Source organism: Felis catus, chromosome D3 (assembly GCF_018350175.1).
Source record: "Felis catus isolate Fca126 chromosome D3, F.catus_Fca126_mat1.0, whole genome shotgun sequence".
In the NCBI taxonomy this organism is placed as follows: Eukaryota; Metazoa; Chordata; class Mammalia; order Carnivora; family Felidae; genus Felis; species Felis catus.
The window spans coordinates 27,979,308-28,047,693 of NC_058379.1; the positions used below are offsets into that span (position 1 = coordinate 27,979,308).

Here is a 68,386-nt window from a genome sequence, read left to right on the forward strand (position 1 = left end):
GATATACCCACAAACACACATGCGCGCACACACACACACACACACACACACACTCTGGTGTGATTGCATATACACGCACGCATCTGAAGGTGGCACAGCATGCTCAGGAACACTCAGTGGCCATGTCACCCAGAAGCATGGTTCCACCCTGGAGGTGTGCTCTTTCTCCCACATCCCGATTCCCACAGAGAAAGGAAAGACAAGGAAGGCTCTCTGGACGTTTGTGTGTGCATGTATGTTTGTGCATGTGCATGTGTACGTACGTGTGCTTATACGTGTGTGAGTGTGTGTGCAGGGTCTCTACTATCCCCAGACAGCCCACGCAGGGCGCCATGGTGGAGGGCCCACTGCGTGAGGATGCAAAGACAGAGCAGGGGACCAGCTGGCCTATGGAGGATATAGGTGTGTCAGGAGACCAGGATGTGTGGGAACAAGGGCGGGGTGGTGATGCCTCGGTCCTGTGTGGGGCCTGACTGTCTCAGAGGCCCAGGGGCACCAGGAGCCATGGCCCTGACAGGCCAGCCACTGAACACACCCCAGGCAGCAGTGCTAAGCAATGAGGCCATAACAGCCTTGACCCCTCACAGTCCCACTGCCTGGCCTGCTGACCATGCGTGCATTGCCCACTTTGTCCACCAGGACCCTGTGGGGCAGTTCTAGGCTCGAGGCTCTGCTGGCACCAACCACAGTTACCTGCTGGGACTAATCCAGGTGCAGCAGCACAGGCCTGAGAGTGCAGGGGTAGGGGTGGGGGTGGGGGCGCGGGGACTGCAGCAGGAAGCTTCAGGAAACAGAGGATTCCAGGAAGAGCCCGGTGGACTCAAAGCAGTGTCACCGAAGTCTGGCAAGGACTTAGGATTCTCATGGAATTGAGGCTGTGGGTCAGCCTTAGCTGTCAACACCCTTCCGTGGATGATCTGGGGACCCACTCATGCTCCAGACACTCATCTTGCTGGCCTTGCCACAAGAGAGTCAGGAGTGTGGCCCCCCGGGAGGATTTCTGTGGCAGTGGATCCCCAGCCCGGGGCAAAGGGGCTGACTGGTATCCTGGAGACCACCATGGCAAAACCATGGTACCCCAAATAAGGACAGACAACATCACTGCCCTCCACACTGGGGACCTCCAGATGCAGAGCAGACACCTGGAGAACCGATCCGGGACCTCTGAGACCAGAGACCTCCACACCAGGCACCTGCCAAACGGTGACCTCAGACCAGAGATCCTCAGAGGAGAGACCCCCATACCAGAGACACCTACACCAGAAATTCCATACCAGGGCTCCAAAGAGAAGAGACCTATAGAGCAGGGGCTCTAGATGAAGGATCTGCAGGAGAGAGACTCATAAAATAGGGACCCTCACTAGGGACCCCCGGAGCAAGGGGTACCCAGGTGAGGCATTCTGTGCCAGGAGAGACCCAGGGCTCCCACAAACAAGTCTGTCCCCATTTTTCCTATAAAGAGAGCCAATGGTCTTCCCCCACTCCCCCCCCTGCATGAACATCTCAGGATGGCGTTGTCTATGGGCTCTGGCTCTGCTCTGGTCTGTGTCACTGGTGTCCTCCTGGGTGTGGACCCCCAAGACGCACTCTTGCAGGAGATGAGGCAACTTGAACACGGTGAGCACCTTCAGTGGGCACACAGGGGCGCAGGCGTGTTGGGACAGGCGGCTGTCAGGGGCGCCCGCCCCCCGTCCCCGCCCCCCCCCCCCCCCCCCCGCAGCCCTGCCCAGACAGAAGCCCTTTCCTCGGTATCTGGCTGGAATCCTTCAAGAGCATCTTTAAATAAACAAAGCATGGAGAAAAGTGAGCTCCTAAATACAAGTCACATTAACATAGATTTCCATGCAGAAGCACAGCAGAGCTTGGCCTTTAGGCCTCCCATAGGCCTCCTCAAAGCCCTGCTCAAGCCTGGGAGTTTTAGAGGCCCAGGGGCACAATCACCTGGGCGATGCCCACACTGCCCCGGACACTCACCCCCACCTCCCCAGCCCCCTGGCCCCAGGCTATAATCTCCCTCTTGGGAATGGGCACACCAGGCCTATGCACACACCTGGGCAAGAGAAGCAGCATGGGGACCCTCTACTTGCCCTGAGGTCTGTACCCCCAAACCCCAGGGGTTCCCTCTGGCAAAGCTTGAAGGATTCCCTTCCAGCCCCTCTCACTTCTTTTTTTTTTTTCTTTAAAGTTTATTTACTTCTTTTGAGAGATACAGAGACAGTGCAAGTGGGGGAAGGGCAGAGAGAATCCAAGCAAGCTCCACCCCATCAGCGCAGAGCCTGACAAGGGGCTCAAACCGACATAGCCGTGAGACCATGACCTGAGCCAAAAGCAAGAGTCAGACGCTTAACCAACTGAGCCACCCAGATGCCCCAGGCCCCTGCTACTTCTGAAGGGTTTTTTTTTACCCCACTGGGGACACAGTGACCTTGTGGGGATGATCCCAGGGTCCTGTGTGACTGGGACAGAGGCAGGGAGAGCAGCACTGGGGTGGGTGGAGAGAGCCAGTCAGGCTGTCCTTGTTGCTGAAGGTGCCCTCCCGTCCCCCACCCCTTGCCACATGAGTGTCTATCTGGCCGAGAGCCCCTCAATTTGTCTAACACACTTAAACAGGGTGAGGTGAGGCCCTCCCCACAAGGACACCTGTAGTAGGACAAGGGGTGAGGAGGGTGGGAGCCTCTGATAGGTGAAGGCTGGAGTCCAAGGGACCTGCACCCCCAAGCCCCCCCCCAGACCATGCAGACAGTAGCCTCCAGATGGGACTGCACACTGCTGGGAAGAATGCTTCAGAACCAGCAAATGACTGGATGGAGCTCCCCTTACACATCTGGGGCACTTCTGCCCTCTCCCTCCTACAGGCTGAGCCCAGGGCACCTCTGGCCCCTGCAATCTCTGTACCCTCCCCTGACAGGCGTCTCCTGGCAGCACAGTGCTGCTCCCTCAGCCTGAACATCCCCAGGAGCCCTCCCCACCACCTGCCTTCGACATACCAGTCAGTGCTTTTGATGTCCCGGGGCTGGGGCACTCAGGTTTGTTCTGAGGGTCAAGGGGATCATCCACATGATGAGGACCAGGGTTTCTCTCAGGCACAGAATTCCAAGAGCTCTGAAGGACGCTCCCATCCCCGCTCCCTCCGCTCTTTGAGAGATTTCATGGTGGACATTTGTTTCCCTGTGTATAAGTGGCCTTATTTCTGCCACAAGAGCCCTGAGGGGTTGTCTGCAGGACAGACCCCTGGGCCAGGGATCCATGAGGCCAGTGGCTGAACTGGGGGGTCTGGGCAGCGGGGGTGCTGAGCACACTCCATGGGTCTTGGGAAGATTTTCATGGGCTCTCTCAAGCTTTGCCCACTGAGTACTGACCCCCCAGGGGAGGTCCACAGTAATGGAGGGGTCCCCACCTGGTCGATCTCCCAGCACCCTTTGTCCAGCTGGCCTTCACCACGCTGCGGGGTGGTGGTGACGGGAAAGCAGGACAGAAGGAAGGAAAGACCGTGTTTCCTCTGGGGCAGAGAAGATCCCCATGGGAAGGCTTCTCTGGGAAGGGCTGCTGATCCCCAGACCCTGCAGGGCCAGCCCATGGGTTCTCCTGATAGGACAGGACGTCATCTTCTGCAGACGTTTCCTGTCTGTGCACAGAGAAGGTGAGGACGAGGAGAGTGTTGCATCCATTGTAGACAGCCCTGGGTGTAGACAGCTCTGGGCATGTGACTGTGCTGGGGAAAAACGGAGGTAGGCCTGGGGGATACCCCAGGGGCTGTTTAAGGAGGGCGGGACACAAGAGCTAAGGCCAGGCCCAGTCACCAGGACCAATGACCCTAAAGGCCCCCCTCAGCCTAGGGGGTGAGTGCTTCCCGAGAGCCCCCTGCTGATTTATGGTTCTCCAGGGTGGACAGAGTTATGGCTGCTAAGGCCTTGCTCCCTCCCTCTTCCTCCTCCCTGTTGGGGGTCGGTTGGGGTGGGGTGGCTCTCAGCTGGTTTCCAGATGGGCCTGATAGAGGGGGCATCTTGGGGTGGGAGGCCAGACACCCTGAGCAAAAGGACCTGGCCAGTGTCAGCTGGCCAGCCATAGCTGCCTTTGTCTCTCTCTGTGGTTGTCTCTGTCTCTGTCTCTGTCTCTGTTTCAGGCTCTGTCTCTGTCACATGCAGCCCCCCTTCCCCGAGGCAGCCTGGGTGGGTGGGAGTGGGAGCCGGTGATTTATCGCCTGCTGCCTGTCTTCCATCGGAAACGCCGGGGGTGGGCGCAGACGGTGCAGTGAGCTATGGGCCCCCAGGGCCCCGCCACCCACCCCAATGTTGTTGCTCTGTCTGGGCGGCGGGTGCACACCACCCCAACGTGGCCAGGGCTTCGGGGGCCCCCAGACCTTCCCAGGGCCTCGTCCACGCGGGCCCCACTCAAGTCTCCGCCCACCGAGGGGCCGCCCCCCTCCCCAGGCTCCCCTTCATCTCCCCAGGCAGGAGGGGGCCCACGAAGGACCCGCACCCACTCCTCGCCCCCAGGTTGGTCGGGAGGTGGCGAAGCGTCTGTTCCACTCCCCCTGGGGGGCTCCCATTCCACCATCCCCACCGGCTTCTTCCTTCTAGTCGCCCTCCACGCCACCGGCCACCACGCAGCCGCTCCTTCCAGCCCCGCCTCGGTGCACACAGCAGGGGCCCAATATATGTTTACGGAGCAAACAGGCGGCAGGAGTGCGGCTGGTGCACCTGAGCTGACACTCCCTCCGCCTGGCGGAAGAAGTCCCTTATCTTCCCCGTTGATGGGCTGTCAGCGACCCCGGGGAGGGGAAGGGAGAGGAAGGTAAAGGAGGGGAAGGGTGTAGAGGGGGCGCGCTCACCCCTCCCTGTCAGCGGCCACTTGATGCACTCTTCCCTGTTCCCGTGGGGTGTGCGACCTGTCGTCCGCCGTCTCGGCGATCCACCCCCACCAGCCTGGGCAAATCCGTCCTCTCCTGGCCTCTGTTCCTCTGCGGACCCTGGTTGTCTGCACGCCCAGGGCTCACCTCGGCTGCCCTCGCCCCACGTCGGGGGGTTTTCCGCAGACCACGCGCGCCCTCTGCTGGCTCATTCGGGTCGCGGCGCGTGAGGGGAGAACCGGATGCCGTTTTGGGGGCGGGAGGTCCTCAGCCCAGGCCGCAACCCATTTCACAGACAAGGACACGAAGATTGCCAGAGGGTGGTCACGGCTGTATCTGTCCCAGGAATGCCGTCTGGCCCTGCCGGGGCTTGTTCAGAGAGGCTGGGGGTGGGCAGTGATGTGGTCAGAGGACCCCTGGGCTGTAGGGCAAAGGACCCTGAATCAGACAGCTTGGGGGCTGCAGGTGTGGGGGGATGCGTAGTGCCTTGAGTGGCCACCGTTTTGTTCCCATCTGGAAGGAGAAGGAGTCTGAAACCGCAGAGAGGACCAGGCTGTCAGTGGGGAAGGAAGGGCCCCTGGGGCAGGTGTGGTGTCCATTAGATGGAGGACCACGCTGGGGGGAGGGGCATGGCAGGCCCTTGAGGTGGGGGTAGAGGTGTACATTCCCCCTCCCTGCACAGGGCCATTCAGGGGCGCTGAGCTGGGACCATCCACTTCCCCACACTCCTTGGAGGCCCCAGGGTCAGTGCATGGAGGGTCAGCTCAGGGTCACAAGTTGGGACCGGGGACTCCCAGGCAGCCCGGAAAAGATTCACCAGGGAGGCCAGGCCAGCACCCTCTGTGGTCAGTACCTTGGGCAGAAGCCAATCTAAATCATGGAGAACTGACAAAAGAGAGAGAGAGTCTAGGAGGAACCATGGAATTCAGCTGCCCTATTTACCAGGGAGTAAGGAAGTTCTTCCTCAGGTCTGACCAGACTGTGACATCAGCCTCTTTCCTACATCAGAGGAGCTCCAGCTGCTTCTGCAGCTCCGGGCTCTCAGGGTTCCTTGTGCCTACCCTCTCAGAGGGACACAGCCCAGAAGCCCTCAAACTTGTGGGCAGTGGGCCTGGGCTCCTGCTGACCCCTCCCCATAGTGTCTGCTGGAGCCTGGGCTCACAGCCCAGGACGCTTCCTTCTCTTAGCTTGGGGTCACCTAAGACCCCCAGGCCATTTTCTCCTGAGCCCTACATTTGTTCCCTGAAGGCCTCAGTGGGGAGTAAGAGAGGAGTCCTAGGGGCTCTGCTTCCAGTGCAGCGTGGAGAAAGCTCAGGCCCAGCAGGAAGACCCCTCTCTGGCATCTGGTTTCCTCCTCTGGAAAGTGAGGGGGAACATCCCCTCCCTGTACCATGCTGGGACTGAGTTAGGCTGCCTGTGTACCTTACTGTGACAAAGACTATTACCTCTGACCCCCACCAGGGGCTCTGGGTGTGCTGGGCCATCCCTGAGGGTGTGTGTGTGTGTGGGGGGGGGGGGTTGGCAGTTCATTTGTACAAAAGGGGCCATCCCTGATGTAGTGATAAGGCCGGATGGACGGCTGGACAGTCGGCCACAGCCCACAATGGGCCGGATGCCCCGCACCTGCCCACAAAGGAGGGGGTGGCTCCTGCCTCACGTCTGACCGGCAGCCCTGAGATAGCATCAGCCCAACCGGAGGGCCATCCATCTTGTCCCACAAAGACTGGGACAAAGGCCATGTCAGCGGCAGCCTCCCCGACCCGGTCAATGGGGGCCAGAGCCTTCCTGTGCCAGGCGCCCCAGGCCCAGGCCTGAGGCTTCTTGTCAGGGTCCTGTTTGGGTCCATGAAGAGTGGCCTTCATTGTTTACAGGGCCAGCCGGGTGGAGGCCCCACCCAGGGCAGGAATGGGACTCCAATATTGAGGAAAGTGTCAGCCCTTCATTTGGGCACCCTGGGTCCCTTGTTAGCAGCTTGTGCCACAGTGGGGCACCCTGGAGGAGTCCCAGGCCCTGGCTGCTCAGCCTGAGTTCAGGGGTGAGATAGGGGAGACCAGGGACCAAGGCTGGTCCGAGCGGTCAGAGGCACCTTCCCACGGGAAGTGGTGGTCAAGTGCAGAACATGATTCCAGACACTGTGCAGCTCCCTGGTACCCACTCAACCCTGCCGGGACCTGCCTCGCCTGTCCTCCAGAGGCTGAGCTTCTACTAATTCAGATGCCCAGGGAGTTCCAGGTGGGTCATCAGATTATTCTCACCACCCTGACCCATCCCTGACTGCCCTGAAATCTGCCCATCCACGCTCCCAACAGTCCTCAGAGCCTCCTCACGGCCCCTCACTGACCCCCAGAGACCCCAACTCCAAACATCCTCTCTCTTTCTCTCAACCACACTGTCCTGCAGTGCCCTCGATGTCCCCACTGTCTTCACTGTCCAGTATCCTCACCGTCCCCGTGTCCTCACTGCCCCTCAGTGTCCTCACTGTCTCAACACTGTTTTCACTGTCCCCACAATGTCTTCACTACCCTATAATGTGGTCACTGTCTGAGTTCTTCTGTGCCTTCCACTTGAACTCCTTTGAAAGTGAGTGGTCTGGGAGAGTCACTGATCCCGTGTTGGGTGTAGGAAGATGTGATGCATCCCCCTTGAATCACCTCCTAGGGCTTGTCCTGTGGTTTGGGAGGAGAATTTCCGGGTGGTGGGGCACAGAGACCAGTCAGATTGGGGGAAGGGTTTATTCTGCACTGGAGTTTGGTGTGGGGAACCTCGCAGGGGCTGGGCTGCAGCTCACCCCCTTGACCCGCCTAAGCGTCCTGGGCTTTGGCTCGCCTCGCTGCAGAGGGGTGCGTGTGGCCCGGGGCCCGCAGGGGGGTGGTGGGGTCTGGAAGACTGTGCCCAGGCGGAGGACGAGCCCCGGTCCGGGTCAGGGCGAGGGCTCCTTGGAGCAGGGTCCTGTCGGGCTGGCACGCCCGCGTCGCTCAGCGCCTCTCAGGACTACTCGTAGAACTCGCTGGCTCCGGCCGTCTCCGCCACCAGCGGGGCGGTCAGCGACAACGGGTGCGCGGCGCGGGCGCGGGCGCGCAGCCGGCGCAGGCGACACAGCAGCAGCAGCAGCAGCAGCGCGTGCAGGAGCCCGAGGCCGAGCAGCAGGAGCTGCGCTGCCAGCGCCCCCCAGCAGAGCGCGCCCGGCGCACAGGCGGCGCGCAGCTCGTCTTCCGCCAGGTACGGCAGCAGGCGGCCGCGCAGCGCCGGGGGCGCGGCGCAGCGCAGGTCGCGGTAGGGCGCGCGCTCGGGCCGGCCGGCCAACCAGGCGCGCAGTGGCACCAGGCGGCAGTCGCAGCGCCAGGGGTTGCCGCCCAGGTGCGCGGCGCGCAGCACGGGCAGCGAGTCCAGCAGCCCCGGCGGCAGCGCCGTCAGATTGTTGCCCGTCAGCACCAGTTCAGTCGTGTCCGGCGGGAAGGCGGCGGGCAGCGAGGCCCATGTCAGCCCGCGGCGCCCGCAATCCACGCGCGTCCCCGCACAGCCACACGGCGCGGGGCAGCCCGCGACTGGGCGGCTGGGCGGCGCTAGCAGCAGGAGCAGCAGGCTCAGCGCCCGGCGCGGCCCTGCAAGGGAAGCGCCGCAGTGAGCCTGGTGGCCTGTGTGGCACCTGAGCGGGTCCCTGTACACCCCAGGGCGCTGGGCCCGGCCCGGGCCCCGCAAACCCGAGCCCCGCCTTACCCGAAAGCCTCTCCACCTCGACCATCCGCGCGCGGACTGGAGGTCCGCCCTAAATCTCCCTACTGCAGCCCAGATGACTGCAGCGCCTCCCAACCCGACTCTGCTCAAGGAGCGCAGTCCCGGGCCTGCCTGACCCCAAACTCACCGGAGCCCATGGCGAGAGGATGGCGACCTGGCTTGTTCTGGAGCGCTGAGCGTTGGCTGGAGAGCCAAGTGATAATGCCGCCCCGCCCCTGCCAGGCCCCAGCACCCCGGCCAAACCGACCACAGCGCTGCCACCCGCCAGAAATAACCCGGAGGCCCAGTAGACAGACGCTGCGGCCCCAGATAGAGCGCTATCACCAGGGCTCGCAGGCTACCAGGGCTTCCGCCCCCCACTAACCCAGGGGAGCACGGATCACTCAGACACCGCTGCGACTTCACCAACATTATTCTCCTGTCACCAGGACAGGATGCAGCATTCACAACTGAACAAAACTGGAGACTGGGATTGGGGGGGAAGGTATCATGCTGGGGGTGGGGGAGGGATGGACTAGGCAACCCAGGGCAACGGTGCTGCTGGGGAGAAAGGACCTCCAGCCACAGGCAGGGAATGGCAGTCTAGGGGTGGGGGGTTCCCAGGTTGCCCAGCACCCACTGTTCCTGGAGCCCTCAGGCCAGGCCACAGCCCTAGATGAGGAGTTTGGGCAATTGCAGGCGTCCCTGCCCCACCAGCCCCGGGAGATCCTTGCCTGCAGCCAGCTACTCTCCTTCGGTCTGGAGGGATCCTAAGCGCTTCTGTTGCCCAACCTGCCACTGAGCTACCCAGTGAGGGGTGAGGAGGTAGGGAAGGACTGGCCCACCTCGGCACAAAGTGAGGCCTCAGCATAAGCTGGGTGGCCCGAGGGAGGGGGCACATGAGGGTTCCCACGTCCACTCTGTGGCACTGGGATGGAGAAATAGACCTGGGATGCCGAGGATCTGCTCCCCTATTCTGCCTTGTTTTACCCCCCTACCTGAGTAGGGCCTGGAGTCAGAGTTCATGACCTTCTGGGGCAGGGGTAGATCTCAAAAGTCATGGCCCAAATTAGCTCCTGTTCCCCCGAGGCCAAAGAGGGCCAGCTGTGGGGGCTGCTGTCCAGGCCCCTTGGAAGCAGATACAAATAAGGGGAGGGACTGGTGCTGAGAATAAATTAGGGTTGTTTGGGGGCTATGAGCCTGCATCTCTGGGTCAGGTTGGGAATAGTCGGGAAAAGTCCTGGTCTGGACTATTCTGGGACTGGTGTTGTGCCCAGGCCTGTTGGACATCCAGATTTATTCCAGGGTGGAGTCCAGGCCAGTTGGGGTCCAGGGACGGGAAGGGCCAGCCTGGAAACTGGCAGTATATCCATGGCAATGTGGGGCTGGGTTGGGGTCACTGGTCCTGCATCTGCTGCTTCATCTTCTGCAGCATCTCCTGCATGCGCCTTAGCTGGAGGTGAGATGGGAATAGCAGAAGGTAGAGTGACAAACGTGATAGGAGGGGCTGGACCCCCACCCCCACCCCTTCTCCTCCCCTGTGGCCCCACTAACCTCCTCATCCTTCATCCTGATGAGCTTTTCTGTCTCAGCATCCGGGGTAGGCAGTGGTAGGATGGGGATGGGGCTCTCCATGCGGCTGTCCTGGGTCAGTTTGCTGTGGGGTGGACAAGGAGCACAGTCTGTCTGACCCCCAACACTACCAAGGCTCTGCCCTCCTGAGCTCCCACACCGTTGGGTCGGTTCTGGGAAGACAAGGTGCAGGGTGGGGGGCCTACTTGAGAGTCGGGGCAGAGTTCAGATCTGGGAAGGCAGTAAGGATCAGCCCTCTGTTAGGGAGCCTTGGCTGGGAACATGAGGTGCACGATCCAGGTCCGGGTCAGAGCTGCGCACCTGGTCATCTGCTGGATGCAGTGCGCGCGATAGTTCTCATAGTGCACGTCGCATGTCACGTCCTTCAGATCATGCATGTGTGTGCGGATCAGCATGTTGCGAAGCTTCACAAAGTCGCAGTGTGCCTGGTTCTCCACTGTGGGGCAAGAGCGGGTGTTGGGTGGGTGCAGGCCTGGGGGAGCCACCCCACTCCCTCTGTCGCACCCCATGCCTGAACTCACCCTCCACGATCCCCCAGGGGTACAGTCGCCCCCGGACCCGCTGCCCCTTGGCCTCCACCACTGTGTTGCTGCCGATAACCGCGAAGGGCGCACTCTCCTGGGAAGGGCAGGTACAAGGGCTCACGCCCAGTTAGTGTGAGTATGGGCTTAGTGGCTGAAGAGGGACATGGGCACTCGGCACCTGGTCGCTCCTCCAGTATCACTATCAACAGCCCCTCCCCAAAGAGATCCTGGGGTTGCCCAACCCTTGTGGCTTCTCTGAAGCCAGAGCTGGCATGGCTTATACCCGTGGCACAGGGTATGTGCCCAGCCAGGCATATCCTCCCCTTCTGACACCATCCCCCATCAGGAAGTGCTCCATTCAGCTACCATCGCCATCCCTCCCTCCCCAGAGCTGAGCCCCTGCCTCCTGTTACTGATGCTGACTTAGGCTGGGGCCAAGGGCTCCACCCTGCTCTTGGCCCAGTGGCTGCCTATCCCGTGCCTTAGGCTTGGTTATTGCCACTCTAGATCCCGGGGCACCCAAAGCCACAACCACCCTCTGGAGCTCAGAATTCTGGGAGCCAGGGCACACACAGGCTTGTGGCCATCAGGCCAGACCCTTCTGCTCGTGACCCATCGGAAGAAGACTGAGGAGCAGGGTCAGGGTGGAGGCCTGGCCAGGACTGTGCCTTTGGGTCCTGGCAAGTGCTCCATGACACACTAACCACACGGGGCCCAAACTGCACAAGCCAGTGGGGACATGAGTGACTGTACCCCGCCCCCACCCCCCCACCCCACCCCAGGTGGAGGGGCTCTGCTGCCCAGACAAAAGACTCTTTCCCCTACCGGGTTGGACCTGGATGCTTGGTGCCATGTAAACTGACCTCCGGTTCCCTCCTCTGCCACCCCAGGCCGCTCACCTTCAGTTCCCGATCCTGCTGCTTGAAGTCCTCATCCTCGTCAGAGTCACATTCAGGGAACTGGTACACGTGGATCCCAAACTTGTCAATCTCCTCCCGGATCTGTGGCAGGGCAAGGGCTGTCAGATTTGAGGCTGGCCAGGGACCCGGGGCCAGGTGCGCTGGCACCCAGGATCAGCACACTTGGTGTTCTGGGTCCTGGAGACTTAGCCCAGGCCCAGTTGCCAGGCTCACCCGCTCCTTCAGCTTCCGGATCTCACTGGGGACGAGACAGTCAGCTTTGGCGATGAGGGGCACAATGTTCACCTTCTCATGCAGAGCCTTCATGAAACCCACATCCACTGGCCGCAGCCTGCAGAGAGCATCCAGGGGTGGAGAGGGGCATGGTGAGGGTAGTGGGGGTGGTGGGGGCACAGAGAGAGGATGGGATGGGCTCAGGGAGGGCATGGTTGTGAGGGCACAGGCAGAAGATAAGCAGTGACAGGTGCAGCCAACGGGGAACCATGGAGGCGGGTCCCACCCCCCACCCTGAGCCTGTTCCCAGGACATTCACGCACCCGTGTCCAAAAGGGGAGATGAAGTAGAGGCAGCAGTGCACACGGTTGTCTTGGATGTTCTTGCGGTTGAGGCCACTCTCGTCACGAAAATACTGCTCAAACTGCTGGTCCACGTAGTCGGTGATGGGCTTCCAGCTGCAGGTAGGCAGGAGGGTCGGTGAGGCCAGAGGGACACTGGATCAGCCTAGGCACAGACTGTTCCCCAGCCAGGCTTTCCTCACCACTCAGAGTTGTTGACAGCATCCCCGAAGCCCGGTGTGTCTACAATGGTGAGCTTCAGCTTGACCCCCTTCTCCTCAATGTCCACCGTGTGCTTCAGGATCTCTACGGTCTGGCTGATGCGCTCTGTGGGTGTCGGGGCATCGTTTGGAGGGGTGTCTCCAACTCTCAGACCCCACCCCCACTGGGCAGCCAGGACCCTTGTTCTCATCCATTCTAGCATTTAGCCCTGGCCTCATGGCCTGACTGTGGTCTGGGCCACTCCTCCTGGACCCTGAACAGGAGAGACCCACGCTGTGGGGAGAGAGTAGCAGGGTCTGGACCCAGAAGGGACCCCTTTGAAGGGTCACACAGCAGAGGATGGGGAACCAATGCCAGGGCTGCATAGGGCCCACTCACCCTCGGCACTGAGCAGCTTCCGGTCCTTGTACAAGTCGGTCAGGAAGAGGCTGTGGACCAGCGTGGACTTCCCCAGGCCCGACTCACCTGCCAGCAGGTACAGTGAAAGAGTCAGGTTAAGTCTGGGACCCCTCTGACAAAGCCTAGCTGGCTATGGCCCAAGCCACCCCACCTGGGAGTCCAGCCCACTCACCCGCCACCATAAGAGTGAAATCGAAGCCCTTCTTCACAGACTTCCGGTGCACCTGATTGGGCAGTGTGGCGAAGCCCACGTACTGCTTGTCGATATCCTGGGGGCAGGGGCAGGGCAAGTCAGGAGCAGGCTTGGATTCCTGGGGCAGTCCGATGCCCTGTTCCCTACCCGGATCAGACATGGAGGCAGCAGAGGGCAGAGTCCTCTGTGTGGGGAGTTTCAATGGCAGAAATGGGGTGAGGGCCTGTGAGCAAAGGCCTGGAGCTGGGAAGGCAGGTAAGGGGGTGACAGGCATCCTTGCCCCCGCCTCAGTGAATGGCTTTGCAGGGACCTGAGAATGTGTCTGTGTGTGTAGAGTTTAGGATGTCTGGCTGCAGCAGGCCTAGGCTGGGTCCTCCCTTGGGCGGTGGGCAGAGGGCACCAGGACCCAGACCCCTCACACACATCCAAGGCCCTCCATAGGCAGGAGAAGCCCCCTGGCCTTAATACTCACCCCTCCTGAGTCTACCAGGGGGTGGGAGGCCCCATCTGGCCACCATCCAGCCGCGGGGGTGGCTGGCTGCTGCTACCAAGGCGGAGCAAAGGCTATTTATAGACAGCGGCACCGAGCCTCCCCCACCCTCGGGGTCCCAGCGCCCAGTCAGGTGGACCCTGGCCCTGCCGGTCCCTGTCACGTCCCAGAGCCCTTGGGACCGGGACCGGCAGGCACACACACGCTGACCCACATTCCACTCCCCTCTCCACACACACCTTGAGCCGCCTCTGGGCCTGGGTCCGCGGTGACAGCAGCTGCTCCACCAGGCGGTCCTGGGGCGCTGCCAGCGAGTCCATCCCTGCGTTTGGACCCCAGACCGGGTCAGACCCACAGGGGCAGGGCTTTCAGGAGGGACTTACAGGCGGTACTGCCCTGAAGCTCTGTTCTCGCCCCCGTTTTACAGACGCGGGAATTGAGGCCCAGAGAAGGGACGCTGCCCACCCGCGGTGTGGCTGACCCCAGAGGCTACGCGGGCCATGCCTCTGCCAATGCGGACCCGCCCCGAGCCGCGCGCGCGGTCTCAGCCACAGGCAGGCCCGGCTCCCGCACCGAACCAGAGGCGGGGCCTCGCGGGCGCCTGCAGGCGGGGCGGGCGGGGAAAAAGACCGCCCCACCCGCACGGTCGCCGGGAAACAGTCGCTTGGAAATTGGGCCGCGGGCGGAGCCACCGGAAGGCTGCTTCGGAGGGCAGGGCCCAGCATAGGCGCGCATAGGCACGGAGGCGGAGTCCCGCTGCCGGACGGGTGGCCTCTGTCCGGGCGTCTCGACCACCCGGGTGGGAGGGTGGGGAAGCCAGGGCCCACCTAAGGGCCCTAGGGGGCAGGGTTTGTGGCCGCCCCGCGTCTCGCCCCCTCCAGGTGCAGCGCGGCTTTCACCCGCCAGAGGGCGCCCGGAGAACGCTCCCGGGACCTATGCGCACCCACCCGGGAAGCGGCCCGTCTCACTCCTTCTCTCCTCGTAGAATTGGCCCGGAAACCTCCCGGCGGTGTCGCGGAGTCCTAACTATCCACGGCCACACCCCTCCTTGTACGCTCCCTCCCCCCTCGTATGTTATGTGTGTGTGATGGGAGCAGGAGTGTTCTGGACTGGTGTGGCCCTTCCAGACACGTGGGAACTGGGAGGGAGCAGAGCCCACCTCCCCAGCCTGGACCCACCTCCCCTTCGCCCGGGGTTGAAGGGGCTCAAGTGCTCAGTTAGAGCACCAGAGGCCTACCCACCCTACCTCCGGGAAACTTGGAAGCTGCGGCCAGCCAGCACTGGCCACAGCAGCCCCCAGACCACTTCTGCCAGCCAAAGTGGGGGGATGGTGTGTAGAGTGAACTTACCCCCTCCCCATCATTTGTCTCCCTGTCAGCCTCCTCGCCTGCTCTGATCCACAAGACGGACCCACGAGGGCTGGAAAGCTCAAGCCGGTATAGCTCTCACCCTCTGTGACCACCCCAGGGGCCACAGGCCTCTCCTGGGCACCAAGCCCTTCCTCACCCCTCTCTCCAGGACCCTACCAGAATCGGAACCAGCCAGCCAGGCAGGAGGGAGGCTTGGAAAGGAGCTGCAACAAGAACAGACATACTTCTTGGACTGTGTATCAGTGGGGATAGGCGGCCCCCCAGCTCTTCCCCACCCTGGTTCTCCCTTCTTGGCTCCCCTGGTTGAGGGGCCTCTGTCCATTTGTCCAGGCTCATGATGCTGCTGTGGGGCCTGGAGGCCCCTGGCACCTGGGGAGGAGGGGTGGGCCCACAGCTGGGAACAGGAGAGTCTTTCATCCAGAGGAGAGCAGGGGGAAGCCACAGGGCACCTCCCTCAGCTCTCCCAGCTGGGCCCGCAGTCCTTGCCCCGAGAAAGCCTCCACACTGGCCCCAGCCCTCTGCCATGTGGACCTGTAGGAAGTGTCTGGGCCAAGTCCCACCCAATCTCCACCTGTAGGTCCACTAGAGACACAGCCCCTCAGCCTAGCCCCCCAGCCCGACAGGCTGGCATCTCAGGCTCAGGGCATCTCCAAGACAGACACACCTGGGTCTATGCCTTAGCACTTCACAGCTGGGTGTCTAATGGAGCTTGTCACTCTCAGACTGCCTCAGTTTCTCCACTGATAAGGCACAGCCTCTGGGGAGGCCCAGGTCAGAAGGGCAAGAGTCAGGAGGGTGACATGTCAGGAGGGAAAGGGTCTCACTCCCAGCTCCTGCACCCAAACTCACCCAGACAGGGCCTGTGGATTCCCTGGGGGAGCTCCAGGGAAGGGGCCCTGCCACCCCCTCTCTCTGGTCCATGAAGTACAACAAATATTTCTCAGGGCTTCCTGAGCTGTAGACACAGCTGCGCCCACCTCCTCCCGGTGCCTGAGACTCTCGAGGCATTTCCATTCTTAGAATCACTGGAGTCAGCTCTGGAAGCAGCCACCAGAGCCAATAGAGCCCCCATCACTGCCTGAGACAAGGTGGGGGCCAGAGGATGGGGGCACGGAGGGCCACCAGAGCACCCCCCACCCTCTTTCATAGTGTGGATAGCTCACCAACACCAAACAATATTAACGGTGAAACTACCATATTCTTCCAGCTCCCCCCCCCCCCCCCCGATCCTCGGGGAGCCTGTCCCAAAGACCTGGCTCCTTGGCTTTGTTCCTGGGGCTCCCCCTCCACCTGCATGGTGCCCTCTCCCTCTGGTCTGAGGGGTAGGGGACAGGTGAGGCTGGCTCCTAACTGACCTTGAAGGATGGGCAGACACAGGCCTGACGGGGCTCACACCTCAGCAGGAGGGAGTCCCTGTTGGTGCTAGGCAGCAGCTGCCTGGCCCAGTAACTCCAAGGCCCAGGAGAAGCTGTGGGGGCTGGTCTCCGGGGCCTTCTCTCTCTCTCCTTCAAACAATAGCCTGGCAGCATGTGTCCCTGCGTCTCAGGCATTGTCTGACCTGCCTTGATAGGAAGACAGCTCCTGGCCCGGACTCCCTGGAGAGGCCCTTGCCAGCAGGTTGAGGTTGAGGGGCCCCTCCCCAAGAGCCTCACCTGTCCCAGGGTGGGGCGTGTCCCTGCCAGGAGACTGGCACCTGGCAGCCAGTGACTCCCAGCCCCCACCCCACCTGCTGGGCCGCACCCTGGGCCAGGACTTCGGGGTTCTACCCAGCATCTACCCACTGTGTGAATTCCTATCTCTGACGAGGATCGCCAAGGCCACCTTGGTGCCAGAGTTAGGCCAAGAAAATCCCCCAACATGACTGAGCTCAAGCCAGAAAGGCCTCCAGCAGGGCCCCAGAGCCCCCTGCCCATCTGGTTACCCACCCCCACCCCACTCTCAGGATCTCCCAGCTCTGTTTAACCCCAGCCTCAGCTGGGTTTCACAGTGGGTGCCCAGGTCAGCCTCCTGTCATGTCCTGCATTCCCTGAGTGGGGGCCAGGCCAGCCCCTGTGGGAGGCCACAAGCCTATTTGTACCCACTAGGTTGGAAGACCCATTCTGGGCACAGGGATGACTCAGACCAGGCCTTAGAGGCTCCCAGTCTGGGGAAGAGGTCTGGCCACAGATCAGCCCACTCAAATTGGTGTGTGGGGAGAAGAGACATAAGATGCACAGGAGTGGGGTGGGGCTGCTTAGGGTCTAGGTGCTGGCTGGTGGATACAGACCCCTCCCCTAGCCTGTGGCCTGCGGTGACGGTGGCCTCACTCAGGACCCCCAACACGAGGCCTAAGACCAGTTCAGGGAGGATACACTGGCACTGGACCACTGGGAGACACCCGGCCCATCCCCCCATCCTGGGAGGGGCACCCCTGCTGTAAGGGTCAGGGGTCAGGCCCCCAGGGGCCCAGTGCCCACTCCTCCCCTCTGTAGCCCCTGGCGCGGCGGCACTGCCCCAGCTGACAATCGGTTATCGCGACAGGGCGGGATGACGGCCGGCGGGGGCGGGGTCGCGCCTGGGCGCCGGCGGCGTTGGTGGCACAATGGGTGACAGCCGGCCGCGGGGGGAGCGGCGGCGCGCACGTACCTGCTTGTCCTCTGCGGGGTCGGGGTCGGGTCGGGGTCCGGGTCCGGGCCGGCGGGCGGGGGAGAGACGGAAAGACACGGTGAGAGGCGGGCGGGCGGCGGGGACAAAGGCGCGCGCGGGCGCGCGGGCAGGCGCCGGGCTCACCTGGGGTCGCCAGCTTGCTCTTGTACCGCAGGCCTGTGCTCATGGTGGCCGCCGGCGGGGGGGACGGGCGGCGGCGGGCGCGCGGGCGGGGCGCGGCGACGAGCGGCGGAGGCCGAGGCCAGGCTGCGGGGTGACCGGCCCCTCCGCGCCGCCGCCGCCCGCCCCGCCCGCGCGCCCGCCAGCCAATCGGCGCCCGCCGCGCCCACGCACGACCCGGCGCGGCCGGCGGGGGCGGGGACCCAGGCGCCCCCCAACGGCCCCGCGCCCGCCGCCTCCGGGCGACGCCCTCGCTCACAGCCGCAGGCCAGCGCCCCGGGAACTCGGCGACGCCCACGATGCCCCAGCCCACGGCAAGGCGGCTGCCCGACTCCCGCCACACCTCGCGTCTCCCATGCCCAGGCCTGGACTCTGCCTGCCTCGCTCTAGCTCTCGAGGGACCCCAGTCGGTGCCTCAGCCTCTGACCTTCCCAACGTGTGGCTCTTCCGTAAGCCCTTGCCCCCCAGGGACTGGCGGCCTCCTGCCAGCCGCTCCTCACCTCACCATGGACGATGGAGGTGCTGGCCTGTGGAGTCCTGCTCCTGGCCACAGCAGGAGAGGTGATGGTCACCCCACGGACGGCCGGATGCCCGGCGCAGGGCCGGTGCCCCAGCTTCCCTCCTGCAGCCTGTTCAGTGCTGTGCACATCTGCTCTGGGAGGAGACACCTAGGCAAGCTGCAAAGTCCAAGCCCCTGGGCAGTTGTCCCTCTTCTCTTTTTCTGGCTTATTTTCTGGGATTATTTCTAAAGAGTAACCGAGGTGACATCTGGGACAGGACGGACCGACCTCAAGCCTGCCTGCTCCCCCACTCCCCACCCCAGCTGTACACCCTCTGCTCTGCAGATGACAGCCAGAACTGCTACCACCCTGAGAAGGGGGGCAGGGAGATCTCGGCCTCCTGTGCTAGAGGCCAGTCAGTGGCACTGAAGGCAGGGCCAGGGCCTGCACCCCATTTACAGATGGGGAAACTGAGGCCCCAGACCTTCAGTGATTGGCAAGATTCTCAAGCATGAGTGCCTCCTGTCTTCCGTCACTATCACACTCCCAAGTACCTTTGGCTTCCCTGGAGTGCTCTCAGATGTCATATCTGGAGTCTTTGGTCCCACAGAAAGGACAGGCAGACCTGTGGTCACCAGCTCCCCCAATGACAGCCCCCTTAGGAGGAAATGGCCTGCTGTACCTTCCACACTCAGGAAGCGCTCCTTTCTCCCTAGCCCCTTGTGTGCCCCTTGGTCCTCCTCCATCTCTGAATCACCAGCACCTAGCACAGAGTTGTTTGCTCAGAAAATGAAAAAGCCATGTAAGCAGCAGCATTGCTCTGCAAAATTCTGTGTCAAACACCCATTTCCCCCTCCACTGGGACCTCCATGTAGTCCAGAGCTGTGACCAGTGTGGGGACACTCCACCGCTCAGACCCCTCATCCAAAGCCTCAGGGCCAGATGTGTTTGGAATTCAGAATTTGTCATATATCTCATACAGTACATGATACCCCATTGGAGCCGGCTGCAGCTGCTGGTAACCAAACACATTAAGATGTTTGTAGTGGAGGGGTACCAGGGTAGCTCAGTAGGTTAAGCGTCCGACTTCAGCTCAGGTCATGATCTCTTGGTCTGTGAGTTCGAACCCCGTGCTGGGCTCTGGGCTAACAGCTCAGAGCCTGGAGCCTGCTTTGGATTCTGTGTCTCCCTCACTCTCTACCCCTCCCCCACTTGTATTCTGTCTCTGTCTCTCTCGAAAATAAATAAACATTAAAAAAAAAAACTTTTAAAGATGTTTGTAGTGAAATGAGGGGTGTCCAGGTGGCCCAGTCGGTTAAGCGTCCAACTCTGGATTTTGGCTCAGGTTGTGATCTCACGGGTTTGGGCTCTGTGCTGACAGCATGGAGCCTGCTTGGGATTCTCACTCTCCCCCTCTCTTTCTGCCCGTCTCCCGCTCACAATCTCTCTCTCTTAAAATAAATACATAAACAAACAAACATTTAAAAAAGGTGTCGGTGGTGAAGTGCGACTATTCACATGAACTGGAATTAATAAAGGCCATAACACATGGTTACACATCAGCCCAGGGCTGCCTTTGTTACAGAGTTTCGAACACTTTAAGTTTCAGAGCTTTGGGGGAATTTGGAATTGGGGATAAAGGAATGCAGCAGGGAGGGAACACTTGAAGTGATAGGCAGGACTTCTGAATCTTCCTCAGCTCCGACAGGCTTGGTGGAAACCCCATCTGAGGGGGCCTGAAGCTTTGCAAAATGGTTGAACTGGTCAGTGAAAACTGGCACTTGGACCTTTAGTATGAATTGACTCATGCAAGCCTGTGCTTGTGGGGACAAAGGAGGAGACAGGAACCTATCCTCGATGAGGCAGACATGTCTTTGCAAAGGGCTCTCTCTGGGCTCAGCGGGGAGGGGGGCTCCGTGCAGCCCTGGGTGCTGGCCTTGCCACAAGAGGGTCAGGAGTGTGGCCCCCCGGGAGGATTTCTGTGGCGGTGGATCCCCAGCCCGGGGCAAAGGGGCTGACTGGTATCCTGGAGACCACCATGGCAAAACCATGGTACCCCAAATAAGGACAGACAACATCACTGCCCTCCACACTGGGGACCTCCAGATGCAGAGCAGACACCTGGAGAACCGATCCGGGACCTCTGAGACCAGAGACCTCCACACCAGGCACCTGCCAAACGGTGACCTCAGACCAGAGATCCTCAGAGGAGAGACCCCCATACCAGAGACACCTACACCAGAAATTCCATACCAGGGCTCCAAAGAGAAGAGACCTATAGAGCAGGGGCTCTAGATGAAGGATCTGCAGGAGAGAGACTCATAAAATAGGGACCCTCACTAGGGACCCCCGGAGCAAGGGGTACCCAGGTGAGGCATTCTGTGCCAGGAGAGACCCAGGGCTCCCACAAACAAGTCTGTCCCCATTTTTCCTATAAAGAGAGCCAATGGTCTTTCCCCACTCCCCCCCCTGCATGAACATCTCAGGATGGCGTTGTCTATGGGCTCTGGCTCTGCTCTGGTCTGTGTCACTGGTGTCCTCCTGGGTGTGGACCCCCAAGACGCACTCTTGCAGGAGATGAGGCAACTTGAACACGGTGAGCACCTTCAGTGGGCACACAGGGGTGCAGGCGTGTTGGGACAGGCGGCTGTCAGGGGCGCCCGCCCCCCGTCCCCGCCGCCCCCCCCCCCCCCCCCCGCAGCCCTGCCCAGACAGAAGCCCTTTCCTCGGTATCTGGCTGGAATCCTTCAAGAGCATCTTTAAATAAACAAAGCATGGAGAAAAGTGAGCTCCTAAATACAAGTCACATTAACATAGATTTCCATGCAGAAGCACAGCAGAGCTTGGCCTTTAGGCCTCCCATAGGCCTCCTCAAAGCCCTGCTCAAGCCTGGGAGTTTTAGAGGCCCAGGGGCACAATCACCTGGGCGATGCCCACACTGCCCCGGACACTCACCCCCACCTCCCCAGCCCCCTGGCCCCAGGCTATAATCTCCCTCTTGGGAATGGGCACACCAGGCCTATGCACACACCTGGGCAAGAGAAGCAGCATGGGGACCCTCTACTTGCCCTGAGGTCTGTACCCCCAAACCCCAGGGGTTCCCTCTGGCAAAGCTTGAAGGATTCCCTTCCAGCCCCTCTCACTTCTTTTTTTTTTTCTTTAAAGTTTATTTACTTCTTTTGAGAGATACAGAGACAGTGCAAGTGGGGGAAGGGCAGAGAGAATCCAAGCAAGCTCCACCCCATCAGCGCAGAGCCTGACAAGGGGCTCAAACCGACATAGCCGTGAGACCATGACCTGAGCCAAAAGCAAGAGTCAGACGCTTAACCAACTGAGCCACCCAGATGCCCCAGGCCCCTGCTACTTCTGAAGGGTTTTTTTTTTACCCCACTGGGGACACAGTGACCTTGTGGGGATGATCCCAGGGTCCTGTGTGACTGGGACAGAGGCAGGGAGAGCAGCACTGGGGTGGGTGGAGAGAGCCAGTCAGGCTGTCCTTGTTGCTGAAGGTGCCCTCCCGTCCCCCACCCCTTGCCACATGAGTGTCTATCTGGCCGAGAGCCCCTCAATTTGTCTAACACACTTAAACAGGGTGAGGTGAGGCCCTCCCCACAAGGACACCTGTAGTAGGACAAGGGGTGAGGAGGGTGGGAGCCTCTGATAGGTGAAGGCTGGAGTCCAAGGGACCTGCACCCCCAAGCCCCCCCCCAGACCATGCAGACAGTAGCCTCCAGATGGGACTGCACACTGCTGGGAAGAATGCTTCAGAACCAGCAAATGACTGGATGGAGCTCCCCTTACACATCTGGGGCACTTCTGCCCTCTCCCTCCTACAGGCTGAGCCCAGGGCACCTCTGGCCCCTGCAATCTCTGTACCCTCCCCTGACAGGCGTCTCCTGGCAGCACAGTGCTGCTCCCTCAGCCTGAACATCCCCAGGAGCCCTCCCCACCACCTGCCTTCGACATACCAGTCAGTGCTTTTGATGTCCCGGGGCTGGGGCACTCAGGTTTGTTCTGAGGGTCAAGGGGATCATCCACATGATGAGGACCAGGGTTTCTCTCAGGCACAGAATTCCAAGAGCTCTGAAGGACGCTCCCATCCCCGCTCCCTCCGCTCTTTGAGAGATTTCATGGTGGACATTTGTTTCCCTGTGTATAAGTGGCCTTATTTCTGCCACAAGAGCCCTGAGGGGTTGTCTGCAGGACAGACCCCTGGGCCAGGGATCCATGAGGCCAGTGGCTGAACTGGGGGGTCTGGGCAGTGGGGTTGCTGAGCACACTCCATGGGTCTTGGGAAGATTTTCATGGGCTCTCTCAAGCTTTGCCCACTGAGTACTGACCCCCCAGGGGAGGTCCACAGTAATGGAGGGGTCCCCACCTGGTCGATCTCCCAGCACCCTTTGTCCAGCTGGCCTTCACCACGCTGCGGGGTGGTGGTGACGGGAAAGCAGGACAGAAGGAAGGAAAGACCGTGTTTCCTCTGGGGCAGAGAAGATCCCCATGGGAAGGCTTCTCTGGGAAGGGCTGCTGATCCCCAGACCCTGCAGGGCCAGCCCATGGGTTCTCCTGATAGGACAGGACGTCATCTTCTGCAGACGTTTCCTGTCTGTGCACAGAGAAGGTGAGGACGAGGAGAGTGTTGCATCCATTGTAGACAGCCCTGGGTGTAGACAGCTCTGGGCATGTGACTGTGCTGGGGAAAAACGGAGGTAGGCCTGGGGGATACCCCAGGGGCTGTTTAAGGAGGGCGGGACACAAGAGCTAAGGCCAGGCCCAGTCACCAGGACCAATGACCCTAAAGGCCCCCCTCAGCCTAGGGGGTGAGTGCTTCCCGAGAGCCCCCTGCTGATTTATGGTTCTCCAGGGTGGACAGAGTTATGGCTGCTAAGGCCTTGCTCCCTCCCTCTTCCTCCTCCCTGTTGGGGGTCGGTTGGGGTGGGGTGGCTCTCAGCTGGTTTCCAGATGGGCCTGATAGAGGGGGCATCTTGGGGTGGGAGGCCAGACACCCTGAGCAAAAGGACCTGGCCAGTGTCAGCTGGCCAGCCATAGCTGCCTTTGTCTCTCTCTGTGGTTGTCTCTGTCTCTGTCTCTGTCTCTGTTTCAGGCTCTGTCTCTGTCACATGCAGCCCCCCTTCCCCGAGGCAGCCTGGGTGGGTGGGAGTGGGAGCCGGTGATTTATCGCCTGCTGCCTGTCTTCCATCGGAAACGCCGGGGGTGGGCGCAGACGGTGCAGTGAGCTATGGGCCCCCAGGGCCCCGCCACCCACCCCAATGTTGTTGCTCTGTCTGGGCGGCGGGTGCACCCCACCCCAACGTGGCCAGGGCTTCGGGGGCCCCCAGACCTTCCCAGGGCCTCGTCCACGCGGGCCCCACTCAAGTCTCCGCCCACCGAGGGGCCGCCCCCCTCCCCAGGCTCCCCTTCATCTCCCCAGGCAGGAGGGGGCCCACGAAGGACCCGCACCCACTCCTCGCCCCCAGGTTGGTCGGGAGGTGGCGAAGCGTCTGTTCCACTCCCCCTGGGGGGCTCCCATTCCACCATCCCCACCGGCTTCTTCCTTCTAGTCGCCCTCCACGCCACCGGCCACCACGCAGCCGCTCCTTCCAGCCCCGCCTCGGTGCACACAGCAGGGGCCCAATATATGTTTACGGAGCAAACAGGCGGCAGGAGTGCGGCTGGTGCACCTGAGCTGACACTCCCTCCGCCTGGCGGAAGAAGTCCCTTATCTTCCCCGTTGATGGGCTGTCAGCGACCCCGGGGAGGGGAAGGGAGAGGAAGGTAAAGGAGGGGAAGGGTGTAGAGGGGGCGCGCTCACCCCTCCCTGTCAGCGGCCACTTGATGCACTCTTCCCTGTTCCCGTGGGGTGTGCGACCTGTCGTCCGCCGTCTCGGCGATCCACCCCCACCAGCCTGGGCAAATCCGTCCTCTCCTGGCCTCTGTTCCTCTGCGGACCCTGGTTGTCTGCACGCCCAGGGCTCACCTCGGCTGCCCTCGCCCCACGTCGGGGGGTTTTCCGCAGACCACGCGCGCCCTCTGCTGGCTCATTCGGGTCGCGGCGCGTGAGGGGAGAACCGGATGCCGATTTGGGGGCGGGAGGTCCTCAGCCCAGGCCGCAACCCATTTCACAGACAAGGACACGAAGATTGCCAGAGGGTGGTCACGGCTGTATCTGTCCCAGGAATGCCGTCTGGCCCTGCCGGGGCTTGTTCAGAGAGGCTGGGGGTGGGCAGTGATGTGGTCAGAGGACCCCTGGGCTGTAGGGCAAAGGACCCTGAATCAGACAGCTTGGGGGCTGCAGGTGTGGGGGGATGCGTAGTGCCTTGAGTGGCCACCGTTTTGTTCCCATCTGGAAGGAGAAGGAGTCTGAAACCGCAGAGAGGACCAGGCTGTCAGTGGGGAAGGAAGGGCCCCTGGGGCAGGTGTGGTGTCCATTAGATGGAGGACCACGCTGGGGGGAGGGGCATGGCAGGCCCTTGAGGTGGGGGTAGAGGTGTACATTCCCCCTCCCTGCACAGGGCCATTCAGGGGCGCTGAGCTGGGACCATCCACTTCCCCACACTCCTTGGAGGCCCCAGGGTCAGTGCATGGAGGGTCAGCTCAGGGTCACAAGTTGGGACCAGGGACTCCCAGGCAGCCCGGAAAAGATTCGCCAGGGAGGCCAGGCCAGCACCCTCTGTGGTCAGTACCTTGGGCAGAAGCCAATCTAAATCATGGAGAACTGACAAAAGAGAGAGAGAGTCTAGGAGGAACCATGGAATTCAGCTGCCCTATTTACCAGGGAGTAAGGAAGTTCTTCCTCAGGTCTGACCAGACTGTGACACCAGCCTCTTTCCTACATCAGAGGAGCTCCAGCTGCTTCTGCAGCTCCGGGCTCTCAGGGTTCCTTGTGCCCACCCTCTCAGAGGGACACAGCCCAGAAGCCCTCAAACTTGTGGGCAGTGGGCCTGGGCTCCTGCTGACCCCTCCCCATAGTGTCTGCTGGAGCCTGGGCTCACAGCCCAGGAGGCTTCCTTCTCTTAGCTTGGGGTCACCTAAGACCCCCAGGCCATTTTCTCCTGAGCCCTACATTTGTTCCCTGAAGGCCTCAGTGGGGAGTAAGAGAGGAGTCCTAGGGGCTCTGCTTCCAGTGCAGCGTGGAGAAAGCTCAGGCCCAGCAGGAAGACCCCTCTCTGGCATCTGGTTTCCTCCTCTGGAAAGTGAGGGGGAACATCCCCTCCCTGTACCATGCTGGGACTGAGTTAGGCTGCCTGTGTACCTTACTGTGACAAAGACTATTACCTCTGACCCCCACCAGGGGCTCTGGGTGTGCTGGGCCATCCCTGAGGGTGTGTGTGTGTGTGTGGGGGGGGGGGGTTGGCAGTTCATTTGTACAAAAGGGGCCATCCCTGATGTAGTGATAAGGCCGGATGGACGGCTGGACAGTCGGCCACAGCCCACAATGGGCCGGATGCCCCGCACCTGCCCACAAAGGAGGGGGTGGCTCCTGCCTCACGTCTGACCGGCAGCCCTGAGATAGCATCAGCCCAACCGGAGGGCCATCCATCTTGTCCCACAAAGACTGGGACAAAGGCCATGTCAGCGGCAGCCTCCCCGACCCGGTCAATGGGGGCCAGAGCCTTCCTGTGCCAGGCGCCCCAGGCCCAGGCCTGAGGCTTCTTGTCAGGGTCCTGTTTGGGTCCATGAAGAGTGGCCTTCATTGTTTACAGGGCCAGCCGGGTGGAGGCCCCACCCAGGGCAGGAATGGGACTCCAATATTGAGGAAAGTGTCAGCCCTTCATTTGGGCACCCTGGGTCCCTTGTTAGCAGCTTGTGCCACAGTGGGGCACCCTGGAGGAGTCCCAGGCCCTGGCTGCTCAGCCTGAGTTCAGGGGTGAGATAGGGGAGACCAGGGACCAAGGCTGGTCCGAGCGGTCAGAGGCACCTTCCCACGGGAAGTGGTGGTCAAGTGCAGAACATGATTCCAGACACTGTGCAGCTCCCTGGTACCCACTCAACCCTGCCGGGACCTGCCTCGCCTGTCCTCCAGAGGCTGAGCTTCTACTAATTCAGATGCCCAGGGAGTTCCAGGTGGGTCATCAGATTATTCTCACCACCCTGACCCATCCCTGACTGCCCTGAAATCTGCCCATCCACGCTCCCAACAGTCCTCAGAGCCTCCTCACGGCCCCTCACTGACCCCCAGAGACCCCAACTCCAAACATCCTCTCTCTTTCTCTCAACCACACTGTCCTGCAGTGCCCTCGATGTCCCCACTGTCTTCACTGTCCGGTATCCTCACCGTCCCCGTGTCCTCACTGCCCCTCAGTGTCCTCACTGTCTCAACACTGTTTTCACTGTCCCCACAATGTCTTCACTACCCTATAATGTGGTCACTGTCTGAGTTCTTCTGTGCCTTCCACTTGAACTCCTTTGAAAGTGAGTGGTCTGGGAGAGTCACTGATCCCGTGTTGGGTGTAGGAAGATGTGATGCATCCCCCTTGAATCACCTCCTAGGGCTTGTCCTGTGGTTTGGGAGGGGAATTTCCGGGTGGTGGGGCACAGAGACCAGTCAGATTGGGGGAAGGGTTTATTCTGCACTGGAGTTTGGTGTGGGGAACCTCGCAGGGGCTGGGCTGCAGCTCACCCCCTTGACCCGCCTAAGCGTCCTGGGCTTTGGCTCGCCTCGCTGCAGAGGGGTGCCGGGGCCCGCAGGGGGGTGGTGGGGTCTGGAAGACTGTGCCCAGGCGGAGGACGAGCCCGGGTCCGGGTCAGGGCGAGGGCTCCTTGGAGCAGGGTCCTGTCGGGCTGGCACGCCCGCGTCGCTCAGCGCCTCTCAGGACTACTCGTAGAACTCGCTGGCTCCGGCCGTCTCCGCCACCAGCGGGGCGGTCAGCGACAACGGGTGCGCGGCGCGGGCGCGGGCGCGCAGCCGGCGCAGGCGACACAGCAGCAGCAGCAGCAGCAGCGCGTGCAGGAGCCCGAGGCCGAGCAGCAGGAGCTGCGCTGCCAGCGCCCCCCAGCAGAGCGCGCCCGGCGCACAGGCGGCGCGCAGCTCGTCTTCCGCCAGGTACGGCAGCAGGCGGCCGCGCAGCGCCGGGGGCGCGGCGCAGCGCAGGTCGCGGTAGGGCGCGCGCTCGGGCCGGCCGGCCAACCAGGCGCGCAGTGGCACCAGGCGGCAGTCGCAGCGCCAGGGGTTGCCGCCCAGGTGCGCGGCGCGCAGCACGGGCAGCGAGTCCAGCAGCCCCGGCGGCAGCGCCGTCAGATTGTTGCCCGTCAGCACCAGTTCAGTCGTGTCCGGCGGGAAGGCGGCGGGCAGCGAGGCCCATGTCAGCCCGCGGCGCCCGCAATCCACGCGCGTCCCCGCACAGCCACACGGCGCGGGGCAGCCCGCGACTGGGCGGCTGGGCGGCGCTAGCAGCAGGAGCAGCAGGCTCAGCGCCCGGCGCGGCCCTGCAAGGGAAGCGCCGCAGTGAGCCTGGTGGCCTGTGTGGCACCTGAGCGGGTCCCTGTACACCCCAGGGCGCTGGGCCCGGCCCGGGCCCCGCAAACCCGAGCCCCGCCTTACCCGAAAGCCTCTCCACCTCGACCATCCGCGCGCTGACTGGAGGTCCGCCCTAAATCTCCCTACTGCAGCCCAGATGACTGCAGCGCCTCCCAACCCGACTCTGCTCAAGGAGCGCAGTCCCGGGCCTGCCTGACCCCAAACTCACCGGAGCCCATGGCGAGAGGATGGCGACCTGGCTTGTTCTGGAGCGCTGAGCGTTGGCTGGAGAGCCAAGTGATAATGCCGCCCCGCCCCTGCCAGGCCCCAGCACCCCGGCCAAACCGACCACAGCGCTGCCACCTGCCAGAAATAACCCGGAGGCCCAGTAGACAGACGCTGCGGCCCCAGATAGAGCGCTATCACCAGGGCTCGCAGGCTACCAGGGCTTCCACCCCCCACTAACCCAGGGGAGCACGGATCACCGCTGCGACTTCACCAACATTGCTCTCCTGTCACCAGGACAGGATGCAGCATTCACAACTGAACAAAACTGGAGACTGGGATTGGGGGGGAAGGTATCATGCTGGGGGTGGGGGAGGGATGGACTAGGCAACCCAGGGCAACAGTGCTGCTGGGGAGAAAGGACCTCCAGCCACAGGCAGGGAATGGCAGTCTAGGGGTGGGGGGTTCCCAGGTTTCCCAGCACCCACTGTTCCTGGAGCCCTCAGGCCAGGCCACAGCCCTAGATGAGGAGTTTGGGCAATTGCAGGCGTCCCTGCCCCACCAGCCCCGGGAGATCCTTGCCTGCAGCCAGCTGCTCTCCTTCGGTCTGGAGGGATCCTAAGCGCTTCTGTTGCCCAACCTGCCACTGAGCTACCCAGTGAGGGGTGAGGAGGTAGGGAAGGACTGGCCCACCTCGGCACAAAGTGAGGCCTCAGCGTAAGCTGGGTGGCCCGAGGGAGGGGGCACATGAGGGTTCCCACGTCCACTCTGTGGCACTGGGATGGAGAAATAGACCTGGGATGCCGAGGATCTGCTCCCCTATTCTGCCTTGTTTTACCCCCCTACCTGAGTAGGGCCTGGAGTCAGAGTTCATGACCTTCTGGGGCAGGGGTAGATCTCAAAAGTCATGGCCCAAATTAGCTCCTGTTCCCCCGAGGCCAAAGAGGGCCAGCTGTGGGGGCTGCTGTCCAGGCCCCTTGGAAGCAGATACAAATAAGGGGAGGGACTGGTGCTGAGAATAAATTAGGGTTGTTTGGGGGCTATGAGCCTGCATCTCTGGGTCAGGTTGGGAATAGTCGGGAACAGTCCTGGTCTGGACCATTCCAAGACTGGTGTTGTGCCCAGGCCTGTTGGACATCCAGATTTATTCCAGGGTGGAGTCCAGGCCAGTTGGGGTCCAGGGACGGGAAGGGCCAGCCTGGAAACTGGCAGTATATCCATGGCAATGTGGGGCTGGGTTGGGGTCACTGGTCCTGCATCTGCTGCTTCATCTTCTGCAGCATCTCCTGCATGCGCCTTAGCTGGAGGTGAGATGGGAATAGCAGAAGGTAGAGTGACAAACATGATAGGAGGGGCTGGACCCCCACCCCCACCCCTTCTCCTCCCCTGTGGCCCCACTAACCTCCTCATCCTTCATCCTGATGAGCTTTTCTGTCTCAGCATCCGGGGTAGGCAGTGGTAGGATGGGGATGGGGCTCTCCATGTGGCTGTCCTGGGTCAGTTTGCTGTGGGGTGGACAAGGAGCACAGTCTGTCTGACCCCCAACACTACCAAGGCTCTGCCCTCCTGAGCTCCCACACCGTTGGGTCGGTTCTGGGAAGACAAGGTGCAGGGTGGGGGGCCTACTTGGGAGTCAGGGCAGAGTTCAGATCTGGGAAGGCAGCAAGGATCAGCCCTCTGTTAGGGAGCCTTGGCTGGAAACATGAGGTGCACGATCCAGGTCCAGGTCAGAGCTGCGCACCTGGTCATCTGCTGGATGCAGTGCGCGCGATAGTTCTCATAGTGCACGTCGCATGTCACGTCCTTCAGATCATGCATGTGTGTGCGGATCAGCATGTTGCGAAGCTTCACAAAGTCGCAGTGTGCCTGGTTCTCCACTGTGGGGCAAGAGCGGGTGTTGGGTGGGTGCAGGCCCGGGGGAGCCACCCCACTCCCTCTGTCGCACCCCATGCCTGAACTCACCCTCCACGATCCCCCAGGGGTACAGTCGCCCCCGGACCCGCTGCCCCTTGGCCTCCACCACTGTGTTGCTGCCGATAACCGCGAAGGGCGCACTCTCCTGGGAAAGGCAGGTACAAGGGCTCACGCCCAGTTAGTGTGAGTATGGGCTTAGTGGCTGAAGAGGGACATGGGCACTCGGCACCTGGTCGCTCCTCCAGTATCACTATCAACAGCCCCTCCCCAAAGAGATCCTGGGGTTGCCCAACCCTTGTGGCTTCTCTGAAGCCAGAGCTGGCATGGTTTATACCCGTGGCACAGGGTATGTGCCCAGCCAGGCATATCCTCCCCTTCTGACACCATCCCCCATCAGGAAGTGCTCCATTCAGCTACCATCGCCATCCCTCCCTCCCCAGAGCTGAGCCCCTGCCTCCTGTTACTGATGCTGACTTAGGCTGGGGCCAAGGGTTCCACCCTGCTCTTGGCCCAGTGGCTGCCTATCCCGTGCCTTAGGCTTGGTTATTGCCACTCTAGATCCCGGGGCACCCAAAGCCACAACCACCCTCTGGAGCTCAGAATTCTGGGAGCCAGGGCACACACAGGCTTGTGGCCATCAGGCCAGACCCTTCTGCTCGTGACCCATCGGAAGAAGACTGAGGAGCAGGGTCAGGGTGGAGGCCTGGCCAGGACTGTGCCTTTGGGTCCTGGCAAGTGCTCCATGACACACTAACCACACGGGGCCCAAACTGCACAAGCCAGTGGGGACATGAGTGACTGTACCCCGCCCCCCCCACCCCACCCCACCCCAGGTGGAGGGGCTCTGCTGCCCAGACAAAAGACTCTTTCCCCCACCGGGTTGGACCTGGATGCTTGGTGCCATGTAAACTGACCTCCGGTTCCCTCCTCTGCCACCCCAGGCCGCTCACCTTCAGTTCCCGATCCTGCTGCTTGAAGTCCTCATCCTCGTCAGAGTCACATTCAGGGAACTGGTACACGTGGATCCCAAACTTGTCAATCTCCTCCCGGATCTGTGGCAGGGCAAGGGCTGTCAGATTTGAGGCTGGCCAGGGACCCGGGGCCAGGTGCGCTGGCACCCAGGATCAGCACACTTGGTGTTCTGGGTCCTGGAGACTTAGCCCAGGCCCAGTTGCCAGGCTCACCCGCTCCTTCAGCTTCCGGATCTCACTGGGGACGAGACAGTCAGCTTTGGCGATGAGGGGCACAATGTTCACCTTCTCATGCAGAGCCTTCATGAAACCCACATCCACTGGCCGCAGCCTGCAGAGAGCATCCAGGGGTGGAGAGGGGCATGGTGAGGGTGGTGGGGGTGGTGGGGGCACAGAGAGAGGATGGGATGGGCTCAGGGAGGGCATGGTTGTGAGGGTACAGGCAGAAGATAAGCAGTGACAGGTGCAGCCAACGGGGAACCATGGAGGCGGGTCCCACCCCCCACCCTGAGCCTGTTCCCAGGACATTCACGCACCCGTGTCCAAAAGGGGAGATGAAGTAGAGGCAGCAGTGCACACGGTTGTCTTGGATGTTCTTGCGGTTGAGGCCACTCTCGTCACGAAAATACTGCTCAAACTGCTGGTCCACGTAATCGGTGATGGGCTTCCAGCTGCAGGTAGGCAGGAGGGTCGGTGAGGCCAAAGGGGACACTGGATCAGCCTAGGCACAGACTGTTCCCCAGCCAGGCTTTCCTCACCACTCAGAGTTGTTGACAGCATCCCTGAAGCCCGGTGTGTCTACAATGGTGAGCTTCAGCTTGACCCCCTTCTCCTCAATGTCCACCGTGTGCTTCAGGATCTCTACCGTTTGGCTGATGTGCTCTGTGGGTGTCGGGGCATCGTTTGGAGGGGTGTCTCCAACTCTCAGACCCCACCCCCACTGGGCAGCCAGGACCCTTGTTCTCATCCATTCTAGCATTTAGCCCTGGCCTCATGACCTGACTGTGGTCTGGGCCACTCCTCCTGGACCCTGAACAGGAGAGACCCACGCTGTGGGGAGAGAGGAGCAGGGTCTGGACCCAGAAGGGACCCCTTTGAAGGGTCACACAGCAGAGGATGGGGAACCAATGCCAGGGCTGCATAGGGCCCACTCACCCTCGGCACTGAGCAGCTTCCGGTCCTTGTACAAGTCGGTCAGGAAGAGGCTGTGGACCAGCGTGGACTTCCCCAGGCCCGACTCACCTGCCAGCAGGTACAGTGAAAGAGTCAGGTTAAGTCTGGGACCCCTCTGACAAAGCCTAGCTGGCTATGGCCCAAGCCACCCCACCTGGGAGTCCAGCCCACTCACCCGCCACCATAAGAGTGAAATCGAAGCCCTTCTTCACAGACTTCTGGTGCACCTGATCGGGCAGTGTGACCAAGCCCACGTACTGCTTGTTGATATCCTGGGGGGCAGGGGCAGGGCAAGTCAGGAGCAGGCTTGGATTCCTGGGGCAGTCCGATGCCCTGTTCCCTACCCGGATCAGACATGGAGGCAGCAGAGGGCAGAGTCCTCTGTGTGGGGAGTTTCAATGGCAGAAATGGGGTGAGGGCCTGTGAGCAAAGGCCTGGAGCTGGGAAGGCAGGTAAGGGGGTGACAGGCATCCTTGCCCCCGCCTCAGTGAGTGGCTTTGCAGGGACCTGAGAATGTGTCTGTGTGTGTAGAGTTTAGGATGTCTGGCTGCAGTAGTCCTAGGCTGGGTCCTCCCTTGGGTGGTGGGCAGAGGGCACCAGGACTCAGACCCGTCACACACATCCAAGGCCCTCCATAGGCGGGAGAAGCCTCCTGGCCTCAATACTCACCCCTCCTGAGTGTACCAGGGGGTGGGAGGCCACCCTCCACCATCCAGCCGTGGGGGGTGGCTGGCTGCTGCTACCAAGGGGAGCAAGGGCTATTTATAGACAGCGGCACCGAGCCTCCCCCACCCTCGGGGTCCCAGCGCCCAGTCAGGTGGACCCTGGCCCTGCCGGTCCCTGTCACGTCCCAGAGCCCTTGGGACCGGGACCTGGGAGGCACACACACGCTGACCCACATTCCACTCCCCTCTCCACACACACCTTGAGCCGCCTCTGGGCCCGGGTCCGCCGTGACAGCAGCTGCTCCACCAGGCGGTCCTGGGGCGCTGCCGGCGAGTCCATCGCTGCGTTTGGACCCCAGACCGGGTCAGACCCACAGGGGCAGGGCTTTCAGGAGGGACTTACAGGCGGTACTGCCCTGAAGCTCTGTTCTCGCCCCCGTTAATAGACGCGGGAATTGAGGCCCAGAGAAGGGACGTTGCCCACCCGCGGTGTGGCTGACCCCAGAGGCCACGCGGGCCAAGCCTCTGCCAATGCGGACCCACCCCGAGCCGCGCGCGGTCTCAGCCACAGGCAGGCCCGGCTCCCGCACCGAACCAGAGGCGGGGCCTCGCGGGCGCCTGCTGGCGGGGCGGGCGGGGAAAAAGACCGCCCCACCCGCACGGTCACCGGGAAACAGTCGCTTGGAAATTGGGCCGCCGGCGGAGCCACCGGAAAGCTGCTTCGGAGGGCAGGGCCCAGCATAGGCGCGCATAGGCACGGAGGCGGAGTCCCGCTGCCGGACGGGTGGCCTCTGTCCGGGCGTCTCGACCACCCGGGTGGGAGGGTGGGGAAGCCAGGGCCCACCTAAGGGCCCTAGGGGGCAGGGTTTGTGGCCGCCCCGCGTCTCGCCCCCTCCAGGTGCAGCGCGGCTTTCACCCGCCAGAGGGCGCCGGGAGAACGCTCCCGGGACCTATGCGCACCCACGCGGGAAGCGGCCCGTCTCACTCCTTCTCTCCTCGTAGAATTGGCCCGGAAACCTCCCGGCAATGTCGCGGAGTCCTAACTATCCACGGCCACACCCCTCCTTGTACGCTCCCTCCCCCCTCGTATGTTATGTGTGTGTGATGGGAGCAGGAGTGTTCTGGACTGGTGTGGCCCTTCCAGACACGTGGGAACTGGGAGGGGGCAGAGCCCACCTCCCCAGCCTGGACCCACCTCCCCTTCGCCCGGGGTTGAAGGGGCTCAAGTGCTCAGTTAGAGCACCAGAGGCCTACCCACCCTACCTCCGGGAAACTTGGAAGCTGCGGCCAGCCAGCACTGGCCACAGCAGCCCCCAGACCACTTCTGCCAGCCAAAGTGGGGGGATGGTGTGTAGAGTGAACTTACCCCCTCCCCATCATTTGTCTCCCTGTCAGCCTCCTCGCCTGCTCTGATCCACAAGACGGACCCACGAGGGCTGGAAAGCTCAAGCCGGTATAGCTCTCACCCTCTGTGACCACCCCAGGGGCCACAGGCCTCTCCTGGGCACCAAGCCCTTCCTCACCCCTCTCTCCAGGACCCTACCAGAATCGGAACCAGCCAGCCAGGCAGGAGGGAGGCTTGGAAAGGAGCTGCAACAAGAACAGACATACTTCTTGGACTGTGTATCAGTGGGGATAGGCGGCCCCCCAGCTCTTCCCCACCCTGGTTCTCCCTTCTTGGCTCCCCTGGTTGAGGGGCCTCTGTCCATTTGTCCAGGCTCATGATGCTGCTGTGGGGCCTGGAGGCCCCTGGCACCTGGGGAGGAGGGGTGGGCCCACAGCTGGGAACAGGAGAGTCTTTCATCCAGAGGAGAGCAGGGGGAAGCCACAGGGCACCTCCCTCAGCTCTCCCAGCTGGGCCCGCAGTCCTTGCCCCGAGAAAGCCTCCACACTGGCCCCAGCCCTCTGCCATGTGGACCTGTAGGAAGTGTCTGGGCCAAGTCCCACCCAATCTCCACCTGTAGGTCCACTAGAGACACAGCCCCTCAGCCTAGCCCCCCAGCCCGACAGGCTGGCATCTCAGGCTCAGGGCATCTCCAAGACAGACACACCTGGGTCTATGCCTTAGCACTTCACAGCTGGGTGTCTAATGGAGCTTGTCACTCTCAGACTGCCTCAGTTTCTCCACTGATAAGGCACAGCCTCTGGGGAGGCCCAGGTCAGAAGGGCAAGAGTCAGGAGGGTGACATGTCAGGAGGGAAAGGGTCTCACTCCCAGCTCCTGCACCCAAACTCACCCAGACAGGGCCTGTGGATTCCCTGGGGGAGCTCCAGGGAAGGGGCCCTGCCACCCCCTCTCTCTGGTCCATGAAGTACAACAAATATTTCTCAGGGCTTCCTGAGCTGTAGACACAGCTGCGCCCACCTCCTCCCGGTGCCTGAGACTCTCGAGGCATTTCCATTCTTAGAATCACTGGAGTCAGCTCTGGAAGCAGCCACCAGAGCCAATAGAGCCCCCATCACTGCCTGAGACAAGGTGGGGGCCAGAGGATGGGGGCACGGAGGGCCACCAGAGCACCCCCCACCCTCTTTCATAGTGTGGATAGCTCACCAACACCAAACAATATTAACGGTGAAACTACCATATTCTTCCAGCTCCCCCCCCCCCCCGATCCTCGGGGAGCCTGTCCCAAAGACCTGGCTCCTTGGCTTTGTTCCTGGGGCTCCCCCTCCACCTGCATGGTGCCCTCTCCCTCTGGTCTGAGGGGTAGGGGACAGGTGAGGCTGGCTCCTAACTGACCTTGAAGGATGGGCAGACACAGGCCTGACGGGGCTCACACCTCAGCAGGAGGGAGTCCCTGTTGGTGCTAGGCAGCAGCTGCCTGGCCCAGTAACTCCAAGGCCCAGGAGAAGCTGTGGGGGCTGGTCTCCGGGGCCTTCTCTCTCTCTCCTTCAAACAATAGCCTGGCAGCATGTGTCCCTGCGTCTCAGGCATTGTCTGACCTGCCTTGATAGGAAGACAGCTCCTGGCCCGGACTCCCTGGAGAGGCCCTTGCCAGCAGGTTGAGGTTGAGGGGCCCCTCCCCAAGAGCCTCACCTGTCCCAGGGTGGGGCGTGTCCCTGCCAGGAGACTGGCACCTGGCAGCCAGTGACTCCCAGCCCCCACCCCACCTGCTGGGCCGCACCCTGGGCCAGGACTTCGGGGTTCTACCCAGCATCTACCCACTGTGTGAATTCCTATCTCTGACGAGGATCGCCAAGGCCACCTTGGTGCCAGAGTTAGGCCAAGAAAATCCCCCAACATGACTGAGCTCAAGCCAGAAAGGCCTCCAGCAGGGCCCCAGAGCCCCCTGCCCATCTGGTTACCCACCCCCACCCCACTCTCAGGATCTCCCAGCTCTGTTTAACCCCAGCCTCAGCTGGGTTTCACAGTGGGTGCCCAGGTCAGCCTCCTGTCATGTCCTGCATTCCCTGAGTGGGGGCCAGGCCAGCCCCTGTGGGAGGCCACAAGCCTATTTGTACCCATTAGGTTGGAAGACCCATTCTGGGCACAGGGATGACTCAGACCAGGCCTTAGAGGCTCCCAGTCTGGGGAAGAGGTCTGGCCACAGATCAGCCCACTCAAATTGGTGTGTGGGGAGAAGAGACATAAGATGCACAGGAGTGGGGTGGGGCTGCTTAGGGTCTAGGTGCTGGCTGGTGGATACAGACCCCTCCCCTAGCCTGTGGCCTGCGGTGACGGTGGCCTCACTCAGGACCCCCAACACGAGGCCTAAGGCCAGTTCAGGGAGGATACACTGGCACTGGACCACTGGGAGGCACCGGGCCCATCCCCCCATCCTGGGAGGGGCACCCCTGCTGTAAGGGTCAGGGGTCAGGCCCCCAGGGGCCCAGTGCCCACTCCTCCCCTCTGTAGCCCCTGGCGCGGCGGCACTGCCCCAGCTGACAATCGGTTATCGGGACAGGGCTAGATGACGGCCGGCGGGGGCGGGGTCGCGCCTGGGCGCCGGCGGCGTTGGTGGCACAATGGGTGACAGCCGGCCGCGGGGGGAGCGGCGGCGCGCACGTACCTGCTTGTCCTCTGCGGGGTCGGGGTCGGGTCGGGGTCCGGGTCTGGGCCGGCGGGCGGGGGAGAGACGGAAAGACACGGTGAGAGGCGGGCGGGCGGCGGGGACAAAGGCGCGCGCGGGCGCGCGGGCAGGCGCCGGGCTCACCTGGGGTCGCCAGCTTGCTCTTGTACCGCAGGCCTGTGCTCATGGTGGCCGCCGGCGGGGGGGACGGGCGGCGGCGGGCGCGCGGGCGGGGCGCGGCGACGAGCGGCGGAGGCCGAGGCCAGGCTGCGGGGTGACCGGCCCCTCCGCGCCGCCGCCGCCCGCCCCGCCCGCGCGCCCGCCAGCCAATCGGCGCCCGCCGCGCCCACGCACGACCCGGCGCGGCCCGCGGGGGCGGGGAGCCAGGCGCCCCCCAACGGCCCCGCGCCCGCCGCCTCCGGGCGACGCCCTCGCTCACAGCCGCAGGCCAGCGCCCCGGGAACTCGGCGACGCCCACGATGCCCCAGCCCACGGCAAGGCGGCTGCCCGACTCCCGCCACACCTCGCGTCTCCCATGCCCAGGCCTGGACTCTGCCTGCCTCGCTCTAGCTCTCGAGGGACCCCAGTCGGTGCCTCAGCCTCTGACCTTCCCAACGTGTGGCTCTTCCGTAAGCCCTTGCCCCCCAGGGACTGGCGGCCTCCTGCCAGCCGCTCCTCACCTCACCATGGACGATGGAGGTGCTGGCCTGTGGAGTCCTGCTCCTGGCCACAGCAGGAGAGGTGATGGTCACCCCACGGACGGCCGGATGCCCGGCGCAGGGCCGGTGCCCCAGCTTCCCTCCTGCAGCCTGTTCAGTGCTGTGCACATCTGCTCTGGGAGGAGACACCTAGGCAAGCTGCAAAGTCCAAGCCCCTGGGCAGTTGTCCCTCTTCTCTTTTTCTGGCTTATTTTCTGGGATTATTTCTAAAGAGTAACCGAGGTGACATCTGGGACAGGACGGACCGACCTCAAGCCTGCCTGCTCCCCCACTCCCCACCCCAGCTGTACACCCTCTGCTCTGCAGATGACAGCCAGAACTGCTACCACCCTGAGAAGGGGGGCAGGGAGATCTCGGCCTCCTGTGCTAGAGGCCAGTCAGTGGCACTGAAGGCAGGGCCAGGGCCTGCACCCCATTTACAGATGGGGAAACTGAGGCCCCAGACCTTCAGTGATTGGCAAGATTCTCAAGCATGAGTGCCTCCTGTCTTCCGTCACTATCACACTCCCAAGTACCTTTGGCTTCCCTGGAGTGCTCTCAGATGTCATATCTGGAGTCTTTGGTCCCACAGAAAGGACAGGCAGACCTGTGGTCACCAGCTCCCCCAATGACAGCCCCCTTAGGAGGAAATGGCCTGCTGTACCTTCCACACTCAGGAAGCGCTCCTTTCTCCCTAGCCCCTTGTGTGCCCCTTGGTCCTCCTCCATCTCTGAATCACCAGCACCTAGCACAGAGTTGTTTGCTCAGAAAATGAAAAAGCCATGTAAGCAGCAGCATTGCTCTGCAAAATTCTGTGTCAAACACCCATTTCCCCCTCCACTGGGACCTCCATGTAGTCCAGAGCTGTGACCAGTGTGGGGACACTCCACCGCTCAGACCCCTCATCCAAAGCCTCAGGGCCAGATAGATGTGTTTGGAATTCAGAATTTGTCATATATCTCATACAGTACATGATACCCCATTGGAGCCGGCTGCAGCTGCTGGTAACCAAACACATTAAGATGTTTGTAGTGGAGGGGTACCAGGGTAGCTCAGTAGGTTAAGCGTCCGACTTCAGCTCAGGTCATGATCTCTTGGTCTGTGAGTTCGAACCCCGTGCTGGGCTCTGGGCTAACAGCTCAGAGCCTGGAGCCTGCTTTGGATTCTGTGTCTCCCTCACTCTCTACCCCTCCCCCACTTGTATTCTGTCTCTGTCTCTCTCGAAAATAAATAAACATTAAAAAAAAAAAAACTTTTAAAGATGTTTGTAGTGAAATGAGGGGTGTCCAGGTGGCCCAGTCGGTTAAGCGTCCAACTCTGGATTTTGGCTCAGGTTGTGATCTCACGGGTTTGGGCTCTGTGCTGACAGCATGGAGCCTGCTTGGGATTCTCACTCTCCCCCTCTCTTTCTGCCCGTCTCCCGCTCACAATCTCTCTCTCTTAAAATAAATACATAAACAAACAAACATTTAAAAAAGGTGTCGGTGGTGAAGTGCGACTATTCACATGAACTGGAATTAATAAAGGCCATAACACATGGTTACACATCAGCCCAGGGCTGCCTTTGTTACAGAGTTTCGAACACTTTAAGTTTCAGAGCTTTGGGGGAATTTGGAATTGGGGATAAAGGAATGCAGCAGGGAGGGAACACTTGAAGTGATAGGCAGGACTTCTGAATCTTCCTCAGCTCCGACAGGCTTGGTGGAAACCCCATCTGAGGGGGCCTGAAGCTTTGCAAAATGGTTGAACTGGTCAGTGAAAACTGGCACTTGGACCTTTAGTATGAATTGACTCATGCAAGCCTGTGCTTGTGGGGACAAAGGAGGAGACAGGAACCTATCCTCGATGAGGCAGACATGTCTTTGCAAAGGGCTCTCTCTGGGCTCAGCCGGGAGGGGGGCTCCGGGCAGCCCTGGGACAGGCCTTGAGGGGAGTTGGCTGCAGGTCAAGGGCATAGCTCAGGCAGAGGGTGGGAGGTGCACCTGTCCAAGAATCATAGGCTTTAAAACAATTCTGGAGGTGGGAGACAAAAAGAACAAGGTGTATCACATAAACATGTCTTTTTTTGTAATGTTTATTTTTTGAGAGCAGGGCACAAGTGGGGGAGGAGCAGACAGAGAGGGAGACATAGAATCCAAAGCAGGCTCCAGACTCCAAGCTGTCAGTATGGAGCCTGATGCGGGGCTCGAACCCACGAACTATGAGATCATGACCTGAGCTGAAGTCAGACACTTAACTGACTTGAGCCACCCAGGTGCCCCTAATATGTCTTTTTTTAATTGAAGTAAGTACATTCCAAAAGATTACATACAGAAATGCTGTTCGATTTGGGTCTGGAGTGGATTGTGGATCGGTGTGGAGCCGATGGAAAGAAGACCGGAGCCACTCCCTGGAAGGAGAAGGTATCAAGGGCAGGCCTGAGTCAATGCCTTCTGTGAAATGCCATAGGGTGTCCTGAGGCTGCTGGCCCAGAAGGGGGAAGAGAGGGGTCTCCTCCTTGCCTTGGGGCTGTGGTCACCTGGACCGAGTCCAGGGGATAGCCCTGAATCCCACCACAGACACACTGCCTAGCTGAGAGACCCTCGGGTTAGCAGCATGCATTGATTGACATGCAGAATATCTGCCTGGGGACATTTTGGAAGTAGGAAGTGAGGTGCTTGTACTGGCCAGCAGATTCGTGGGATGTGCCTCCAGTTCTCCTAGATGTGTCAACGTAAGGCCTTTCCTTCCTCCAGCCTAGATACTGTCGATGGGGTGGCCTGAGCCAAACTGTCACACTGCTCCTGTTTATTAAACGTGTGCAAACCCTGAGGGGGATGGGTGACATTGGGAAGGGGTGGGAGCGGCAGGGCCTGGTCTGGACACACACGGCGTTAACCTGGGTAAGGGGCTGTGGCCTCCCTACTGGGCTCTGAGTCTGCTTCCTCAGCAGGCAGAGGAAGCTTTGGCTCTGGTACAAAGGGGAGTAAATAAGACACCCCTGGGTGAAAAAAAAATGCTACTTTTTAATTCACAAGGAAAAGAAGTTAATGAGTGAAAACATAAGTTACACCCAGAAAAATCTGTTCAACCAACTTGGGCTACAAATAGCTTGATGCTTTCCAGAAAAAAAAAAAAAAGGCAACAAAACCTCTTTTAGTTAAGAAATTCTCAAAAGGCTGCGTTCAGCCCATGCTGTGTCTCCCTCCCCGGACACGGACACGTGGGCATCAGCATGGCCACGGGAGACCGAAGATGGCCTCACAGTAAACCACTATGATAGTGACAAAGGGACAAATGGGTGGCAAGTGAGGCAGGTGCCAGGGTTGAGGTTTGTTCCAGGTTACACACAGATGTCAGGTGGAACAGGGGCCACCAATGACAAAGCTCGAGAATGTTCAATTCATCCGAGGACAAGGGCAGAGGGCAAGCTGGGTACAATGCATTAGACCCCTAGTATCCCCTCACAGGGGTGTTGGAGGGAAGGGATCTACAGGGTCATGCCTGCCCAATGGAGGTGAGACTACGTCCCTGAGAAAAGGGTCACCACGAAGAAAGGAGAAACACATGTCCCTTTATCTGAACAGAGGTACTACAAAGGACCTTATGTTAGCTCAAAACACATTAAATCCACTTGGCTTCTTAAGGTGAAATGGAAATCTCGCTTGCCTTCCTACATCAGGGTAGCACATGGGGCCACAAACTCCGAGTGGCTAGGGACAGTGATGTAAACTTGGTCTGAGCCCTCTGGAAGCTGGTGGCTTGAGGGTTAGGAAAGAAGGAGACAGGGGTCCCGGGAAGATGGCGGCACAGGAGGACGCTGGGCTCACCGCGCGTCCTGCTGATCACTTAGATTCCACCTACACCTGCCTAAATAACCCAGAAAACCGCCAGAGGATTAGCAGAACGGAGTCGCCGGAGCCAAATGCAGACGAGAGGCCCACGGAAGAGGGTAGGAAGGGCAGCGAGGCGGTGCGTGCTCCACGGACTGGCAGGAGGGAGCCGGGGCGGAGGGGCGGCTCGCCGGCCAAGCAGAGCCCCCGAGTCTGGTTGGCAAAAGCGGAGGGGCCTGATGGACTGTGTTCCGACAGCAAGCGCGACTTAGCGTCTGGGAGGTCATAAGTTAACAGCTCTGCTCAGAAAGCGGGAAGGCTGGAGGACAAAGGGAGGGAGAGCTGCTGAGCCCCGGACCACAGAGCTCAGTTTGGTGGGGAACAAAGGCGCTCGCCAGCGCCATCTCCCCCGCCCATCCCCCAGCCAAAATCCCAAAGAGAACCAGTTCCTGCCAGGGAACTTGCTCGCTCCTCCGTGCAAACACCCAACTCTGTGCTTCTGCGGAGCCAAACCTCCGGCAGCGGATCTGACTCCCTCCCGCTGCCATAGGGCTCCTCCTGAAGTGGATCACCTAAGAAGCGACCTAAGCCTGCCCCTCCTGCCCCCGTGCACCTTGCCTACCCACCCCAGCTAATACGCCAGATCCCCAGCACCACAAGCCTGGCAGTGTGCAAGTAGCCCAGACGGGCCACGCCACCCCACAGTGAATCCCGCCCCTAGGAGAGGGGAAGAGAAGGCACACACCAGTCTGACTGTGGCCCCAGCGGTGGGCTGGAGGCAGACATCAGGTCGGACTGCGGCCCCGCCCACCAACTCCAGTTATACACCAAGCACAGGGGAAGTGCCCTGCAGGTCCTCACCACTCCAGGGACTATCCAAAATGACCAAGCGGAAGAATTCCCCTCAGAAGAATCTCCAGGAAATAACAACAGCTAATGAACTGATCAAAAAGGATTTAAATAATATAACAGAAAGTGAATTTAGAATAATAGTCATAAAATTAATCGCTGGGCTTGAAAACAGTATACAGGACAGCAGAGAATCTCTTGCTACAGAGATCAAGGGACTAAGGAACAGTCGCGAGGAGCTGAAAAACGCTTTAAACGAAATGCAAAACAAAATGGAAACCACTATGGCTCGGCTTGAAGAGGCAGAGGAGAGAATAGGTGAACTAGAAGATAAAGTTATGGAAAAAGAGGAAGCTGAGAAAAAGAGAGATAAAAAAATCCAGGAGTATGAGGGGAAAATTAGAGAACTAAGTGATACACTAAAAAGAAATAATATACACATAATTGGTATCCCAGAGGAGGAAGAGAGAGGGAAAGGTGCTGAAGGGGTACTTGAAGAAATAATAGCTGAGAACTTCCCTGAACTGGGGAAGGAAAAAGGCATTGAAATCCAAGAGGCACAGAGAACTCCCTTCAGACGTAACTTGAATTGATCTTCTGCACGACATATCATAGTGAAACTGGCAAAATACAAGGATGAAGAGAAAATTCTGAAAGCAGCAAGGGATAAACGTGCCCTCACATATAAAGGGAGACCTATAAGAATCATGACTGATCTCTCTTTTGAAACTTGGCAGGCCAGAAAGGATTGGCACGAGATTTTCAGGGTGCTAGACAGAAAAAATATGCAGCCGAGAATCCTTTATCCAGCAAGTCTGTCATTTAGAATAGAAGGAGAGATAAAGGTCTTCCCAAACAAAAACTGAAGGAATTTGTCACCACTAAACCAGCCCTACAAGAGATCCTAAGGGGGATCCTGTGAGACAAAGTCCCAGAGACATCACTACAAGCATAAAACATACAGACATCACAATGACTCTAAACCCGTATCTTTCTATAATAACACTGAATGTAAATGGATTAAATGCGCCAACCAAAAGACATAGGGTATCAGAATGGATAAAAAAACAAGACCCATCTATTTGCTGTCTACAAGAGACTCATTTTAGACCTGAGGACACCTTTAGATTGAGAGTGAGGGGATGGAGAACTATTTATCATGCTACTGGAAGCCAAAAGAAAGCTGGAGTAGCCATGCTTATATCAGACAAACTAGACTTTAAATTAAAGGCTGTAACAAGAGATGAAGAAGGGCATTATATAATAATTACAGGGTCTATCCATCCGGAAGAGCTAACAATTATAAATGTCTATGCGCCGAATACCGGAGCCCCCAAATATATAAAACAATTACTCATAAACATAAGCAACCTTATTGATAAGAATGTGGTAATTGCAGGGGACTTTAACACCCCACTTACAGAAATGGATAGATCATCTAGACACACGGTCAATAAAGAAACAAGGGCCCTGAATGAGACATTGGATCAGATGGACTTGACAGATATATTTAGAACTCTGCATCCCAAAGCAACAGAATATACTTTCTTCTCGAGTGCACATGGAACATTCTCCAAGATAGATCATATACTGGGTCACAAAACAGCCCTTCATAAGTTTACAAGAATTGAAATTATACCATGCATACTTTCAGACCACAATGCTATGAAGCTTGAAATCAACCACAGGAAAAAGTCTGGAAAACCTCCAAAAGCAAGGAGGTTAAAGAACACCCTACTAAAGAATGAGTGGGTCAACCAGGCAATTAGAGAAGAAATTAAAAAATATATGGAAACAAACGAAAATGAAAATACAACAATCCAGACGCTTTGGGATGCAGCGAAGGCAGTCCTGAGAGGAAAATACATCGCAATCCAGGCCTATCTCAAGAAAAAAGAAAAATCCCAAATACAAAATCTAACAGCACACCTAAAGGAACTAGAAGCAGAACAGCAAAGGCAGCCTAAACCCAGCAGAAGAAGAGAAATAATAAAGATCAGAGCAGAAATAAACAATATAGAATCTAAAAAAATGGTAGAGCAGATCAACGAAACCAAGAGTTGGTTTTTTGAAAAAATAAACAAAATTGACAAACCTCTAGCCAGGCTTCTCAAAAAGAAAAGGGAGATGACCCAAATAGATAAAATCATGAATGAAAATGGAATTATTACAACCAATCCCTCAGAGATACAAACAATTATCAGGGAATACTATGAAAAATTATATGCCAACAAATTGGACAACCTGGAAGAAATGGACAAATTCCTCAACACCCACACTCTTCCAAAACTCAATCAGGAGGAAATAGAAAGCTTGAACAGACCCATCACCAGCGAAGAAATTGAATCGGTTATCAAAAATCTCCCAACAAATAAGAGTCCAGGACCAGATGGCTTCCCAGGGGAGTTCTACCAGACGTTTAAAGCAGAGATAATACCTATCCTTCTCAAGCTATTCCAAGAAATAGAAAGGGAAAGAAAACTTTCAGACTCATTCTATGAAGCCAGTATTACTTTGATTCCTAAACCAGACAGAGACCCAGTAAAAAAAGAGAACTACAGGCCAATATCCCTGATGAATATGGATGCAAAAATTCTCAATAAGATACTAGCAAATCGAATTCAACGGCATATAAAAAGAATTATTCACCATGATCAAGTGGGATTCATTCCTGGAATGCAGGGCTGGTTCAACATTTACAAATCAATCAACGTGATACATCACATTAATAAAAAAAAAAAAAAAGAGAAGAACCATATGATCCTGTCAATCGATGCAGAAAAGGCCTTTGACAAAATCCAGCACCCTTTCTTAATAAAAACCCTTGAGAAAGTCGGGATAGAAGGAACATACTTACACATCATAAAAGCCATTTATGAAAAGCCCACAGCTAACATCATCCTCAACGGGGAAAAACTGAGAGCTTTTTCCCTGAGATCAGGAACATGACAGGGATGCCCACTCTCACCGCTGTTGTTTACCATAGTGTTGGAAGTTCTAGCATCAGCAATCAGACAACAAAAGGAAATCAAAGGCATCAAAACTGGCAAAGATGAAGTCAAGCTTTCACTTTTTGCAGATGACATGATATTATACATGGAAAATCCGACAGACTCCACCAAAAGTCTGCTAGAACTGATACAGGAATTCAGCAAAGTTGCAGGATACAAAATCAATGTACAGAAATCAGTTGCATACTTATACACTAACAATGAAGCAACAGAAAGACAAATAAAGAAACTGATCCCATTCACAATTGCACAATTCCCAATTGCACCAAGAAGCATAAAATACCTAGGAATAAATCTAACCAAAGATGTAAAAGATCTGTATGCTGAAAACTATAGAAAGCTTATGAAGGTAATTGAAGAAGATATAAAGAAATGGAAAGACATTCCCTGCTCATGGATTGGAAGAATATTGTCAAAATGTCAATACTACCCAAAGCTATCTACACATTCAATGCAATCCCAATCAAAATTGCACCAGCATTCTTCTCGAAACTAGAACAAGCAATCCTAAAATTCATATGGAACCACAAAAGGCCCCGAATAGCCAAAGGAATTTTGAAGAAGAAGACCAAAGCAGGAGGCATCACAATCCCAGACTTTAGCCTCTACTACAAAGCTGTCATCATCAAGACAGCATGGTATTGGCACAAAAACAGACACATAGACCAACGGAATAGAATAGAAACCCCAGAACTAGACCCACAAACGTATGGCCAACTCATCTTTGACAAAGCAGGAAAGAACATCCAATGGAAAAAAGACAGCCTCTTTAACAAATGGTGCTGGGAGAACTGGACAGCAACATGCAGAAAGTTGAAACTAGACCACTTTCTCACACCATTCACAAAAATAAACTCAAAATGGATAAAGGACCTGAATGTGAGACAGGAAACCATCCAAACCCTAGAGGAGAAAGCAGGAAAAGACCTCTCTGACCTCAGCCATAGCAATCTCTTACTCGACACATCCCCAAAGGCAAGGGAATTAAAAGCAAAAATGAATTACTGGGACCTTATGAAGATAAAAAGCTTCTGCACAGCAAAGGAAACAACCAACAAAACGAAAAGGCAACCAACGGAATGGGAAAAGATATTTGCAAATGACATATCGGACAAAGGGTTAGTATTCAAAATCTATAAAGAGCTCACCAAACTCCACACCCGAAAAACAAATAACCCAGTGAAGAAATGGGCAGAAAACATGAATAGACACTTCTCTAAAGAAGACATCCGGATGGCCAACAGGCACATGAAAAGATGTTCAACGTCGCTCCTTATCAGGGAAATACAAATCAAAACCACACTCAGATATCACCTCAAGCCAGTCAGAGTGGCCAAAATGAACAAATATGGAGACTATAGATGCTGGAGAGGATGTGGAGAAACGGGAACCCTCTTGCACTGTTGGTGGGAATGCAAATTGGTGCAGCCACTCTGGAAAGCAGTGTGGAGGTTCCTCAGAAAATTAAAAATAGACCTACCCTATGACCCAGCAATGGCACTGCTAGGAATTTACCCAAGGGATACAGGAGTACTGATGCATAGGGGCACTTGTACCCCAATGTTTATAGCAGCACTCTCAACAATAGCCAAATTGTGGAAAGAGCCTAAATGTCTATCAACTGATGAATGGATAAAGAAATTGTGGTTTATATACACAATGGAATACTACGTGGCAATGAGAAAAAATGAAATATGGCCTTTTGTAGCAACGTGGATGGAACTGGAGAGTGTGATGCTAAGTGAAATAAGCCATACAGAGAAAGACAGATACCATATGGTTTCACTCTTATGTGGATCCTGAGAAACTTAACAGAAACCCATGGGGGAGGGGAAGTAAAAAAAAAAAAAAGAGGTTAGAGTGGGAGAGAGCCAAACATAAGAGACTCTTAAAAACTGAGAACAAACTGAGGGTTGATGGAGGTGGGAGGGAGGGGAGGGTGGGTGATGGGTATTGAGGAGGGCACCTTTTGGGATGAGCACTGGGTGTTGTATGGAAACCAATTTGACAATAAACTTCATATATTGGGGGGGGGAAAAAAAAGGAAAGAACGAGACAGACCGGACATTCTCTTTGGGTCTTCAGGCGTCCAAGAACAGGGGCTCTGGGATACCCCTTCCTGCTCTGACCAACCCTGGAGAAGCCGTGGTGGCAGGGGTGACCCTTTTCCCCATCCCTGGCAGCTTGTTGGGCCCTCCCTGGGGGGAATGTTGGGAGGGACCTAAGTAAGGCTCGAGGTTGTGATTCACAGAGTGCACTCTGACAGGCCCTAGGGTGAGGCTTGGGTCTTCCAAGTCACTCCCAAGGAATTTGTCACTGGGCGTGGGACCAGTGTGCAGAGCAGGCCAAGATCAAGTTAAGTAAGAACTGAGAAAAGGACCCACTGGGCTGGCCAGTGGATGGTGCTCTGCTCAGGGCTCCTTCAATGTAAGTACTCCACCTCGATGCTGCACCTTCCCCCGCCTGCCCTGCCAGCTTCCACATCCAGCCCTGCCCACTCCTTTCCTTCCTGCCACACTGTTCTGGACACTTATGTGCAGCATCTACCAGCTTCTGGCTCAGGGGACTATACCCCAACGTCCTATGTCCCCTTTCTGAAACACCTGCTCCTTAGTATGCAATGCTGGGGCCATGGACAGGGCCTTGGATGGGGTCAAGTGGTTCCTCCTCTCCTGCCAGCAATCTCAACTTCCCTGGTCTCAGAGGATAGTTCCCTGGTCTGCTGGAAGGTGAGTTCATTCTCCCTACTCCCACTCTGTCACCCTCCACCTACCTACATGGCACTCCCAGGGCAGCCCTAATGCTTGCTGGAGATGGGTGTCGTGGCCACACACAGATCAGAAGCAGAGGTTCACAGCATGGTGAGACCAAACAGCTGAACCCAGGACCTCCTGGCCCAGGCCTCATTCTAGCAAAGATGTGTGAACGGTCCTCAGCCAGGCCAGGAGCCTGCCCTGATCAGGCAGCCCTGCCTGACCCTGAACTCCATCAACTCAGTGACCTGGCACCCTCCTGACTCCGGTTACTCTGAGTAACTCTGAGTCCGGTTACTCTGGCTTAGCCATACTCACGAGAAGACCAGAAACCATCCCTGACTGGGGCTCCCAGTCAGGAGGGCTGCCCTGCTGTTGTGAGTGCATCCTGCAGCTTGGTACCTCCATGTGTCTGCTGCTTGGACGGCTCTCCCCTGCCCGACTGACCTGGGGGTGGGAGGGCCCAGACTTCAGAGTCTCATGCATTGTCCCCAGCCCTTCTTGCCTGCCTGAGTGGGGTTTGTGAGCCGGGGAGCTCTGGGGGTGGCTGTCTCACAGGGAAATGTGTATGCATCAAGGAGCTGTTGGAGAAGGCTTTTCTTGATCTTCTTGTTAGAAAAATGTAAGGGGGTCACGACACACCCCCGTCGTCTTCACCAATCAGAGCACAGAGTCCACAGCAGCTGCCCCTGTCAGGAGGGTGCTACCCAGCCCCGTTAAAGTGGCCTGTGTGTTGCAGGGGACAGAGCAGGGTTCCAAGTGGGGCAGAGCCATGGTCCACACCGAGTTCCCCATTCACTGGGCAGCTGGAGGAGGGCTACAAAGGGCGCCTGTGCTCTGAGGCAGTGAACCAGCGTGGGGACCTGGGGACCTAGAGCAGCGGGCGATGGGCTTTCTCCCTGGCAAGGGTCAGTGGGGGGTGGTGTGGGCCTCCAGCCACATCTGATGACACACAGTCCCCTGAAGTATTCTGGGAGAGGCCGCAGAGAGCAGCTCAGGGAAGGAGCAGGAGTGACAGGAATCCAGAGTGCAGTGTGACTCAGTACAGAAGGGCTGCCTGACTGTGTGGCCCCCAGAGGCCCTCCAAAGGTATGCATTAGGGGGTCATCAGGAGACTGGATAAGACCTCCTCCAAGGTGTCTTAGCACCTCTGAGGCTCTCTGTTGTGGCAGCTCTGCGATCTCGTGAGAAGCCTAAGATATAGATATGAAATGCGCCGACATGGAGACTCTCCCAGAGCATTCATGCACTGTAAGATCCCATGGGGACATGTGCTTGTGAAAGGCAGAGTATGGGGCTGGAGCACTGGCAAGCTGGAGCAGGAAGCGTCCAGCCCTTTCCCTGTGACCTGCCTCTCCTGCCAGAGAAGGCCGAGGGTTCCAAAGGCCAGCTCCAGATCCTCGCTATACCCCAGCTCCTTGGTCTGCCATGTAAGCATCAGGCCAAGACAGATCAGGAAATTCTCCCAGAATAAACAGGATGCAGGGAGGACCCCGGACCCTGCCACCCAGCCATGCAGGCCATGTCCCTCAGTGGCCTTGGCACTTTCCCGGTCCATGGCACCCTGCCCCAATCATGCTGGACACAGGGCCTTGGCACCACCCAGGGAAGGTGTGGCAGGTCAGTGGTGCAAGTACGCTGCCTATCACACCGAGGTAAGAAGGCAGACATTAGAGTCCTCAGAGCGGGCATCAGTCACCTGGTTTCCAAGGTCTCTGGTGACTGGCCACGTTGGGCAGGACTCAGGGTCTCCTCCCCACCTGTTGTTCTGGCTGCAATCTGTGGAGGATCCCTTGCCTACCCTGGGCATACCACTGGGGTGGGAGTCAAGACGGCATGGGTAGGGGGTTAAAGGAGCTGTCATCTCTGATGCCTGAGTGCAGCATCTGCTTACTCCTCCAGGGTAAGGACAGGGCTCTTCTTCCTTGGAGCAGAGAGGTCTGCTCCCAGGTGGCCAGTCCCCACCGGGTATTCCTGGCACACCACGGCAAGCCAGAGCCATGCATTGCCCTCAGGAGGGGGTTCCAGTCTGTGGGAGACAGGCCAGCCACCATACACCAGGAGGCCTCCAAACTCCCTCCACTGGATGAGGCCAAGTGTCTAAGGTCTGTGACCAGCTAGAGCCAGCCTTAATAATGCATGCATGAGGCAAGGCCTGTGTTCCCTAGCAGGATGTGTCATGCTGAGTTGGTGCTTGCCCCTTCCCCGTTCCAAAGGCTCTTTAAAGCAACGCCCACGCCCACGGCCACACCCACGAGGAACCTGACGGGAACCACCATCAGGGTCTTCTCCAGATTGAAAAGCAGCAGGGGATGGAGCTGCCGAGCCTGGGCAGCTTTTGCAGGAAAAAGGAGGGCCCTTCAACATCACCAGTGGCTCTTAACGGCACGCGGGAAGCACGGGGCTTGGCTGCCAAGTAAAAGTGCTTCTGGCCAGGGCTCAGACCAAAGAAGCATCGCCAGAGTGCATTTGGGTGCTGGGTCTGGGAAGTAGGACCTCGAGGAAAAAGGACTCACTCCGACTCACTCCCCTCCCTCAAGCTCTTGCCAAAGGCTCCTTTTTGCAGCTATGATAGCTCACGGCCACCCACGGGTGCTGGCGTGTCCACCCATAGGTGCTCTTGCCTGGTGAGAAGCTGCACGTGGCCTCCTTAGCAGGACACACTGCTGATGTGCTAAACTGGTCCTCCCACTGGACCTTCCCAGGTAGCTGTGGGCTGCAGGTGGAAGATGCCTCTTGCCTCCACAGCAGCCACCAGCCCTGCCTGGCTGTATCACACTGCAACACAGGTAGGACAAAGTGGTGATTGCCAGGCTTCTTCCCCAGGGTTTCTCCCTGGGGGCGGGGGGGGGGGGTCAACGTGCCATAAGCCCCCATAAAGTGCTTCCTCCAGGCCAGGAGGGAGGGCATGGGCCATAAGCATTGAGTACAGAGGCCCAAGGAGCCACCTGGAATGGGGCAGAGGCGTCCTGGGCAGGTGCTGGCCAAATCAGGGCCCGGGAAAGCAGAGAAATCTGTAGAGCTGGGGGTGACAATGGGCATTGTGAGGGTGTTGCTGAGCTGGTGTCCCCACCTGCATGCTGCTGGGAGGAGGACCAGCATACTGGGTATGGACTTTGCTGCCAAGACAACGTCACAGCTCTGCCAGACCCCCTGCCCAGGGTCTGGGCCCACAGCTCCCACAACAGACACTGGTCTTTTTTTTTTTTTTTTAATGCATTCATTTATTTTTGAGAAAGAGAAAGAGACAGAGCACCAGCAAGGGAGGGGCAGAGAGAGAGAGAGAGGGAGCCACAGAATCTGAAGCAGGCTCCAGGCTCTGAACTGTCAGCACAGAGCCTGACACGGGACTCGAACCCATGAACCGCGAGATCATGACCTGAGCTGAAGTCAGATGCTTAACCGACTGAGCCATCCAGGTGCCCATAACAGACACTGGTCTTAAGCAGGTGTCCAACCAGAGCACCTCTGAGGCCTCAGATGCCCTGTCCTGGGCCGTAGGACCAGCCGCCCCGAGGTCTGGAGCAGGCCTGTCTCAGGTACCCCATCCATACGCAGTGAGACTGTTTTGGCTGCGTTGGGTATTCAAGATAATTTTGAGGATCAAAAAACAGAGACTGTCAACAACAAAAGACAACCTAATTCCAAAATGGGCAAAGAACCAGACTGATGTTTCTCCCAAGAGGAGCCAGCCTGAGATGGGGGCTGAAGATTCCTGAGACCTACCTGGTCCCAGGCTTGCAACCCTGGCCCACACACACAGCCTCCTGTGGGCCTCCCTGCATTCAGCCTGGCCCTCGGACCATTTTTAAGTTTATTTATTTATTTTGAGAGAAAGAGAGTGAGTGAGCAGGGGAGGCAGAGAGAGAGAGAGAGAGAGAGAGAGAGAGAGAGAGAGAGAGAGAAGCCCAAGCAGGCTCCATGCAATCAGCACAGAGCCCAACTCGAGGCTCAAACCCATGAACCACAAGATCATGACCTGAGCTGAAACCAAGAATCAGGTGCTCAACCAACTGAGCCACCCAGGTGCGCCACCTCAAGACATTTTTAAAGAGCTTTCTGAGGACCTAACCATTCTGGCTTCTATCCATACATCTCAATGTCAGGCCACACCCCTCTTGCCATACTGAGCCCAGGCACCCCACTCCCCCTCTTGCCTCCTCTCCCCTCACTTGGCAAGATCCTTTCCATGCCTCCTCCCTCAAGACTCATCTTGGCACCCCCAGTCTTGGCTGGGATCCCCCCTCCCTTGCTCCCTCCTGGCATCTCAGTGTACCTCCAGTTGCTGGGACACAGCAAGTGTTCTCAGTGAGAGCTGAGTGGGAGAATCAGGGCAAAGGGGCATTCACAGACAGAGAGGCTTGGGCTTCTAACTTTGTCAGACAGCAGGACAGACAAGGGACCCCGTTTGGGGGAGGGATGTGGGTAGGGCCTCCTGGAACCCCAGGGAGGACACAACTGTGACAAGGAGTGGGGTACACCAAGAATGGAGAGGGGCTGACAGCGGTGGTCTTGGTGCCTTTGTGGTGGCCAGGACAGCATTCCAGTCCAGGACGGCCAGGCATTTGATATATGGCCTACAGCTCCAGGCTATTCCAGAGGGTAGATGGGTAAACAGGAAGTGAAGTTGTGTCAGTACCTGGGAGTGGAAGGAGACTGGAAGTAGCCAGAGTTATGGGGGACAAGTATGTATGAGGCCCCCCACAGCCTCCTTCTTTACCCAGCAAACTCTAGTCCTGGTGCCCACTTTCCTCCACACCTGGCAGGTCACTGTTGAGAGGAGAATGGCATTGGGCACAAACCATCTGTCTGAAACAGAGATGGGATCTTTCCCAGCCCCACAAGGTTGCTGGAGAAGCTCTCTGGGTGCAGAGAATAGGACAGTGGCACCAGCTCACCCACAGGACTGCAGCCACGTGGTTGCCAGGCCTTGTCCATGGCATAGAGAACATCTTTGATAGCTGATGCTTTTTGAGACTCAGATGAAAGAGAGAGGCACACAGATGCTGTGGATGTGTGGTATGGGACAAAGGCTGTCTGCAGGATGTCAGAGCCTTGGATGGTGAGGCCCCGCAGTGAGGAGGCCAGGGTAGCCTTGGGCTGCGCTGGCCACGTGCAAGGACACGCGGATTTGCCCTGTTCTCCCCTCCCAAGATGGCCCTATGAGTGGCCATATGAGCAAGCCAGTCATCAGAGTTTACGTGTTTTTTGTTTTTTATTTATTAATGTTTATTTATTTATTTTGAGAGAGACAGAGAGACAGAGAGAAAGCATGCACAAGCCAGGGGTAAGGGCAGAGAGAGAGAGGGAGAAAGAGAATCTCAGGCAGGCTCCATGCTGTCAGCTTGGAGCCCAACTGGGGGGGGGGGGGGCTCTATCTCACGAACCGTGAGATCATGACCTGAGCTGAAATCAAGAATCTGACGCTTAACCGATTGAGCCACCTGGACATCCCTGAGTTTACATGTTTTTTAAATTAAACTTGTTATTTTGAGACGGAGTTGTAAGAAATAATACAGCAGTTTCTCCTAATTGTAACATCTTGCAAAACAATATTATATATCACAATCCACTCCCTATAATCCCTGGGAACCTCCATCTCTATAATGTTGTCATTTTATGAATCTCACATTAATGGGATCATATAGTATGTAGCATACAGGGATTGGCTTTTTTCACTCAGCGTATTATTCTGGAGATTCATGCAGTTTGCTGTATGTGTAGGTACCTCCTTCCTTTTATATATATATACACATATATATTGCTGAGTAGTAGTATGTCTGCGTTACGGACATACCAAAGTTTGTATTTCAGTTTGTAGCTAATACAAATATAGCTGCTATGAACATTCACATGTAAGTGTTTGTGTGGATGTAGTTTTCATTTCTCTGGGAGAAATACCCAGGAGTGCAATTGCTGGGTCCTATGATAATTGCATGTTTAGGTTTTCAAGAAACTGCCAAAGTGTTTTCTAGAATAGCCAAACCATTTTACATTTCCACCAGCCATATATGAATGATTCAGTTTCTCTGCATCCTCACCAGCATTTGGGACTGTCATGTTTTCCCCCTAGTCTTAAATGTTTATTTATTTATTTTGAAAGTGGGGGAGGGGGGTTGGGGAGGAGCAGAGAGAAAGGAGAGAGAGAATCCTAAACGGGATCTCACCAATCATGAAAATCATGACCTGAGCTGAAATCAAGAGTCTGACACTTAATTGACTGAGCCACCCAGGCGCCCCTGAAGTATTTTTTATATAAGGTGCAAAATTTAGGTTGTTTTGCTTGCCTATGGATGTCCAATTACTCCAACAACATTTGCTTCATCCTTCCTTCATTGAGTTGCTTTTGAACTTTCGTTCAAAATCAGTTGGACATGGGGTGCCCCAGTGGCTCAGTTAAGTGTCTGAGTTGTTTTGGTTTAGGTTGTGATCTCATGGTTCATGGGATCGAGCCTCCAGTCTGAGCTGACAATGCAGACTGCCTGGGATACTCTCTCTCCCTCTGTTTCTGTCCCATCCTCCCACTTATGCTCTCTCTCTCTCTCAAAATAAATTTAAAAAACATAAGTTGGGCATGTTTATGTGGATCTATTTTGGGAGGGTAACATGCCCTGTTTCACTGATCTGTGTCTATCCCTCTGCTAATACCATACAGTTTTAATAGCTGTAGCCATAGAATACACACACATATATACTGTATATTGATTAATTATTAATATATTAATATATACATTAAGCAGGTAGACTATTTCTTCTCACTTCGGCAAGGTTGCAGAATACAAGATCAATATATAAAAATCAATTGTATTTCTATATACTAGCAATGAACACATGGAAACCAAAATTATAAATACAATGCCATTTACAATCTTTCAAAAAATGAAATACTGAGGTGTAAATCTAACAAAACACATACAGGTTTACATGCTGAGACAACAAAATGCAGCTGAAAGAAATTAAATATCTAAATAAAAGGAGAGACATACTATGTTCATGGGTTAGAAGACTCAACATTGTAAAGATGTCAGTTATCCTCATACTGATGTATAGTTATATTCCCATCAATATATATAAAATATAAAAATATCAAAATTCCTGCAAGACTTTTTTGTAGATATTGATGAGGTTGTTATAAAATTTATGTGGAAAGGCAGAGGAACTAGAATAGCAAGCATTGTTATTTTAACCCACTTAACACAGGTTGGACATTTCATTTTTTTGTTTTACTTTGTTTTAAATTATTTTCTTGTGATAAAATTGACATGCAGTGAAATGCACAGTTCTTAAACTCTCAATTCAATAAATGTTGCCAAGTATATAGAACCATGTAAACAAAACCCCAATCAAGACCCTATTTTCTGAGGCACCTGGGTAGTTCAGTTGGTTAAGCATTCGTTAGCTCAGGTCATAATCTCATTGTTCATGAGTTTGAGCCCTGCATCGGGCTTTCAACTGTCACCACAGAGCCTGCTTCAGATCCTCTGTCTCCCCCCGCTCTGCCTCTATCTCTCTCAAAAATAAATAAACTTAAAAATAAAAGACCCCAGGGGCGCCTGGGTGGCTCAGTCAGTTGAGTGTTCGACTTCGGCTCAGGTCATGATCTCACCGTTCATGAATTCAAGCCCCACGTTGGGCTCTGTGCTGACAGTTCAGAGCCTGGAACCTGCTTCAGATTCTGTGTCTCTCTCTCTTTCTGCCCCTAACCCACTCACATCTCTGTATTTCTCAAAAATAAACATTGAAAAAATTAAAACATAAATAAAAGACCCCCTTTCATTATCCCATAAAGTTTCCTGTGCCTCTTCCCAGTTAATTCCCACCACCACCATACTTGTCCCAGCCCCACACAACTGCTGATCTCCTATCACCATATATTAATTTTGCCTATTTCAGAACTTCAGATAAAGGGAATTATATAGTATGTACTTATGAAAACTCTGACTTTACCTCAGCATAATTATTTTGAGATTAATCTATGTCCCCAAATGTATTAATAGTTCTTTTTTTTTCTTCTAATATTATCTTGCATAGATATGCCACAGCTTGTTCATCCATTCACTGTTGATGGACATTTAGGTTGTTTTCAGTTTTAGCCTATTACAAATACAGCTGCTATGAACATATATGTTTGGAAATATATTTCCCTTCCTCTTAGATCCATAATTAAGATAGAATGACTGAATCATATAGGCCTATGTTTATAAGAAACTGTCAGCTGCTTCCACAGTGGTGGTACTGTTTCACTGCCACCAGCAGTATATGAGAGTTCCAGTTGTCCTGTATCCTTGTCAACACTTGTTAGTGTCAGTATTCTATTTTAGCTATTCTAATGGTTGTATAGGGATATCTCATTGCAGTTTTCATTTGTATTTCCTTGATGACTAATGATTCTGAATGTTTCTTCAGTGCTTATTGCCCATGTGTATGTCTTCATTTGTGAAGTGTTTATTCAAATCTTGCCCATTTTAAAATTGGATTATCTTTTTATTACTGATTTGCAGGTGCTATTTTTTTTATTTTGTTTAATGTTTACTTATTTTTGACAGAGAGAGAGAGAGAGAGAGAGAGACAGAGCATGAGTGTGGGGAGGGGCAGAGAGAGAGGGAGACACAAAATCTGAAGCAGGCTCCAGGCTCTGAGCTGTCAGCACAGAGCCCGACGTGGGGCTCAAACTCACAGAGCATGAGATCATGACCTGAGCCTAAGTCAGTCGCCTAACTGACTGAGCCACCCAGGCGCCCGGATTTGCAAGTGTTCTTAAATATATTCTGGATACAAGTTCACTGCAAATACTTTTTCTTAGACAAAGGCTTGATTTTCATTTTCTTAATGGTGTCTTTTGAGAAATAAATGTTTGTAATTTTAATAAATTTCAATGTATCAATTTTTTATATTTCATGCTTTTTTGTTTCTCTCCAAGAAGACTCCAAGACTCTCCAAGAAGTCTTTGCCTACTTATTCCAAAGTCATGAGTATATTCTCCTCTGTTTCTTCTAGAAACTTTACAGTTTTTGGGTGCCTGGGTGGCTCACTCAGTTAAGAGTCTGACTTCAACTCAAGTCATGATCTCTCAGTCTGTGAGTTTGAGCTCCACCTCGCGCTCTATGTGGACAGCTCAGAGCCTGGAGCCTACTTTGGATTCTGTGTCTCCCTCTCTCTCTGCCCCTCCCCTGCTTGCACTCTGTCTCCCTCTCTCTCTCTCTCTCAAAAGTAAATAAATATTTTAAAAATTAAAAACAAAAAAAAAAGAAACTTTATAGTTTCCATGTTATGTTTAAGACTATGATCTATCTGGGGTCACCTGGGTGGCTCAGTCAGTTAAGCGTCTGACCTCAAGGTTCATGAGTTCAAACCCTGCATTGGGCTCCGTGCTGACAGTTCAGAGCCTGGAGCCTGCTTCGGATTCTGTGTCTCCCTATCTCTCTGCCTCTCCCCTGTTTACACTCTGTCTCTCCCTCTCAAAAATAAATAAACATTAAAAAAAAAAAGACTATGATCTATCTTGAATTAACTTTTGTGTATAGTATTAGGTAGAGGTCAAGGTTCATTCTGTCTTCTCCTTCAGCTTGTCCAATATCCTAGTATCATTTGTTTGGAAAAATTTTGGTTTTCCCAACTGAGTTGCCATGACACCATTAATGAAAAGTAAATTCTGTTCTGAAATGACTATGTGTTGCTGGATACCAATTCAAAACTTAGTGGCTTAAAACATCAGTTTAGTCATTTGATTATCATGAATTCTATGGGTCAGAAATTCAGGAGGGCTCAGCTGGGTAGCTCCTGTGATTTAGGCAGAGAATGTCTGGAGTTGGAGCAGCTGGCTGGACATCTCCCTTTCCATGAAGTCTCAGGGCTTTTTTTTTTCCATTTTTTTTTCTTTCTAAGGGCTCCTCCTCCTCCTCCTCTTTCTTCTTTTTCTTAGAGAAAGAGCACGAGTGGGGCAGAAGAGCCGAGGGAGAGAGAGAGAGAGAGAGACAGAGAGAGAATCTTAAGCAGGTTCCACACTCAGCACGAGACTGACATGGAGCTTGATCCCATGACCTGATCGTGACCTGATCCCATGACTTGATCGTGACCGGAGCCAAAATCAAGAATCAGTATGTTCAATCCACTGAGCCAGCCAGGCCCCCTCTCGTCTTAGGGCTTCTTTATATCATCTCTGCAGGTGAGGCAGCCTGGCAATCAATCTCTGCAGGTGGCCTAGCCTGACAGTTGGCTCTGCAGGTGGCCTAGCCTGGACCCTGAAGCATGGAGGCCTCAAGGCTGTAAGCACTAGTGCTCTAGCACCAGGGCAGCTCCAGATGCTGCCTTATCTGTTCTGACCCAGCCTCACAAGTTGGGAGGCATCACTTCTGTTGTGATCTACTGTTTCTAAAATATCTTTTTTTTTTTACAATGTTTTAAAATGTTTATTTATTTGAGAGAGAGAGAGAGAGTGTACAAGTGGGGGAGGAGCAGAGAAAGAGGGAGACACAGAATCCGAAGCAGGCTCCAGGCTCCAAGGTACCAGCACAGAGCCCGACGCGGGGCTCGAACTCACAAACTGAGATCATGACCTGAACCGAAGTCACTGCTTAACGGACTGAGCCGCTCAGGTGCCCCTGTAATCCACTGTTTCTAAGACAGTATAAGACCACTTACATTCAAGGGGGACTATTAAGGGTCTAGAAGCACATGTGGGATGGAAGACATTGTTGTGGTCATCTTTGAAAACTACAATCGGTAAAACCTCATCCTGTTTTGGGGTCAATCTTTTGCTTCTCTGTTCTGCAGACTGGATAATCTATACTGATCGATTTCTGGCCGGCAGTGTGGGGGTAGGCTGTAGCAGATGGCAGGGACACTCCTCCATTGGGATGAGTTACGACAGAGGCCTGCAGGACAAGGGCAGGGTGGTGGAGAGGCGTGGATCATCCAATGTGTGGTCAGGAATGACTGCAACAGGCATGATGGGAGAGGAAGGGTGGGAGAAAGTGTGTCCATGTGGATACCAATGTGCCTCTGAGACATCATGCCGAGTGCATGAGTCTGGACCCCAGCAGGGGAGTGTTCCGGGAGCTGAGGGCCACAGGGTGGGTGGATGATGGGGTCAGGGACAGAGGAGGACAGCTAGGGCGGCAGGCGGCCTGGAGGGCCTATGTGCGGTGCTGAAACTCCAGCCTGTGGCTGCACTGCTCTGACTCAGGAAGAAACTCCACACAAGCGTGTTTGAGTTGGCCGGCATTCACGTGGAGGATGGCAGGGCTAAATGCAGCTGTCTCAGGCTCCAGGGGAGGCACTGAGCGAGAGGGTGCATTCCGTGCTGGCGGCTGCGTGCTCGATGACTGCTGAGGACAGGCCTGGGGCTGTCCTGGCTGGCCAGGGAGAGGACACCAGGCTGTGTCTGGCTGGCTCTCTCTAAGGCATTGACACCTCTGGGGCCCACAGAGTCTCCAACCATCTCAGTGTTTTTCCTGCGTGGACGACCCCCATTCCCAACTCATAGATCCAAGGGGAATCCCTAAGAAAACACTGTTGACCGAAGATCAAGCAGCTGTAACCCCACCCCAAAGTGGCTGCACTGCCTTCAGCAAATGTCCCAGCATCTTGGGTCTCATCTGTGGGTAAGGGGCAGGGACTGGGGACCACCATGGCCCCTCCTCCTCAGGCTGTCTCCTTGGCTCCACCATTTCCCCTTCTTTCCTCAGGCTAAATGGCATCCCACCTCAGGCCTTTGCCCATCCTCGTCTCGTGGAAGCTGGCTCCTCCTTGCTGCCATCTCAGCCTGCTGGCCTTGCTGGATGGACTGCTCGGCCTGGGCACCACGTGCATCTCTCTCCAGCACATGTGGTTCTTTAATTTATGTGTTAGCGTCCCTCTCACATGAATCAAACCCCTGAGAGCCGTCCCCTGGCCCGTCTTGTTCACATGCTTCCCTGTGACATGTAACAGGCACAGTGCACGGAACTGATGGGAGAGGGAAGCGACCTGTCTCCTGCAGACCCCGGCCCAAGGGTGCCTTTTGATTGTTGTTTTTGTTTGCTGCAGCATAGGCAGGTGAGGAGAAGTCACTGAGGAGTGCTCCCCATAGGAAAGGTGCCTGTGAAGGAGGCTGTGGACCCCAAGCTCGGGTGAGGGCTGGAACTCCTGGGCTCTTGTCCCAGAACCCCAGCCCCCTAGGCTGGCTGTCCCCCATTCCAACAGCAGCATGTGGAAGCCTCATAGGTATTGCACACTGGATGGACCCTTGAGGTACCATACCTGCTCCTGCCCTGGGCTTCCCATATGACCCGAGACAACACTGCCTACCAGTTGCTCAAATAAAAATCTCCAGATCACATCATTTGTCCCTCTCCCTCATTCTCCACATCTGTCAGCAAGTCCTAAACATACTCAAATTTTGCTGTCCTCGCTCCATTACCACCTGTATTAGCCGGCTCAGGCTGCTGTGACAAATACCACGGACTTGGCAGCTTAAACCACAGAATGTACTTCCTTACAGTTCTGGGGGGGGTGGGGTGGGGTACAAGTCTGAGATCCACTGTGGGCAGGGCTGGTTTCTCCTGAGGCCTCTGTCCTTGGCCAGCAGACAGATGTCATCTCCTTGTGTCCTCACACGGTGGTCCCCCTGTGAGTGTATGTGTCCTAATGTCCTCTTCTTATCCAGTCATGTTGGATTAGGGCCCACTCAGATGACCTCATTTAATCTTAAAGACCTTATCTCTAAATACAGTCACATTCAGAGGTGCTGGGGTTAGGGGTTCAGCATTGAACTTTGGGGGATACAGTTCAGCCCATCACAACACCCAACTCCACTCTGATCTTTACTACCTCAACTTGAGCCTTGGGCACTCCATTCTGCAGTGGAGACCCTTGAGAATTGCACCTTTAGGTAACAGGCCCCACCCCTCACCAAGCACACAGGCCCACATGAGAAGCCCGAGCCCACTCTCCCATGCCTGCCTTGCTTTCTCCCTTCACCCTGGGGGGTCTGGCCAACGGACCTCATCACCTTCCCTCAAACACACTAAGCTCAGTCCAACCCCTCAGGGCCTCCCCTCTACCTGGAGTCAAGTATGAGTGCCACCTGGGCCTTCTCATACAACCCCTGGTCGCATGCCTGTGTATATATATATATATAGAAAGAGAGAGAGAGAGAGAGAGAGAATTCACATACCATGCAATTCACCCATTTAAAGAGTGCCATTCAAAAGTTTGTAGTATAGGAGCTCCTGGCTGGCTCAGTCAGTAGAGCATGCAACTCGATCTCAGGGTCCTGAGTTCAAGACCTACCTTGGGTGTAAAGCTTACTCAAAAAAAAAAAAGTGCACAAAAGTTTGTACTATACTCAGAATTGCGCAACCATCCCCACAATCAAATTCAAAACTTGTTATTGAAATGTAATTTGCATACCACAGAATCCCCCCTCATCCAGTGTGTAATTCAGTGTATTTTCGTTCACAATGTCATTCACAATGTCACAATTTCATTCAGAATGTCACATATCCATCACCACTCTCTAACGCTAGAACATTTCCATCACCCAGAAAGAAATCCCCTCACATTTGCTCCTTGTTGCCCTCCCCGGCCCCCAGGAACCACTGATATACTTTCTGTGTCTTCGGATTTGCCTATTCTGGACATTTCATATAAATGGACTCAGACAATAGGTGGCCTTCTGTGCCTGGCTTATTTCGCTTAGCATGATGTTTCAAGATTCGTCCCTGTGGTAGCGCGTGTCAGAACTTCATTCCTTTTTATGGCCAGATAATATTCCACTGTGTGGATGGGCCACATTTGGTTATCTGTCCATGGATAGACACTCAAGTTCTTTCCACTTGTTGTCTGTCATGAATATAAACACTTGTGTACAAATCTTTGTGAGGACATGTTTTCGTCTCTGTTGGGTAGCTAAAATGGAGTTACTGGATCCTGAGGTCATAAGGTCCTGTGTTTTTCTGATTGCCTCGATTTATTATCCATTTCTCCCATCTAGGATGAAGAAGACAGGAGGGGAGGGGCTGTGTCCACTGTGTGGGGGCGAGCATCATGCCCAGAGCTGCCAGGAGTGGGCTGCAGCCAGGTAGCCCTCAGTCCTACCCCTGTGCCACCAACATCCCGTTTCCTGCAGCTCCTGCTTCCCTCCCTATTCCATAAGGCCTCCTTCTCCTGCTCCCTCTTCTTTGACCCCTGCATTTCTGCCAGGAGCAGTTTATTGAGTCCAGGTGGGAACTAAACTGTCCCAGAGAACAGAAATGTTGACCAGCCTGGGGTGACCTGGGGTCTCACCCAAGGCCCCAGTTCTGTTGTCACAGATGTCCCAGAGATTACTGTTTTGGAAGGAGGCAGGGCAGACAAGATAGAGACAGACCTGCCCCTTAGGGCCCAGTGCACCCTAACCTACCATCAAGGGTCTTTGTGCTAAGTTGCCACCTATGTGCAGGACTTTAGCTTTTCTAGAACATCTGAATGAGCCACCACCCAGAAGATGAGCACCACTCACACTTGTCTTTTAGGTGAGAACCCACTTGGTGACTCCCCCCATCAGAGAGCTATAGGACTGGGGTTCAGGGTCTGAGTCTGGAGTCCTGGGCTGTGATCTGGGATCTGGGGCCAGGGAGTGGGGTCAGGGTCTGGGGTTGCGGACTAGAGGCTGGATCTTGGGCTGGGTCTGGGGTTGAGGTCTGGACTCTGGAGTCTAAAGCTGGGCCTGGGGTCTGGGTCTAGGTCTAGGGGCCGGGCCTGGAGTCTGCAGTCTGGGGGTTGCGTCTGGGGTCTGGGCCTGGAGTCTGCAGTCTGGGGGTTGGGTCTGGGGGCTGGGTCTGGAGACTGGGTCTGGGTTTGGGGTCTGCAGTCTGGGGCCTGGGGCAGGGGGCTGGGGCTAGTTCTGGGGCATCTAGGCCAAGCCGAGGTAGGTCAGAGCTCCTCTCCTGATACCCAGCTCAGGACAGCCAGTTGTGTATGCTGTCCATGACCCCTCAAATGGGTGCAACCCTGCTGCACTGGGCTTCTGAGACTGGGGTTGGAAGTGTGTCTGCAAAGCAGGCTGCAGCCCCCGAAGAAAGCTTCAGTTCTATAGACACTAGCCACCATTATAGACATGCAAGGACCTCTTCGTGTGTGCTTATTGGAAAGATCCTGAGATTCACCCCTTGAACACATTAAGTTTTTTGAGTGTGGTGGTGGTGGTAAAATATGCATAACAAAATTGACCATTTTAACCATTTTAAGTGTCCAGTTCAGTGGCATGAAACACATTCACATTGTGTGCAATCTTCACCACCATCCATCTCCAGAACTTTTTCATCTTTCCAAACAGAAACCCTGCTCCCCTTAAACAACTCTCTCCCCTAGTCTCTGGCAACCTTCATTCCACCTTCTGCCTCTATGACTCTGACTACTACAGGTGCTTCATATAAGTGGAATCATACAATATTTGTCTTTTTATGTCTGGCTTACTTCACTTAGCATGATGTCCTCAAGGTTCATCCATGCTGTAGCAGGTGTCAGGATTTCCTGCCTTTTTTAAGGCTGAATAATATTCCATGGTATGTACATACCACGTTTATCCATTCATCCTTGCACTGCACCATTGAAGTCCTTGAACATATCCTGACTGAGGACCCACGTGAGCCTGGCGCTGAATGGGTTTCTGGGGAAGCACCCCAGACAGAAATTCTGCCCTTAATGGAGTTTATTCTCTAAGTGGGGAAGAACATAAATAATCAAAATAAAGTGTGTAGGTTCTGCAGTGTATAGTGGGGTCAGAAGGGCTATGGAGAACAATAGGAGGAAGGCACCTCGAGGGCAGGTGGCTGGTGGGGGGGCTGTGGAGAGCACAGGGCAGAGGCTTAGTGTGGGGCAGGTGTCACGCACTGCATCCCAGGGAGGGGACAGGTGTGGTGGGGAGGGGGGTTAAGGGCTGTGAAGGGGGTGAGAGCTCCAGTTTTCATCCTGGATGAACCACTGGAGCATTTTGAGGAGAGAAAAGGATGTGTCCTTAGTTCTTAGCAGAATGTTACTCAGGCTTTAAAAGGAAGGGAACTGACGCAAGCTACAGTATGAATAAACCTTGAAGACATTATGTTAAATGAAAGAAGCCAGACACAAAAGGATATATACTGTAAGATTCCACATACATGAATGAGGTCCCTAGAATGTCAAATGCGTAGAGACAGAAAGGAGAATGGTGGTTCCCAGGGGGCCGGGGAAGGAAATGGGACCTAGTGTTTAATGGGGACAGAGTGTCAGTTGGGGATCACAGAAAGTTCTGGAGATGGCTGGTTGGGATGGCTGTAGAACAATCTGAATGTGCTTCATGCCACTGAGCTGGACACTTAAAAGTAGCTAAAATGGCAGGGCACCTGGCTGGCGCAGTTGGTGGAGCCTCCAACTCTTGATCTCAGGGTGGTGAGTTCGATCCCTATGTTGGGTGTAGAGATTACCTAAAAAATAAGAGCTTTTAAAAAAAGCAATTAAAATGGCACGCTTTGTTATGTACATTTTACTGCAATTAAAAAATTAAATAATAAAAAACAATTCAATGGGGGATATAGTTTCAGTTATGCAAGACAATTAAGTTCTAGAGGTCTGCTGTGCCTATAGTTAATACCGAAAAAAAATTATTAAGAGGATAGATTTTAGGATAAGTGTTCTTACCACAGTAAAAAAAAAAAAACAAAAAACCCCCAAGAAGTTGCAGGCCTGTGGGCATAGTGTGCTGCCATGTGTATGAAAAAGGTAGCAGGAGAAAATGTGTGCATACACACATGTGCTTGTACATGCATCAAGTACCCTGGAAGGGTACCAAGAAGTTGCCCCATCAGTGGGCGACAGAAAGGGTGTTGGTGAACCGGCGGGAGAGGCAGGCAGAATTCTCTATGTCTGCATCTTTTTACACTTCTGGAATTTTGAATATTGAGACTCTGTCACCTACCGGAAAAAAGTTAAAAAGTAGATTGCTGAAGGGAGGCCAAGCGGAGGAAAACAGGCAAAGCCCCAGGACCAGGCTGCCCTGCCCCACCCCACTGCGGGCAGCTTGCTTGGCAAGGAGGAGTCGGGTGGCCCTGGAGGAAAACCGGCTTTTTATGCAGACACAGCAACCCTGCCCCGCGCGCAATTCTCCAGATGAAAACTTGAAGCTCCCGTTCTGTCAGGAGCTGAGTAATGGTGACGAGTGTCTGCATACCAAGCCAGGTCAGCGGGGAAGGAGGCGATTTTGTTTTTCTCCCCCCACTGCTAACCTTGCAAGTCTTTCGCTCAGAAGTCTGGCAGTGTGGTCGGCCTGGCCCCAGTGGCTAGACCAAAGAGACCAAACATATTTGCTTAGGCGGTGGAATTCTGAGCAGGAGGCAGGGCAGGAAGAACTCTGGCGTTCCCCAAGGCGATGCTCAAACCCAGAGCACAGACTCCCAGCAGAAAGCTGCATCTGGACCTCTACCGGGCAAGAATCTTACATAGGGAAGGATTAGCCACAGCGGAAAGAGTGAAATGGAATAAGCAGAAAAAGCCAAGGTTTGTGGAAAGGCAATTAAAATCTACTTAGTGTAAAGTCAGGGATGTTAGCACAGACACATCTTTTAAGAAAACCCAAAAAACCAGAGTTCATTTTATTCAGAATTGTATTCCAGCAGCCCAAGACGCCAGGCACTTAATTAAAGAAAAATAATAAGACATAGGATAAGGCTTCTATTTTTATTTTTACATTTCAGAAAACTTCCAAATAAGCTATTACAAAGCTGGTTTGAGGTTTGAGAATCAGAAGAAAATTCAGTATTCAAATTAAGGAGTCATTTTACAGTATCCAGCAGACGAACAGACCTCCAGTAGCAAAATGAAGGAAAGATACATTTTCCTAGACTGAATTCCCCCCAAAATAGAAATTTCTCATGCTTTCTCGCCTAAATTCCAGCTGCCCCTGATGCTTCGAGAAGACAGGTCCTAATGAAAAATAAGGATATTCTCTGGGGAGAGAGGCACCAGCATTGAGCAAAGTTAGCCTCCACATGGAAAGAATAAAATCCTTTTGGGACACGCAAACACCGTCTGCACCCTTATAACTACCACAGTGCAGGGCTGTCCCCGAACAGGAGGGCAGGAGGGACAGGAGAGCACAGTCCTTCTTGGCCACGAGTGGCCGCCGAGCCCCTGGGATGTGGCTGGTCCTGATGTAGATGGGCTGTGAGAATAACACAGCCAAGCTTGTGAGCAAAAGAAGTCAGGTTACCTCATCAATCATTCGCTTATATTGACTACATGTTGAAATGATATTCTGGCTACATGAAATTAAAAAATATTAAAACTGGGGGTGCTTAGTCAGTTGAGAATCTGACTCTTGATCTCAACTCAGGTCTTGATCTCAGGGTTGTGAGTTCAAGCCCCGTGTTGGGCTCCACACTGGGCATGAAGCCTACTTAGAAAAAAAAAAAAAAGATTCATCTTACCTGTTTCTTGTTATTTTTTTAATGTGGTTCTTAGACAATTTAAAATTATACATGTGCCTGGATTCTATTTCTACTGGTATAGAAAATTAAGGAACATTTGGAGATTCAGTGTATGACAAAGGCAGGGGAAAGACGGATTTGTTAAAAGCAAATGACACTATGGGGTGCCTGGGTGGCTTAGTCGGTTAAGCGTCTGACTCTTGGTTTTGGCTCAGGTCATGATCTCAGGTCATGATCTCACAGTTTTGTGAGTTTGAGCCCCTCATCTGGCTCTGTGCTGGCAGTGTGGAGCCTGCTTGGGATTCTCTCTCTCTTCTCTCTCTGCCCCTCCCTGCTTACCTGTCTCTGTCTCTTTGAAAATAAATAAACTTTAAAAAAATAAACTTAAAAAAAATAAACTTAAAAAAATTTTTTAAGCAAATAACACTAAAGTCATTTATTTATTTTAAGTTTCTTTTTGAGAGAGAGTGCAAGTGGGGGAGGGGCAGAGAGAGAGAGAGGGGAACAGAGGATCTGAAGCAGGCTCTGCACAGACAGCAGAGAGTCCAATGGGAGGCTTGAACCCATGAACTGTGAGATCATGACCTGAGCCAAAGTCTCACGCTCAACCGACTGAGCCACCTGGGCGCCCCTAAAGCCGTTTAGGAAAAGACAAAATCGGATGCATACCTCATACCTTCACAAAATTAAACTGCAAACAACGCAAAGTTCTAAACATAACAATGAAACCATACAGAGAGGATGGGGAAACATGGCTGGATTCCTTTGCAGACAGACTCGAAACACCGTGCAATAAAGAAACGATTAAAATTCAATGACGTGGGGGTGGCTGGGTCCCTCAGTCGGTTGAGTCTGACTTCAGCTCAGGTCATCATCTCACAGTCTGTGAGTTTGGGCCTTGCGTCAGGCTCTGTGCTGACAGCTCAGCTCTGTGCTGGAGACTTCTTCAGATTCTGTGTCTCCCTCTCTCTGTGCCCCTCTCCTGCTCATGCTCTTTCTCTCTCAAAAATAAACATTAAAAAAAATTCAATGACGTGGGAAAAAAAAACAACAACGCTGCCCGTGTTGAAAGTTGGCAAAGGTAGAGATGGATGAAACATAACAAATGGAGAGTACCTTCAGGTTATGTGCCAATATCCCTAGTATATAAAGAACTCTTAATAATCAAGGGTGGGGACAGATAGGAACATGGGCAAAAGATAGACAACACGCAACATGCAATATAAACATGGTCTTAAATGCACAAAGAGATGCTCAAATTCATTTACAAAGACGAAAGTGCTCATTGACCCACCCTGAGATGGCTCAGCTGACACGACAGCTCCCTGTGGGGTAGATGCACCTCACAAGCCCAGGCTGCAAATTTCTCTGTGCCAAGGGGAATCCGGGGTATCTAATGGGACCGCATATGCCTTTACCCTTGGATCTACAACCCTGCTTCTGGGAATTTGCCCTGAAGATACACCTCCAACAGTGTGAAATGCATGGGAACAAATATAGTCATTACTGGCCATTACAACTATGGGAATAATCTGGAACCATAGAGCAGCAGCCATGCAGGGGAATGTCTTGGGGTGGGGTGACCTCCTGGTCCATAAGAAGTAGGTCCAGACTACATTGACAAGCATAATTAATATGCTACCTTTTGTTGAGAAAGAAAAATAAGACCACATGTGAAGATATCTATCTCTGGATATATGCAGAAGAAACCATATCTATCGCTCTGATTTTAAACCTTGCTAATGTTTGCTATAGTCGTAAGTAACATTCAGTCAAGAACAATGGATAGGGTACCCTAAAATTGAATACAAACGGAAAGCCAAACCCAACCATATTTCAAATGATTAAGAAAACGACAGAGCTGAAAACAGAAAACAAACTCAATTAATTTCTAAACACAATACTGTCACTACAGACTCAGTCTAAAGACAAGAAGAAATTCAGACCAAGCTTTGTAGGTTTGCCATTTGCGGTGGTGGGTATAGCAATTCTAGAACTGTCTTGTGTGTTCAGAAGACAAACTAGATAAGAAATACAGGGATTCTGTCAGTAGTTGGGGAGGTGGTGCAGATGTGGTCTGGTGGACGCAAGGAGGAATCCGCAATGTTAGGGTGGGGCTAGAAGTGACAGCGTGAACTCATGGTGCTATTCATTATACTTCTTTCTAGCACCCAGATGACACCCTGGTGAAAATGAGCACACCTAGCTCCTAGACCTGGTGTTGAAGAAACATTCTGCTCTAAAGGAACCCCGGAGAAGTGGTGGAATCCAGGGCTAGGGCAGTGAAAGTGTAA

The 68,386-nt window shown here is 55.7% G+C and overlaps 4 protein-coding genes and 2 long non-coding RNA genes across 11 annotated transcripts; 2 read left to right on the forward strand and 4 right to left on the reverse strand.

Moving 5' to 3' along the window:
- Positions 1-7,562: 7,562 nt before the first annotated feature.
- LOC101080743 (glycoprotein Ib platelet subunit beta) lies at positions 7,563-8,844 on the reverse strand. Its single transcript, XM_045041671.1, has 2 exons — positions 8,712-8,844; positions 7,563-8,451 (listed from the first exon to the last, which is right to left on the reverse strand). The coding sequence occupies exons 1-2, from the start codon at positions 8,719-8,721 to the stop codon at positions 7,841-7,843; spliced, it is 621 nt and encodes a 206-aa protein (XP_044897606.1). The 5' UTR covers positions 8,722-8,844; the 3' UTR covers positions 7,563-7,840.
- A 134-nt stretch (positions 8,845-8,978) lies between these two features.
- On the reverse strand, positions 8,979-18,156 carry SEPTIN5 (septin 5). 3 transcript variants are annotated; one of them, XM_045041669.1, is made up of 12 exons: positions 17,598-17,738; positions 17,454-17,464; positions 12,948-13,044; positions 12,755-12,841; positions 12,358-12,481; positions 12,137-12,271; positions 11,814-11,931; positions 11,580-11,681; positions 10,678-10,774; positions 10,457-10,592; positions 10,118-10,220; positions 8,979-10,016 (listed from the first exon to the last, which is right to left on the reverse strand). In XM_045041669.1, exons 1-12 carry the CDS (start codon positions 17,638-17,640, stop codon positions 9,960-9,962), a joined length of 1,110 nt encoding a protein of 369 aa, XP_044897604.1. In that variant the 5' UTR covers positions 17,641-17,738; the 3' UTR covers positions 8,979-9,959. The 3 variants fall into 3 exon arrangements, with proteins under 3 accessions (XP_044897604.1, XP_044897605.1, XP_044897603.1); XM_045041670.1 differs by lacking the exons at positions 12,948-13,044; positions 17,598-17,738 and adding an exon at positions 18,134-18,156; XM_045041668.1 differs by lacking the exons at positions 17,454-17,464; positions 17,598-17,738 and adding an exon at positions 13,698-14,017.
- LOC123381199 lies at positions 14,176-15,541 on the forward strand. Its single transcript, XR_006587922.1, has 2 exons — positions 14,176-14,508; positions 14,837-15,541. It is a non-coding gene; the product is annotated as an uncharacterized LOC123381199 (long non-coding RNA).
- Positions 18,157-26,678: 8,522 nt separating the features above from the next.
- LOC123381200 (platelet glycoprotein Ib beta chain) lies at positions 26,679-27,951 on the reverse strand. Its single transcript, XM_045041673.1, has 2 exons — positions 27,820-27,951; positions 26,679-27,559 (listed from the first exon to the last, which is right to left on the reverse strand). Exons 1-2 carry the CDS (start codon positions 27,827-27,829, stop codon positions 26,949-26,951), a joined length of 621 nt encoding a protein of 206 aa, XP_044897608.1. The 5' UTR covers positions 27,830-27,951; the 3' UTR covers positions 26,679-26,948.
- Positions 27,952-28,078: 127 nt separating this feature from the next.
- On the reverse strand, positions 28,079-36,749 carry LOC105260036 (septin-5). Of its 4 annotated transcripts, XM_023241667.2 has the most exons (12): positions 36,692-36,749; positions 36,548-36,558; positions 32,049-32,145; positions 31,856-31,942; positions 31,459-31,582; positions 31,237-31,371; positions 30,914-31,031; positions 30,680-30,781; positions 29,778-29,874; positions 29,557-29,692; positions 29,218-29,320; positions 28,079-29,116 (listed from the first exon to the last, which is right to left on the reverse strand). In XM_023241667.2, the coding sequence occupies exons 1-12, from the start codon at positions 36,732-36,734 to the stop codon at positions 29,060-29,062; spliced, it is 1,110 nt and encodes a 369-aa protein (XP_023097435.2). In that variant the 5' UTR covers positions 36,735-36,749; the 3' UTR covers positions 28,079-29,059. The 4 variants fall into 4 exon arrangements, with proteins under 4 accessions (XP_023097435.2, XP_023097434.2, XP_011278166.3 ...); XM_023241666.2 differs by lacking the exons at positions 36,548-36,558; positions 36,692-36,749 and adding an exon at positions 35,278-35,683; XM_011279864.4 differs by lacking the exons at positions 36,548-36,558; positions 36,692-36,749 and adding an exon at positions 32,798-33,059.
- On the forward strand, positions 33,273-34,638 carry LOC123381201. Its single transcript, XR_006587923.1, has 2 exons — positions 33,273-33,991; positions 34,074-34,638. It is a non-coding gene; the product is annotated as an uncharacterized LOC123381201 (long non-coding RNA).
- Positions 36,750-68,386: the final 31,637 nt, after the last annotated feature.

What these genes read in the sequence shown, in the direction of transcription:
- LOC105260036 (XM_023241666.2), bottom strand. Translation starts at nt 35,472, where the DNA reads ATGCCTGAGACGCAGGGACACATGCTGCCAGGCTATTGTTTGAAGGAG. An exon ending in GTGTCTGCCCATCCTTCAAG is followed by an intron (nt 32,146 to 35,277) that starts GTCAGTTAGGAG and finishes CCTGCCCCCCAG; the next exon opens with GATATCAACAAGCAGTACGT. An exon ending in TCCGGAAGCTGAAGGAGCGG is followed by an intron (nt 30,782 to 30,913) that starts GTGAGCCTGGCA and finishes GCCCTGCCACAG; the next exon opens with ATCCGGGAGGAGATTGACAA.
- SEPTIN5 (XM_045041668.1), bottom strand. Translation starts at nt 13,778, where the DNA reads ATGGACTCGCTGGCAGCGCCCCAGGACCGCCTGGTGGAGCAGCTGCTG. An exon ending in TTTCACTCTTATGGTGGCGG is followed by an intron (nt 12,842 to 12,947) that starts GTGAGTGGGCTG and finishes ACCTGCTGGCAG; the next exon opens with GTGAGTCGGGCCTGGGGAAG. An exon ending in ATCTCCCCTTTTGGACACGG is followed by an intron (nt 11,932 to 12,136) that starts GTGCGTGAATGT and finishes TGCTCTCTGCAG; the next exon opens with GCTGCGGCCAGTGGATGTGG.